At 28.9% G+C, this 72089-nt stretch overlaps 1 protein-coding gene across 1 annotated transcript; it reads right to left on the bottom strand.

The window, feature by feature from the left end:
• Window positions 1–21162: 21162 nt before the first annotated feature.
• On the bottom strand, window positions 21163–58371 carry LOC122498797 (homeotic protein empty spiracles-like). The gene is made up of 3 exons (XM_043606708.1): window positions 56680–58371; window positions 40994–41166; window positions 21163–22726 (listed from the first exon to the last, which is right to left on the bottom strand). The coding sequence occupies exons 1-3, from the start codon at window positions 57542–57544 to the stop codon at window positions 22499–22501; spliced, it is 1266 nt and encodes a 421-aa protein (XP_043462643.1). The 5' UTR covers window positions 57545–58371; the 3' UTR covers window positions 21163–22498.
• Window positions 58372–72089: the final 13718 nt, after the last annotated feature.

Here is a 72089-nt window from a genome sequence, read left to right as displayed (position 1 = left end):
GTATACAGTGTATATCGAAGATATGGTTCTGGATAATAATTCTTTTTTTCGAAAATTCAACTCTAGTATATCCTTATCTTGTTATTACGAGATAAACATGTTTTCGACGCTCAATGAAGAAGAAACAAACGAACGAGCCTAATTTAAGTATAATTTGGACTTTACGAGGCGACTTAAACGATCAAATTGGTGGTCCGGTATCATTTTACACTTTCGGAGATTCTACTCTCTGACATATATTCGTGGAAGACCATGTCGCACCGTGTTATTTAAATGTAACATCATCTAGGACTCGCTCTCCCCCAGGCTCTTACATATTAATGTGACGCATACAATTACAAACGACAACGCGCCAAACATCGAGATATTAAAAACATTTTTTCCTCATTCTTTTTATATAAGTACCCTATTAATTTTTTTAATTTAATTTCAGTTCTTATCGGTTAGAAGGAATTTTAAACGCCCTTTTATCTTTTAGTTTCCAATTTAATAAATTAATTTTGCATTTTTAAACTTCTAAATGCTTGTCTCGACTACATCGATTTTTAAATCTACCATTTTTTGATAAATTAGTGGGGATTCTTATAAATCAGTTGCTGGAAATAAATTAACGTGACTGTTCTCTATCAACATTTTTTACATGCGTATACAACCTACGCGAAACTGACTGTTAAGTGAAAACATTTTCAGAAAATGGAATTTAGACAATTTTCTTAGATATATTTCAAAAAAGTTTAAAAAAAAATTTTTTTTCCATTGAATACAGATGCATTACTTGGCCACCAGCCACTGAGCTGGGGGCCAATGCTGAGATAATCATTTCAAATTTATCACTTCAGTTTCGTTCTCAGCAAACACGACATAAAATTTTAACATTTTTTAAAAAAATAATTAATTTCCTCAAAATTAATCCGTTACCTTGAATCCGCCATTTAAAATTCTCACTAAATATACATCAGATTTGTAATCAACAACCTTATTCAGAAAAAATATTCCTGTCAAATATTACTACTATCATTCTGAGAAAACTATTTCGAATTTGAGAGGAAAGCTCTAAATTTGTCCTAACATTTTTATATTCTTAAAGAGAGATTTCCGTTGCCATTGGAATTATATTCGAATCCCAATCGTAATTCGGACGAAAATTCTTAGGAACACTTACAGAAATCTTTACACATGGGAAGAAGAATACCCTTATTATAGGCATAAAATTATAGTGCATTATAGAAAAGAAAAGTTTATTTTAAACGAAGAATATTTTTTAGGCAAAGAACACTGAGAATTGTTAGCCAAGCTGCTTTTTATTTTCGAACAATTACGCAGTCAAAGAAATTAAAGAAATATCCCAAGTTAAATAACTCGGAAAAAGGGAAAAAATGAATTTTGACGAAAGGATGCTGGAATAAAGTAAAAAGAGCATCAAATCCGACATGTGGTAGGGCACTCCAGAGAACGAGGTAATGACGCCCATAAACTGTAACAGAGCACACAACATTCTGGTCCTAACAAATTGGGCCTGACAGGCGAAACGGACAAAGCCAGTCAGGTCTGTATACCTGCTCTCGTTGAGCTATATTTATACACATATATATATATATACATATATTAGCCAAGCTACTTTTCGATTGAACAATTATGCAGTCAAAGAAATTAAAGATTATAACATTTTGATTAATTCCCTTTCCAAAAACATATTTTCACTTTACTGTCAAGTTGTAAGAAATTTTTACTCCTCTTCTGAAAAGTTCACCTAACACTATGCAATTAATTATTTATAAAATTTTTCAAATTTTATATTTTTTTACGAACTCGAAATGTGGGGCATCCAATATAATGGAATCATAAGAGTTTTTTGGTCGGTGATTACAAATCTGGGGATGGACTTACGTATAAATTGATTCGATTTTGATTTGACTTTCACCGCATTTCACACTGAGAAAAATAATATTGTAATGTTAACAAAATCTTTTTGTCGAACACTTTTTGTTGAGATTACTAAAATTTTGCTGCCACAACAAAAAAACCGGACAAGTTGAACTCTTTCTAAAACCGAGGGTTTCTTATACGTACTAAACTATAATTCTTTTTATCACAATTTTCCTGAGGTCTTAATATAAAAATATATAAGAATGTAAAACTAATCCATTAGGTCAAGAATTGTAACCACCATGCCATCAGGGATAAGTACATACTATTTTACTAAATCGTAAAAAATTTCTAGTTTTTCGCTGAAAAAAATATAAAGATAATCTCTAATCCTCTTCGCTATATTTTTTCTGTAATCTACACGTGAAAATAAATAAAAATGCCCAACGTTAGTTTTTCACTAATAAAAACACCATCAAGATACAATTTTTGTCCGATTCCCAGCAAAAATCATATAAATTTCGCCTAATTGTCAATCCGAGTGTATCATAAACAGGAGATAAGCTGAATAATTCATCATTAAAATTCATAACTGCGATATCAGTGACTATGTGAAGCACAGCCTCTGGTGCGATGGACCACACGACGGAATTAAATGATTTAACTTAATTTTAAAGTATATTCTCGACGGTCGATAAACCATAATCGATTTTATGTGCAAGGACGTTATTTATTATTAATCTACCGATGATATAGTATATTTTAAACCAATAAAAAAATCGAAAATAAAAAAATTTCAAACAGGTATAACTCCTTAAAAAAGTTATCCGACATATTGAATCCGCCATTTTGAATTTTGATAAAGAAACATTGGTTTTGCAAACAGCAACCTCTTAAACCCCTGAGTAACAAGTTCCAAGCAAATTGGATAGAATTGTAATTTTCATACTACTCCTTTATAAGATGATGCTCCGATTGAGATCACAATTTGTGGAATTTGCAACAATTCTTCAACAATTCAGGACTCTATTACGTGTGCACGGCGTAATTTACAAGTTCACATAAACTGCGCAGAATTAGATTTGAATACTGAAGACAAATTAATTTGTATGTTCTGCATTAAAGGAAATCACCTAAAAAATGTCTAGAAAGATTTTTTCCTGCGACAACAAGATGCTGCACAAAAAATGATTTCTTTTTCTAAAGAATCTCTGAGGATCCTGAATAAAGAAGACTGCGTTACCTTACACTGAGAGACCTTTGGGACTGTAGCGGAACAACGTATGTGACTTCAGCTCCACTATGGTTTTGGTGCGCTGCGGTAAAATTTTGGGTGCGTGACAGTCCCAAATGTTGGTGAGCAGCTCACCGAAGTAGTGGGAATGCTGCCTTTGGTTTGCAGCTGAACAACTTTGGGACTGTCACGCGCCCAAGATTTTACCGCAGCAACCCAAAAGTATAGTCCTGTAGCGTTCCTCCAAAATGGTCAGTAGCAGCCTATCGAAAGTCTGCTGCTGACCCAAAGGTCTCTCAGTGTATCCATCTCTAAAGTACATAGAGGACCCCTAGATTTTATTAACATTTATGTGGTCATAATTAAATATGAAAATGGCGTTTAACAAATTGGCACAAAGGATGGCTTGATCAAGGGTTTGTTTCCTCGCACTAAAATTTAAATCTCTGGCAGCGATGTTCTTACATTAACTGACGTATCAACAGACATCTTAATAACTCTGAGGAACGCTACAGCAAAACAGTCGGTCAGTGGTAGCCAAGGGTTCAAAAAATTCAACTGAAAAGCTTTCCAATCACAATGCAAGACCAAACTGTGCATTTATTTTAAAATGGGTACTCTATGTAATTCTCGTTGTAACCAGAGCTAACCAAATTGTAATAAGTGAGAATATATTGAAATAAAACTTAATTAAAGACGAATAAAAATAATTGTAAATTAAAAACTTTAGTTTAAGAAAACCTGTAATAAATTCCTTCTTCATTAAATGAAATTCTTTCTTCTATTTGCCTAAACGACTTTAGGCGAATAGACAACTGCCTAGTCAGTTAGCTTAATCCCTAAGCTATTCAGGCAAATGGACTAATTTAATTATTTTTCAAGTCCATTCGTCTATTTAACGCCGGTAGGCTAACTGCCTAGGCGTTTAGCTAAATCAAGTATATTCTTCTATTTGCTTATGACATATATATATAATAATTGTAAGATATATTTAATCTCGGAACTGACCAGCTTGATATCGTTGCCTAAATTAAACCAAGTTATCGACATAACCGGCGTAACGAATGTTGCAGTCCGGACATTCTGGACAAAAGATTGATAAATTGTTTGCACATCCCAAACAACAATCAAAGGCTATCAATTCTATGTGGAAAGGTGCAGTGGTTAATCTCATATCTGTCAGCTCCACAGACGCGACAAAATCCAGGCCTCATCTTGATATGATATTGAGCAAAATTATGCTCGCTTGATCGACAATTCATGCGTCAAGCTACACGTTGCTTGGCGGGACCTGATACGAAGGTCTGTTTTCCACGACCTACTTGCTTGGCCTCCAGCTTTTTGATCATAATTTTGCACTCTTGGTAATAAGTCCTTTCAATAACTTATCGGCCAAAATTCTGCAGTCATACATATAACTTGGTGAAAGCTGACACTCTCAGTTTATCAATTTCAGCATACCTAATTCCGCCAGAGCTTCGTCAAAAGTTGTAACATCTTTGATGGTGTAAGACAAGGTCTCCACTTTTACTGAAAGAGCAAGAGCCGATCTGTCAACATTAGGAGCAAGATCATCTGGCAACATTAGGATTTTTCATCCGACCGTCTACGATTCTTTGAGCCTGAGGAACCTATTCCTTTTGAGATTCTGAGCATTACTTTGTTGCTGAGTAATCCTAATTGTTCTGGTTAGATTGTCTCGTTCAGGTTTTCTTGTTCGAATTTTGTCAATAAGACGCTGAGAAACTTATGTGGTTTTATCATCCGTTGGTGACAAAACTTTGTCTGTCAGTTGAACTGTACACGGACTATACATTTTTGAAATTAGATCCGGGCCAAATCAATCAGGATGATTTTTAACTAAGTCAAATTTGGTTTCATACAAACTTTGATCACAAATGGAAGCTAATTGAATACGACCCTGTACAGTATCATCCACAACTTTTTCCCAACCAAACGGATCTACATTTATGTCAAACATACGCGAAAGATAATTTGGTGCGGTATTTGGTGCCTCCTTTAATGCATCTTTACCTAATTTAACATACATATCATGCTGATAGAAATAGATTGTCCATCTGGCTGGGAGACCCACTAGATTTTTGAGTCCTAATTCCTCAACAATATAACCGAGAACCTTAACCTCCCGTAAAGCTAAACTACTTTTCTCACGGTTAATCACCAATTTCGCTTTACCAAAAACAATAAAGAGAAGAGACAATATTTCGACATGATCATCGAATGTCTCACTAACAATAATACAATCGTTCAATTTAGAACTGGTCAATCCATTTATTTGATAATTGCTTTTCAATTAGAAGATCACAAGACCATCTCTTTAAGTCGCCCATCAATTTCTGAAAATAGATATAGCTTCTGTGAGACCACATTGCATTCACCTTCATTCCAAATATCCCTTTCTCTCGACGGAAAAAGGAATATATTTACAACTATCTCGAGCTATTGGCATTTGATTTTCCGATTAAGCGGTTGATAGTTAATACAAAATCTTAATCCACCATTTGCTTTTGGAACGACAACAGGTGAAAAGGACCAGTCTTCGACGATAGAGTTTTTGACGATGTGGAAGTGACGAACTAGAAGACCATGTCTTTCATTTCGATCACATGTTCAGATAGATCAGTCAAACCTGTACTTTTTTTGTCAAATTTAAAAAACTCGTCATGAAGAATGCTTTCCAATCTCTAAGATTCTTCAGTTGAAAGACTCTAGAAAAGGTTTAAACCTGAACAACTTTGCGATAATGAATACGTATGCTTACTGCCTTCTAGGGTCCAACTCATGTAAAATTTATCAAGTTTGACTATGAATTTCAACCAAAAGTCCATTCAAAGAATCAAATTATTGGATAACCCAGGCAAGATACTAAACCCCTGAGATCCATAAAAATCACTATGTCAATGACAAAAGAATTTCTTTCCTTTTGTTTTTACATACTGAATAATTGTCAAATAAACTAAGCCTGACAGTTAATAATGGTTTTTCCTGTTTGACGACAGAGACAACAAAATAATGAGCTGCGGTGTTGATTTACAATAGGGAACTGTGTAACCATTTTGACCACAATTTTGATAAAAGAGTTTTTTTATATATCAAAAGAATTCGAAAATCCCTATCAGCTATACTGCTATTTGAAAGTTCAGAATTCGATACTGTTTTTGACTGATTAATTAATTTATCCAAATTTCTAAGATTTTAATTCAATCTCTGTTTGTTAAACAGGAATCATCAATTTATCATTCCAAGAACTGGGTTAATTTCTAAAACGATTAGACTCACGATTCTGAATCGTGTTAAAACGATCTTTCTTTACAATATCAAAATTATTTTCTGAAGTATCTAAGTGAACATCGCCTAACTGGTCGTCGTCGAAGGTAACATTCTTTCGAATACAAGACAAGCTCTACATGCGAATTTTACTAAGCTCTCAACTTTTAGATCATGAACTTCAAGAAGAATGTCGGCGTCGTCCTTTTTGACGTCCCACTCAAACCGAATTGCGCAAAGAAGAACGCGCAAAGTCCTTCCATGTACGACAATTCTTTTTATTAACTAAATACCAAGATCTATAGGGTTCCTTAAATATTTTTGAAAGACATGGAGGAAATTCTTACATATACCACTTGTACGTAAATAGTCCTTTAGAATGAAAAGAAATTGTTCTGGATCTTTCTCTGATCTAGGGAAGGAACTTTTCCGAGAATTTACTATTCTATCGGTCTGTATAGAATTTGAATTCTTCGTAGAAGCTAAATAATTGACATCAAATGATTTTTTTGTTCATCCTCACTAAAGTTACTATCATTCCATGAAAACAATTAACTTAAAAAATCGCGATCAGGAACATGAAAATTATTGCGAGAAAAACTCAAATGACGATTCACGTTATTATTGCTGACCTGATTGACGCTATGCAGTGAGGAATCGATCATTTGGCGATACTGATCCTCCAGTTACAAAAATTTTATTCAATTTCTTCATCGATCAAAGTTTCATCTGTCAGTGGTTTACTACCTACTTCTCTAATCAAGCGTGAGGTAAAATTACTTCCAATATTCGATTCTATATTTGTACGTAAGTTCTCATTACTCCCCGAGAGCTTACAATATTTAGAATTTCATCGCATTTAGCCATCAATGCAAGCAAGGCCATTTCCAAAGAGTCTATTCGACGATGCATTGCAGATGTAACATAAAAAGCGGTGGTACCATTTCTGCCGTTTCCCCTTTTAATAGAAGATCGCATTAGTAAACCGTGAAAACTTCCCGTACTATTATGGGATAATGATCTTAACTTGAATATAATTTAAATCTTAACTTGAATCCGCAAAATTTCCCAAATTCTGCAAACTCGAATTACTTTGTCTCTATTGGGACCCAACAAATCTCCGTTTTCAACTAACAACTAACTAACTTCAAATTTTTGTTTTAAACAACTAATTAGTTAAAAAAATTCTTTATGACAGCTGAATAAGATCATACTGATAGACATTTTAAAAAATAAATATTTCACTTGTATAGAAATATAAAATTTAGCAAAAATGTCGATGACAAGAGAAAGATCTTGAATCATCAAAAGTCAATAGTGTTTATATTGATCAAATATTTTATCGACAAGATCAAAATCTTGTATCACACAAAAAAAATTCTCTCGACGGAGCAAGATCCTGTCGAAATTAAAATCAATCAACAAAAAAGGACTCTTTGTTCCTTACTTTGAAAATTACAATTTAATTACAATTAGATAAAATTGTTAGACATACAGCACTTCACAATTAAAATTTTACTTCACGTCTTTGGTTACGTTAATTAGTGGAATTTTAAATATTCATCGTCAACTTATAATTATCAAATATTTAACTTGGCGTCACAGTTACTGCTACCGTAAAGATAAATATTAATTTTAACAATAAATTAAAAAAATGAATACATGAAAATATTGGTTTAATGATGACGCAAAGATAAATATTATAAGTGACAAAGATTTTGTCTATTGATAACGCAATACGTTCATCAAATGACAAAATACTTTAGAAATTAAAAACTCACATCTATAAGAAATGACATTTTGTGTATGTGAGAATAAACATTACAATTTCGTAATTATCTTGAATTTCAAATGCTAGTTAAAGGCTATTTTCAATTGTAGGTCTAATCAGGGTACACAAAAATGATCAGTCTTTGAATTAAATTCCCTACATAAACAATCATACTAACTGATATCACCAGTTTACGAAATAAAAAAATGTTGAGTGATTATTTTTGTGATATTTTAAACTTTAAATCACTTTTAAACTTTTTATTACCAAATATTTGTAAAACAATTTTTAAAAATTATATTCATGTTATGAGCATTTATTGCTTTGACAAAAAGAAATTAGTTTATTATAATGAGAAAGCTAAAATGATCACGAAATTAACAACTTGTTTATTTACTATTATTTACTTTGCTTCACCATATTTTTAATTATTATAAGTGCAAAAATATATCATCCTTTAAGAATAAAGAAATAATTAATTCTTTTGAATTTATATATATATATATAAACATATATTTATATTTTCTACAATAACTTACATTACTACTACCCTTTAGGATTAGGACCATTGTTAGAGGATAACAATAACTCGTCGTTGTATAATTACCCTAATATAACCCCACACCTTATGAGTTTTCCTGCCTCAACCTTTTTGTGTTTTTCCTACAAGTAACCAATCCTAGACAAATCGATCCCTCCTCTGCCAAATTTGGCACATCCCTCTCATCCCCAATACCTTACCACTTACCAATCTTTCCAAAAAACCTCAGATATATTCGAGAACTCTGTAAGCAAAGGATAAATTTAAAACTCCTTTTTACATTAAACATAACGCGAAATTTCTAACACGATACACACAAACATCTGTAATTTGACATTATTCAAAAATATAGTTGTAATTAGAGTTGAATTTCTCTAATTGTTGTTATTATTCTTAACCTTTCTGATAATTAACAAAAGAGTTTGATTATTTCAGAACCACACATTAAAATAAATGTGTGGCATTAACATGGTCCTTCGAGCCGGATTTCACTAAAGAAAAGTGAATCTAAAATTATCGTAAAAATATTGATATGTGTAAAGTGAAGTGTGTTTCGCGTTGAAACTCATTGTTACAAAAAGTGAAAACCAAAAACTAAAGAGTTCATTTAAAAATACAAACAATTTCGTATTCATCGACGTTAACTCAATGTTGTCGGTGTCATTTTAATTAAATCAGACTATTGTCGTTCTTATAAATCGGTCAATTGCAACATCAGTGAACATTTTGATCTTTGTGCCGTTTTTTAAGATCTTGTTTGAAAGATAGACTGTGACTTGTTTTGCATATGGTGATAATCAAGTTCTATATATTATCACTGGTAATCAACGCCAAGCTGTCAAGTGTGGATCTTCGACTCAACACTATCAACTACTGCTAAACATCAGAAACGATTAAGGACATCATCAAGGTTAGCAAATTAAGCCACCAATAATTCCTTATACACATATTAATCCCGTCTGTCCATTTTTTCGTTTTGTCTATATCATTTTGAATTTTAATTGCTCGTGTTGATAGAGTAGCGTATCTATAAAAATGGAACAGAGTTTGGAGGAAATAAAGGTTAATGTCGCGAACTTCAAACGTAAAATAACTAATTTTGCAAATTTTATTCAAAATTTTAATGAGGAACGTGATCCTGCTATCCTAGAGAAAAGAAAAAATGATGTTGATATCCACTTTTCAGCTTTTGAAAAATTGCACACACTGTTAGAATTATATGTTGTTGGTGATAATCATGCAATTATTAGAACCGAGTATGAAGACAAATATTATTCTGCATACTCTCAAGCATTAACTTTTTTAAGTGCAGCTTCAACCACGCGGGAAAATTCAAATAATCTTTCGGAAAATTTGCAAGGCATTAATCGGGTAAATCAATTAACTACAAATCACATTTCTAAAGCTAATTTACCTCGATTAAATCTTCCTTCATTCGATGGATCCTATGACACATGGATAGGATTTCATGATTTATTCAAATCTCTCGTCGATGAAGATCAAAATATTTCTTTCATCAAAAACTATATTATTTGAAGGGATGTTTAACAGGTGAAGCGGCTCAAATTTTAGCGTCAATTAAATTATCTGCACAAAATTACACAGTCGCTTGGGAACTATTAAAAGAGCGTCATGACAATCGAAAAATTATTCGTCAAAAACACACGTTAAAGCAATATTAAATTTACCGAATCTTTCGAAAGAGTTCCCTGTTCGTTCGTTACTTGATCAAATCCAAAAACACATTAGAGCACTCGAAGCTTTAAAAGAGCCTTTTGGTAAATGGGATACCTTACTTGTCGAAATTGTAAAACAAAAGTTAAATTCAACTATTTGCGAAAAATGGGAAGATTTCAGTTGTGATTCAGTTAATCCGACTTTTAAAGAATTGACTACCTTTTTACAGCGTCGCGCTCATTTGATTTAGATTGTACCGGATCTTCGTGTCGTAAGTGCAATAAAAAGCATAATACACTTTTACATTTCAATAAATCAAACCAGGAAACAATTATTTCATCACCTGCGATTTCAAATAATATTTCGCAATCATGTCATGTTCATAGCTCTTCTGAAAGTTTACTTGCTACGGCTATCGTGGATATTGTAAACGCTAAAGGAGAATCTAAAACTTGTCAAGCATTTTTAGATGCAGGCTCACAAGCCAACTTTATAACAAAAACTGTTGCTTCACATTTAAAATTGCCCAGTACGACAGTTGATATTTCTGTCTCAGAAGTAGATAGTATATCTACTGAAATAAAAAATTCCGTTTTAGCCACTTCAAAATCTCGCTTCAGTAACTATTCAAAAAATATCAATTTTCTCGTTCTTAACAATATAACTAAAGTCGGCGCAAAAAGTCTTTGCCCCTGAGATTTTGGCGACTTTAAAGTGTTATATCTCAAGAAAAAAAAATCGTAAAAGTTTTAGATAAACATTGAAATGATTCTTGTTTATTTGCGCAGAAATTGATATGCAATTTATAATTGAAAAAAAATTTTTCGATGATTTGTAAAATGATATGTGTAAAAATGTTACCCAAAAATAGGACTTTGTGAAATGCATTTACTTTCACTTCTTCCTGCGACATGAATAACAGTCGAAAAAATTCAAAAATTCTATAGAAAATTTGGTAATATCTTCCCTACACATAGAAATTTAATTGACCTAAAAATATTAATATTTATAGAAGTTATAAACATTTTTGTTAAACATTGCTTTTTTAATTTCTAATAAAGGTACAGTTTTGGGCTAAATTTTAAAATGTTCAGTTTAAAAAATTAATAAAAACCTGATAATTTGTATTTTGATGCAATGTATATTTTGGTCGTAGTTTTTATATGAATTTTTCAGTTTTTAATGAGGTTCTGAAGCAAAAAAAAGACGTCAAAAAAAGGGTCACATTGACAAGTGCTACTTGCCAACTCGAGGGATTATTACGGTCAACTTCAAGGCCAAGTTCTGTTGGACCTTTAAAGTCAGGGATGTTTCATGAAATAACTGATGGAAGCCCTTCAAACTTATGCTGCAGTAATGTAAAAAAGGATTAATGACAAAGGGGCTCGAACTTTTCTATGATACATTCCTGAGACCCAAAGCACAGCTGTGGGTTACTACTGGGCCATACCGCCGAGTAGCAAGTAGCCGTAAATTTTTTTTGGCATTTTTTTCTCACGCAATATGCAGCGCAGAAAATTGATTTTATTTTTAAATAAAAAATTAACACTTAAGAACTCGTAAGCTAACATTTTTTAGAATTTTGTACTGAATATTTTAAAATTTAGCCCAAAACTGTACCTTTATTAGAAATTAAAAAAGCAATGTTTAACAAAAATGTTTATAACTTCTATAAATATTAATATTTTAGGTCAATTAAATTTCTATGTGTAGGGAAGATATTACCAAATTTTCTATAGAATTTTTGAATTTTTTCGACTGTTATTCATGTCGCAGGAAGAAGTGAAAGTAAATGCATTTCACAAAGTCCTATTTTTGGGTAACATTTTTACACATATCATTCTACAAATCATCGAAAAATTTTTTTTCAATTATAAATTGCATATCAATTTCTGCGCAAATAAACAACAATCATTTCAATGTTTATCTAAAACTTTTACGATTTTTTTTTCTTGAGATATAACACTTTAAAGTCGACAAAATCTCAGGGGCAAAGACTTTTTGCGCCGACATTAATGTTATGCCATCTATCACTATTAATCGTGATAATTTGGACATTCCAAAAAATATTACGTTAGCTGATCCTGAATTTTACAAACCGTCCGATATTGATGTACTCATCGGAGTTCAATTATTCTTTAAATTGTTATCAATAGGACAAATCTTGTTAAAAAACTATCCGGACGCTGTGTTACAAAAAACTCAGCTTGGCTGGATTGTCGCAGGTGAAATTAAAGAATCGTTTTCAAAAGGTACAACCCATTGTCATCTTATAATGCATTCAACTCCTATCGACACTAATCTCACTAGGTTCTGGGAGATAGAAGAATTCCCACCTTCAAAATTTCTCTCTAAAGAAGAGCAAGCTTGTGAAAATCATTTCAAGGAAAATACACGTCGTAAGTCTACGGGTCAGTATGAGGTTAGGTTGCCATTTAATGAGAAAAAAGAAAATTTAGGAGATTCGCGTTCTATTGCTCTTCGTCGCTTTCGTTTTTCAGAGAATCGATTTGCCAAGGATCCGAAATTAAAGCATGATTATTGTGAATTTATCGATGAGTACGAAAAGCTCAATCACATGTCACGTGAAACAAGTAAAGAAAATTCAAATTCAGGACTTTACCTTCCTTATCATGCAGTGATAAAGGAAGACAGTACTACCACCAAAACTCGCGTTGTTGCCGATGGATCGTCAAAAATATCAACAGGTGTTTCTTTGAATGAGGCATTAATGATCGGGCCTCCCTTGCAAAAAGATTTAATTTCAATTATAACTCGTTTTCGTTCTCACCCTGTCGCTTTAACTGCTGACATTGAAAAAATGTATAGACAAATTCTCGTACATCCAGATGGCACTCAATATCAAAATATTTTATTTAGAGAAAATATCGATCAAGAAGTTCAAGAATTCGCGATAAATACTGTTACATATGGTACTTAATGCGCCCCGTATTTAGCAATACAAGTCTTGCAACAACTATCCGAAGATGAAAGTGTCGACCATCCCATTAGCTCAATTGTATTAAAAGAAGATTTTTTCGTAGATGATTGTTTGACAGGTGCGAAATCTTGTGACGAAGCATTACTCCTTCGTGATGATCTAACATTACTTTTGAAAAAGGGTGGATTTAATTTGAGAAAATGGGCCTGAAACGATCCCACTTTAATACCTGAAAATTCTGAAACCAATTTAAATCACCTGTCACTCGATCCAAATTGCACAATAAAAACATTAGGTATTCATTGGGACCCTCAGAAAGACTTAATAATGTACAAGATAGATACCTCGAATTTTTCAAAGACAATCACTAAAAGAACCATTCTCTCGTTGATTGCAGAATCATTTGATCCGTTAGGATTGTTAGCTTCTGTGATTGTTATGGGCAAAATAATAATTCAACTTTTATGGAAAGCAGGAATCTCTTGGGATAGCTCTGTCCCAATAAATATTTATTCAATGTGGCTTTCATTCAAAGATCAATTGCATCTGTTGGAAAAAAATCACTTTTGATCGTTTTATCTTAACCTCAAATGCTGTTGAAATCCAAATACATGGGTTTTGCGACGCAAGCGAAAGCGCTTACGGAGCATGCATTTATTTGCGTTCAACAGATCCAACAGGCAACATTTACACTTCTTTAGTTTGTGCAAAATCAAGAGTAGCTCCTGTAAAACCTTTAGCCATACCTCGTTTAGAATTGTGCTCTGCTCTTCTTCTCTCCCGTTTGTGCAACACAACTCAGCAGTCATTAAAATTAAAAATTGATAAAGTATATTTGTGGTCAGATTCAATGATAACTTTACATTTGATAAATACAGAACCACATGTATTAACAACTTTCGTGTCTAATCGAGTTGCTAGTATTCAGCAATTATCTGAAAATTGTCAATGGAGGCATGTACCCACCAGTGACAATCCTGCTAATTTAGTTTCAAGAGATCAAACACCTCAAGAATTTCTTGAAGCTACGATTTGGAAAAATGGACCTTCTTGGTTAAATAAGAAGGAAAATTTTTGCTTTATAATGCTCGACATAGACATGCAAAAAAGAATGGTCCTATTACCGCGATCGAATTCAAATTAGCAAATCTAATTATAATTCGTGTAACACAATCCTCATCATTTTCAAAGGAAATATCCCTCCTTAAACTTCGAAAAGTCATATCTAAAAAAAACAAGATAATTCCTTTAAAACCATTCGTAGATGAACAGGGAATTCTCCGAGTGGGCGGTAGATTGGAAAATGCAGATTTACCGTTTGAACAAAAACATCAAATATTATTGCCTTCTAATCATCACGTGACGCGTTTAATTATTCGTGATGAGCATGAAAAACTCAAACATGCAGGAACCCAAGCGACTTTGTTTTCCATGCGTGAATTATTTTGGCTAATAAATGCTAAAAACACAACTAGAAAAATTATTCACAACTGCGTACGATGTTTTCGCGCAAAACCTAGAAGTGTCGATTGTGTCATGGAAAATTTGCCGAAAGAACGTATATCTTATACTCGGCCTTTTCTTGATGTCGGGGTCGATTATTGTGGGCCTTTCTACATTAAAGAAAAGCGCTTTTGAAATAAGAATAAAATTAAAACATACGTCGCATTATTTATTTGTCTAAGTACCAAAGCTGTACATTTAGAATTGGTAAGTGATCTTACCACAGAAGCATTCTTGGCATCATTAAAAAGACTTTTCTCTAGGAGAGGGATTTCAAAAACTATCAGTTCTGATAATGGAACAAATTTTGTTGGTGCTAGCCGCGAGTTGATCGAATTGTATAATTTATTTGAGTCTAAAGAACACAACGAAATAGTGCAGGAATTTCTTGCTAAACAAAGAATCAAGTGGAATTTTAATCCTCCACGCTCTCCTCATTTTAGCGGTTTATGGGAAGCTGCAGTTAAATCCTGCAAGCACCACCTTATTCGCACAGTAGGCGATACTCTATTAACATATGAGCAATTAGAAACCTGCCTTATTGAAATCGAAGCCATCCTTAACTCCAGCCCACTTACACCTCTATCCTCGGATCCTACAGATTTGCAACCCTTGACTCCTGGGCATTTTCTTATTGGTGGCTTACTACTGAGCTTTCCGCAAGAAGACTTCACTGATACTCCCTCCAACCGTCTATCAGCATGGCAGCATGGTCAAAGATTACGTCATCATTTCTGGAAACGGTGGTACCGCGAGTATTTAAATCAGCTGACGGTACGCAGCAAATGACATTCTCTCAAAGGAGAATCAATCAACGTTGAAACAATGGTTGTTATTAATGATGACAACCTGCCTCCTCTTCAATGGAAGATTGGGCGAATTATCAACGTTCATCCTGGGTCTGATGGTGTCATCCGAGTAGCAACTGTGAAGACTAGTACAGGGGAATATAAACGTTGCGTAAAAAGACTTTGTCCCTTTCCAATTGAGAATAATGTAGAATCTGACCAATAATTGCAGCAGTAATAATTTGATTTAAAATTCTGTGTTGTAAATAATAGAATTTATATTGTTAGTAGCAAATTTTAATTGTTGAACCTGATAGTTCAAGGCGGCCGGCATGTTGCGTCGCAACAAATTAAATTTTTGATTTTATAATTAATTCTTTTGAATTTATATATATATATACATATATATATATTTTCCACAATAACTTATATTACCTTTACACAAATAACAAACTCGAAATTCCAAACAAAACTCAAAATTTACTACACTCAATTCAATTCTCAGATTATCCTTTGCATTTTTTATTATACATTTTCCCAAAGCAAGAAAAGTATTTCAAAACTTGTATTTTTATAAGAACTGTAATTTCGCTTTTCTAAATTGTCGAGTGGTAATTTAGAAAAAGGTTGCCATTAAAATGTTCATTGGGACAAACATGGATCATCTATCTCTTTAGGATTAGGACCATTGTTAGAGGATAACAATAACTCGTCGTTGTATAATTACCCTAATATAACCCCACATCTTATGAGTTTTCCTGCCTCCACCTTTTTGGGTTTTTCCTACAAGTAACCAATCCTAGACAAATCGATCCCTCCTCTGCCAAATTTGGCACATCCCTCTCATCCCCAATACCTCACCACTTACCAATCTTTCCAAAAAACCTCAGATATATTCGAGAACTCTGTAAGCAAAGGATAAATTTTAAACTTCTTTTTACATTAAACATAACGCGAAATTTCTAACACGATGCACACAAACATCTGTAATTTGACATTATTCAAAAATATAGTTGTAATTAGAGTTGAATTTCTCTAATTGTTGTTATTATTCTTAACCTTTCTGATAATTAACAAAAGAGTTTGATTATTTCAGAACCACACATTAAAATAAATGTGTGGAATTAACAATTTGTTTGAAACCGGCAATTGAACACACTGTCAATCTATAAAAAATATACCCAGAAAATTTTCTAAACAGAAATTTAAACACATATTTGAAATATATAATTGTCTTTTACGGAAGATGAAAAAGTGAAAAATAATGTTTATTTGTTTGCAATATGAATGGAAGGAGAAAAGAATAAAAGCTAAAAGAATAAGCTAAGGAGGCCTGAGGTCTCCCAGAGAAAGTAACAGTATCCGAATGAATGGATTCCGGGCGAGGTGTGCGAGCAGCATCTTGTAGGATTGTGTTCAGAATGAACGCAAACTGTGAGGGTAATTTGCAACACCGGCAATTTACATAATTAGCAGTTCTGAACTCGCGGCCCCCGGCCTCCCTCTCTCTCTCTATTCTCTCCTGGTTTATCTCTCTTTCGATCCCATCCCAACCCAATGAGCCTCTCTCCTTCATCTGCCCTTTGGCATAGAGATTTTTTAACTCTTCCCCTAGGCGACAAATTTTTTTAAGTAAAAAGAACTTTTATAACTGGTTTACAGAAATGCTTACATTTCTTATGTCTGAAAAATAATTCTTTTGATAAATATTTTTTATAATATTCTTTTAAATTACGTTTCAAATTGTGCTCTTTTTGGAAATTATCCAAGTTGAAATTTAGAAGATACTAAAATCTCCACATAATCGGACCAAATGGAATCTGTGGGGACTCATAGAGGGTCTAATAGTAATATAGTAATACCCAACATCTAAAAGTGAGTCTACATGGAGAGAAATATATCTAATGTTTATAGTATAAGTAGGAAACTGATTTCTGCGTTTCTAGTATGAACATTTCCTTTAAAAAAGCAATAAAGGTTTTAATATTGTAGGTATGATTAGTGATTATACTAGAAAAGTATTTTTCGGTATTAGACTCTTGCAACTGAAGATTAGGCCACGCCCGCTTTATGTATATGTATCGTACGTGGCGGGCGTGGCCTAATCTTCAGTTGCAAGTCTGGATCTCTGTAAGAGAAGTCACCCTCGGACCTTTATTAGCAAGACCTTTATTTTGTCACAGACCTCTATAAGCGAGAGTCGTGACGATATATTTTAAAACGTTATTAAACAAGTCGACAATCTTAAAGTAGAAAAAGCAAAGAAGAATAACTAATTTTTTAAGAATTTATTAATAAATAAAATATTTCAGTTTAACTCATACACTGTAACTTTTAAGCTGCTTCCAAAAAGATATGAAAAGCATATCCCAGTGGTCACAGACATCCGTGGGATATCCTTTTCAGAACGTTCTTAGGACATTAAAAAGAAACATACTTAAAATATCCTAAAGATATCTTAACAATGTCATAAACAATATATCCTCTGAAGATGTCTTAAAGGCGTCTTGACAAAATTCTATTTGTCTGGCCTGAAGACATCCAAATGTGTCATATGCGGGTATTTTCAGGAAGTATTTGGAACATTCTCAGAAAATGTTGAGAACATTTTTGGGACACATATATGAGACATTCTCTGGAGATGTTTAGAACGCCCTAAAATGTTCCACGAAATTTCCAAATGTGTTCAAAGCTCGTTCTGAACATCTCCAAAGAATGTCTCATATGTCCTAAAAATGTTCTCAACGTGTCATGAGAATGCCACAAACATGTTCTAAAAATGTCCTTAAAAATTATTGTGTTTATTGAAACTTTAAGTGTCATTGAATAAGAACAAAGAAAGAAAAATGTCCTTAACAATTCTTGTGTTTATTGAAACTTTAGATACGTCACTAAATAAGAACAAGACAACAAATTTTTTTATTTGGTCAGTTCCATAAAAAATCAGATCCGCTGTTTTCAAATTCTTAAATCTAACTTTTGATTTATCATTACTAACTTCAGAAACCCCCAAATAACAAATTCTAAAGAAATCCAATTATGTAAATTGATTGTTACTATAATTTTCCAATTCTATCTACTTTGACTATTTGAGGTAGCGATTTCTATAATGATAAAAATAGGTTCTTCGTGATTATCAATCATCTTTCAATTCTGAGCTTTAAAGTTAATAATTTAAACTTTCATTTGAGCCCTTTTATATATTTTTATTATGTTGCGTTTTTATTTTACAGTGCTTCAAAAAGAGCTAAAAATACGATTTCTTGACACTTCAATCTTGCTTTATATGGAACTGACCGAATGGAAAAACTTTGTTTGGCATATTCTTATTCAGTGACACCTAAAATTTAAATAAACATAATAATTTGTAAGTATTTCATGTAAGATTTCACATAAGATTTCCTATCACATATTTCACACAGGATTTTATACGGGATATGACATGATATTTTATTAGAGATCCAATGAAGGAATTTTTAAAGGGTTAAAAATTATTTAATTAAAAATTAAATAATAAATTGTATTAGTTTTCAGCTCTTATAGGCTTCCGCAATGCTTTAATATATACAAGGAGATCCTTGTATCTTAATGATAAGAGAGAATAATTTCTTTTTGAATTGAGAAACATTACAATAAATGTATTGTAGCTGAAATCCTAGATCTAATAACAAATCACATTTACACAGTATATGATCTTCCCAGAAGCTTCCAGTGGAATCTTCGTAATCTTCCTTTGAAAGTTTAAGGGAAGCTTATTCCTTAAATCTCAAACTGTTCGCCTTAAAGGAAGAAGTAAAGGAAATTTATTCTTTATTCCATAAAAATAAACAAAAGCTAGACATTTTGAGCTTTAAGAAAGATTTCCTTCAACTGTCAAAGAAAGATTAGGAAGATTCCACTGGAAGGTTCTGGAAAGATCTTGTATTGTGTGGGTATTAATGTGGAAATTTCTAAAGATTCGAAACCTACATAATATAATATTAAAAAGTCTGTAGCTTCTTCAGACAATAATTTATTTGTCATTTATCTTAAAGTTAATATTAATATAATTAATTCATGTAATTTAGCATTATGTGCAAATAAATTTTCCATTCACACAATTCATAAAGATTTAATTCCAATTCTTTAAGAATACCTTTTAATATCCATAAATACTTGATTACGATTACAAATTTATTAATTTAACTTCTTTCACATATTTTTGTTAAGTAATGGTCTAAATTAATGGGAGTAATTATAATCTTTCTATCTTATTCATCATAATAAAAAAAATTAGGAAGACAAAAACAAAACTCGCCCACGTTTGTTCTAGTAGCAATAAATTTCATAACAAATTGAAATTATTCATTAAGTGTGAATGGATCTGTTCAGCGAATAAAAATGAATGAAAATTGACTTAATACGTATAAATTAAAGTTGTGTAAATATGGGAATTTGTAACTTTAAATTTATCCAATCAAGGCCGCAAAGAATTGCGAAATTTGAATAGACACGCTATCCTTTTAGACACTCACTTAATTACGAACAGAAAGTATCCACGATCATCCTGCTGTAATTACTTCTTTGCAGCAAACGATTATCAGCTACCATCACTCCTTGCGACCAGTAAATGAACTTTCAAACTTGCTGGACCGCTACCGCGCGAGGGAAAAAGAATTACGAAAATGTGTACCAAACAAAATTAAAATCTTATTTTTAATTAAAATTTAAAATCAATTCTCAAAAAAAGTAAATCTAAACAGAATGAAAAAAGTAATTTTAAATTGATCGAAAATTTGTATTCTAAATCAAATCTGAAAAAAACTGAATACTAGCATCTTAAGAAGACTTTCAAGTCAAGGATTTCAAAAAATCGATTTTTACTTTTTTGCTTTAAAACATTCCTTAGTACCTATCATAAAATTACTGTTCCAAAACACTTTTGAAAACTGGGAGACACTTTACTCGAAATCTACTGAACCGATTTTCAAAAACTAAAAACCATTAGATTCTTTATCTACAAAACTAGACAACAAATCTCAAAAATTTTACATTTTTACTCCCTGTTATTTTCTGTGGGGTAAATTGACCCAAAGACAAATCATTTTTTTCGACTCTTTAAGAAAAATGTATATAAAGAATTTTAAACATTTAAAAAAATTGTTTTTGATGTTTGTTGTCTAGAAAGAACCCTTTTAAAGAGAATAATGCTCCAGAAAGTCTCCTTCAAATATAATTTCATTTCAATTTTATACAAAATTTTCTTTAAACAACTTTCTTTAAGTAATGAATAGACAAAATAAATTATCAATTTATTCAACAATATTAAATTATTCACTACGTGATTAATAATGGTGCTGACGTTGAAATTAAAACGAGGAAATGTTAATAATCTAATTTTAATTATAAATACGAAAGGTACTATTGAAATGATAAGCAATCACTATTAGCACGAAAATGTGAATAAATTGTACAGCAAAGCATATTACATCTAAAATGTAACTGGTTGAAAGTAAAAAAACACTTGAATCAATACATGCACGAGGGAAATAAATAAAAAGAGAACAGTCACAATTATTGTGGAGAGGTTGATATAATTTATTTCGCTCTATCATTAGAACACGAACTGAGTCTTTTTATATTATCGTATAGAATTTTATGTCTCGAGTTCGTCAAGAGAAATCACAATTTCTTATTTACATATTATTTACAAGCACAAAAGCCACTTGTCCGAAAGCGTATACTTGCGAAAGTTTTTGTTAACTTCTAACTTTTTTGTTGCAATGATCATACAATATTTTTCACAAGAATAACAAGCACAAACAAACTTTTCTAAAAAATAACATTTTTACATTTACATTTTTTTAAAATTTTGTCACATTAAATAAATAGCTATTTATAATAATAAATAGATAATTTATCACACTATAGATAAAAATTGTCTTATTATAGAACACTGGAGAATTTAGAATTTACAAATAAAAATAATTGATTTTTTTTTTGAAGAATTAGAATCAAAATTCAATTAAAACAGTATAAATTCTTCTTTCGCAGGTCACAAGTTCGAAGTTGGCTTTTTCGAATAATTTAATAAAATTGTCAGTACAATTGAAACATCGATTTGACAAAAAGGAATACTGCTCGCCGAGAACATCGACTTAAATATTGTAAATACATCGTGTTACACTGGGTTTAAAATATTAAGTTTGGCACTTAATGCTTTTAATTTTTATGAAATTCTAGTCACTCTTTCTCTTTTCTTCCTGGTATTATTTACAAAATAGACACGAAGGATGCTTTATGATTCATTCGCGTAAGTGGCGCATTTAATATCTATTATATATATGTACAGTTACCTATGTCTGTACTCGAATTTTTTATGGGAGTCACATATGGCAAGATATATGTACATATATCAGTTGAACGTTGATTGCGTCCTAATCTTTGGAAGCAAATAAATAATCTTTTTTTTCAGTCAAATTTAAAAATTTCACATTCATTGTGATCAATTTTTTTTTACAACAAATGCCAAGGATACTTTTAAAAAATTCACAAGAAATTTTTTTAGACATTTTCGAAACTAGTCTTCTGTAACCAAAAATCTTTGATAATTCTAAGAATCGTTAAAGAAATTCATTAATTTTTCGTCGTCTATTTTCTAGTTCCACCGAAAATAAGACCAACCATTCTGTATAAGGAGACTACTTTGTCAGACAATACTGTCCCTTAACAGAAATTCAAGGCAAACAAAATTTTTGAGAAGTATCCGTATAAAGTGAACTATCGAGAAATCTTCATAATTATTTTTAAAAAAAACAATTTTTTTTTCTTATTGAAAACTATTTTCACTTGAAGCTTCGTAGTCTTTTCTCTAATTTCTGGATTTCTAATCCAGACATAATACGTCCAGCTACGCTTCGGACCCACTCGAACATTCATCAGCTTCCGGATCTATATGCTCCTCTTCCTCATCCTCAGGATGATAGTCGCCAGTTTCCTGTTGCCATTTGCTCACGTGATGAGTGTTTTTATTACCATTATTATTACTATTTCCTCCCGATTGTTGCTGTGCTTTCGCCTCCTCCTCCTGCTGCATTCTTTTGTGCTTCGTTCTCCGATTTTGGAACCAGACCTTCACCTGTAATCATAAAAGTAGTCATTCTTTAAATTATTTTCTATAAAAAATATTAATTATCATTTTAGTTATAAAAATATTAAAATAATTCATAGTTTGTAATCAGATTAATAATTAGTTTAATTTAATCTAGAATTTTAATCAATTAGAGAAAAGTGAAGTAAAATTCTTCCAATTTGAATATTATTTAACATTATACCGGGTTGCCACGCTTTTTCTCATTTCAAATTCCCTGACTTTTCCAGGTTAAAAACGGAGTTTGACACAAAAATTTTATTTCAGTTTTCCCTGACTTTCCCTTGATTTCCTGACAAAATTCTTACTTTTTCCCTGACTCTAAAGAATATTCTAATTCAGTCTATAAATTATTACTCAGAAAAATGTTCTATTACTTCTTTTTTTAAATAAATCTTAATTCCATTAGAATTAAGATTTTCAAAATTTTCAAATTCAAATATCTCAACCTTTTTTGAAATTCAACAACTTCTGAGAATATTTTATAATAATTAAAGATGGCCGATTGATAAAATCATTATTTTATATTATAAAAATATTGTTATTGCAACTTCTTCAAAATTTTTTCCATCATTTCAATTCAATTATTATTTTCTACAATTTTAAACTAATATTCTTCTTTATATCAATTATTTTTAATATTTTTTTGACAAAGTTCTTTGACAATTTTCTAATCCATTTGTTTACAGTTCAATTTTACGAAATTTCGATTATAAGGTATATGTATTCCAAAATTTTTCAATGAAATATATATTAGAAAATAAAAACTTGAAGTAATTTCAAAAAAAAATTCCATTAAACTTATTCAAAAAAATTAAATCTACACAATTTTTAGTTAAAAGTATGAAAAATTCAAACTTTCAAAGATTATAATCTGATATCTTTTTAAAATTCAATTATTTCTTTTTATATCTAAAAATTCGAGCTATAATACTTTGCATTTAATTATTATCTAAAATTTTTAATAAAATTATTCATTTTTAAATCAATTTTTATAAGAAAATTCTACGAGAATTCAATTATTTAAATACAAAAATAAATAATTTATTGATGAACTGTTTCTCAGAAATGAATTCTCATAAATAATTTTATCAAAAAAATTTTTAAATAATTAAAATTCTTTTGAAGAATTTTAATAAAATTTTTAAGAATAATTTCATTTTTCAAGACATTTGATTAAAATTGCAATAAAAATAATTGAATCGCAGTAAAAAATTGGATTAATTATGAAAATAATAAAATTATTGCGAAGAATTGAATTCTGAGAAAGAATTTTATCAATAAATTTTTAAATAATTAAAATTCTTCAAAAGAATTTTAATAAAATTTTTAAAAATAATTTCATTATAAAAAAATTGTACATAATTGAATGCCCATGAAATTTTTATTATCTTGGTGAATTTTATTATTTATAAAGATAATTGATATTTTCACCAGAATTTTTGTAAATTTTTAACCATAATTGAATTTCTGCGAAGAATTTTATTACAATTTTTAAAAATAATACCTAAATTCTAATAAATAAATTATAGTAAACCTTTTTAAGATAATTGAATTCCTTTGATTAATTTTTAATAAGTTTCTATTTTTAAGAATAATTACATTTTTCGAGGAATTCAATTAAATTATATTAAAAATAATTGAAATTCTGCGATGAGTTTTATTATTTTCTAAAAAAATTATTGAATTCCTAAAAAGAATTTTATTAAATTTTTTTTAAATAATTGAATTCTTTACTTTTGTAAAATTTGATTAAAATAGTATAAATATTAAAAATCATTGAATTGAGGAAACTTTTTGAAAATAATTGAATTTCGAAGAAAAATTTTATTATTTATAAAGATAATAATTGAAATTTTGACGAGAATTTAACAAAATTTTGAAAATAATTGAATTTCTGCGAAGAATAAATTTTACTTCTTTAAAAATAATTGAATTTCTGCAATTATTTTTAACTGATCCACAATTCAGTTTCTTTTTGCGTTTTTAAGTAAAATTCTTTTATGAATCCATTATTTTTAATAATTAATTAAATATATATTAACCCCTTCACTGTATGATATGAATATCAATGAATATTCTAAATTTTTTGGGGCCGCTGAATCCGAATCTTTGATCAGAATTAAAAAATTCAAAATAGCGGCTTCAAAATTTTTAAAGTTTATGAATTTGGCTGAAAATGCGCTCATTCGGGGGTTTGAGGTCTTTAAATTCTAATCTTTAGTCAAAATTTAAAAATTCAAAATGGTGAACGAAAAAAATTAAAATCCGTAAACTTTGAAATTTTTTGATCGCCATTTTGAAGCCACCATTTTGAATTTTTGACCAAATATTTGGATTCAGCGACCCCAAAAACATTAAATATAATGATATCAAGTATTAAAAAAAATTTAGCACATTTGTAGCATAAAAACCTTATTTTGACTAAACTGCTAAGGGTTTAAAAATTTCAAATTAAAACCATTCAAAGTTAATTTATTTATAAAAATTGTAGAATTTTTTGTTCAAAAAGAGGAAGAAAGATGGTAGATCCATATTTATTTTATAGATTTAGAGCATTATGTCTAAGTAAATCTAAACCGTCGCCATTTTCTCAAACCCTCATAGGATTGTTGAGAATTTTAATTCGCACCCTCGATATTTCACGTCCCCCCTTTGGTTGGTGTGTGTGTGAGTGTATGCCAATCCGGCTGCGATGAACTCGATTTTTCCCCCTCCACTACTCCTTCTATAAAGTTTTTGGGGTCACCAAATTAAGTGGCAACTAGTTAAAGCTTCCCTCCGATTGCAAACGTTTCAGAAACCCAAAATGGGGGATCAATCCCTAAAACTAGTATCCGATTACAATGGGTTGTCCCATTTGAATCGGAAAGGATGAATGTCCGCATTCACTCTCCCTATTTATTGTCAGCGAATTGACTACTGCTATACTGAACATTTTGTCCAACAGTGTGTGAACATATAAACCATATACGCACAAAACGGACATTGTGAAAGGGTGACAAAAAAAAGAAGAGAAAATAGGGGTAACTCATTTTATATATAAGTATCAATGTAGAATATCAGTATTGTGTCCGTTACGCTCAGAAGTCTATAGATTAAGGGTTCGTTTTCGATCAAATTTCACGTTTCTCTAAACCCTATTTATAATATGATCAAGGTTGGTTTTGACAAGCACAGGATTAGCGTCCGTCGCAGAGAGTCTGCCTTCCATTCACGACAGACATTTCAAAACTTGTTGATATTTTGGAAAATTTGACTTTTTTATACTCTTAAAATCCTTTTTTGAAAAGCTATTTCATTAACTTGTTGTGACTCGTAACGTTTGAGATAGTAAATATTTTTATTTTCATCTTATCGTTCCATCAGGTTAGAAAAACCGTGATAACCTGATCCAATAATGAAATGTTAATGAATTCAATGAGTCTTTACATTGTGTTCAATTGCTTTTAATGTATATCATAAAGTACGCGAATCAAATTTTTTTTATCTGATAAAAACGACGTTTCATAAACATTAAGAATCATAGTAGCACATCATTTTCTCTCAACTTACATAATTTTATAAATAGTGTTAGTTTTTTTAAAATTAAATATGCATTTAGTTTTTTTTTGGGTACAATTATATACACAAAGTATCGTTATTAATATATGCATTATGAAATATTTATGTCTGGTTAATTAAAATGTAGATGATACTGATGAATTTTGTATACAGATAAAATTAAATTGAATTATGAAATTGTATGCAAATACCCGTGCAAATAAAAAAATGGAATTAATAAATTAGTATTACATAAAAAAATAGATAGGGTGATGATTAAAACTAATGAGAAAATTTTTTCTCAATTGAATACAATGCATAAAAACAAGATTTGAATTGAATAAATGAAAAGCATCATCAAACATATAATTTCGAAAAGTAAAAATTGGCAAACATTAAATCAATCTTGTAATCGAATGATCACACACGTGTTATAGCAATTGATGGGATATAGTACTTTGCAACTTTCCCCCTTTATAAAAGCAGGGCACTTATTGGGTGATTAAGAGGACAAATAGAACAACCCCTTTTTAGTGAGTATTATCATTTCACAATATAACCCACCCCAAAGTCGGAGGAGTCCCTATCCAAATCATTGCACGAAGAAATTCCGCTTCGTTTAATCGAGTTACCCCATTTGGTAATCACCCTCTGTGCGATGGGTTGCTATGGAGACCACGAGTTGTCCTGGCCTCCGATTGGCTGACTGCTTCATTCCCGGATGCTACAGCCATCCCCGCGACATCGCAATCCGAGAATAGTACTCATGATCGCCCCACACTCCAACTCTCTTGAATTTACACACGATCTTGTCATGCTGTATGGGAGCTGTGAACACGTGGAGAGCAATGTTCTTTTTTTCCATTTTTTTCAACTTATTTTTTTTTTATTTCGAAATTGCTGCTTCCAGCACGTCATTGTACAAACAGCAGTTCAGAGAACAAGAGGACGAGGGCGAAAATCAATATTGCAAAACAAGAAAGTGAATTGAATTTCATCAGAGTATCAGACGAGTAAATAAAATACTTTTTTTTTTGAAGTAAATAAACAAAATCGAAGCTATGTGTTTAAAACGAGGGGTAGAATTCAATTCATAGATTTGTTCTATACTATTCATACCACCCTTGTGTAAGTATATCAATCTTCCATGGCAAGCTTATAAGCTTCTGTAGTAAACTTGCAGCAATCATAATTTGGAATGTTGCACTAATTTTTTACGACAAGCTTGTACAGTTAACATTTTACTATCTCAGACAAGTTTTCCAAGTAAGTTTTATTGTATATACTATCTAGGTGAAGAATTACTAAGCTTCATCTACCAGGAAGCAAAAAAGAAAATTAATTTTTATAGAATCAGTCTTATCTGATTGTATATACAGATAGTTTATAGCCAACACTAAAACTATAATAAAGACCAATAATGATTTTATAAAAATCAAATAATTGAGACTCCTAATAATCTCGAATCATCATCTAGTTTTGGAGCGTTATATGAATATATATTTATTTCGCTTCAAAATATAATCAGCACCCTAGAGAATGATGAAGTCTAGAAGAGAAGAAACACTGTTGCGATGAAAACGAGCGCAAAATCGCACGGAGCGATCGCACAGGTGAGATAATGAGCTCTCTGAGGCAGCAGGTTGATACGTATATACATATATGTGGATAAATATCTGCCTCGAGTTCAGTCAAAGCGGCACGTACGAAAGTGCACTGTACGCAAATGGAGTTACACATAAATAGGTACGTAATTGAAGCTGCTTCTGGAACGCGTAAGTGACAGGTGACCGCCAAGCACGTAAACGGTGTGACAGTCGTATACATTTTCTATACCCACTTTACATTGGCCTCTCTTACTATATACCATACTGCCTACTTATATACACCTGCATATCGCGCAGAACTACATATTTTTTTGAAAAAGCGCAACCATTCCGTCAATACAAACACTCAGCAAATACGAAATCAGGCATAACCTAATGTATAAGACTGTTTCATTACCTTAATCCTGCAAACCTCTTGTAACTCCACTTTTGGTCAAGAATTTCTTTTTAATGCGTAAAAAATAGGATTCTGTGAATTTTGAATGTCAACAAATCAAAATCGCGAAATATATATAGGAACCAGTGGTGCATGTAAACAGTTTACTTATGCTCTCTTATGTGTAGTTGCGTCAAATGGAGTTATGAAGTTTGCGGATTAAGCTGACGATCTGTTTCAAGCGAATCAAAAATGATAAATGTTGGAATTACAACTATAAATATTAATATTAGAAATGAATCTTTAAGGAAAATTGGGTGGAAAGAGAAAACAGGTGAATGAATTACTTGAGTCCCACTTAGGGTTGCAATTTTTCGTCAGTCGTACAAAGACGGTCCTGCGGTAAATGCATAAAGCTGTACGGTTCAAAATAAACTAAAGCCTAAAGAATCTATGAAACCACTGATGTTAAATACCACATTAATAATTGAGGTTCCGGAAATGCATATGAATAAAATATTTTTGTACCTATTCGCATTTATTACTTTCTCCATGAAAAATTGTTTACCTTCAAACATACAATACTTCAAATTTAGACCTATTATAGTATAATCTCCATATTCGTTTCTAATGTAGCAGATTTAGATTGTCAGCAAGTTTGCCAAAAATATTTGTGGAAAGTTTCAACCCGCCCGTCGCTCACCTAATAGTTTATCTTTCGAGTTGAGATAATGCATATACGCATATATCAAATATGTTGAAAAATGCGAAAAGTAAAGTATTAAAAAATAAATTGTAAAACTAATTGAATGTTACACTAAAAAACGATCACCATAAATATTATTAAAAAATTGAAGAATTCACGAATTTAATAACTTTTTTTGCGTACAATAAAAGGTAAATAGAAAATGCTATTAATTTTTTCATAATCTAAAAAAGAAAGAATAATAAAAAATTTCTGAAGGTGAAATTTGAACCAATGAAAAGTCACATGAGGAGTGGTGTTTAATCCCCTCAATATACAGTGGTCACGTTCGGAACATTATTTTTAATCCCCCCTATAACGATTGCGCCCTCATCGGATGTACACAAAATAAACCGACGATATTATTTTTCGAACCTCGCTATACGCACATCGCGAATAAATTCATTGTGCAAGGGAGGAGGCATGTAACCAATTTTACTTATATTATATACAGTGGGGAAGATGATCATTGTTTTGTTAGGGTGAAATCGAAGGAATTGCAAAAACGTCTACGACCTCTTGACAAATTCGAAATGCATCTTTCTGTTTCTGTTTCTATACGTTCATCCTTCTATTCCTCAAAAATTTACGCATTCTCTTATTATCTTTATCAACATTGCTCAATTATTTGGTATTCGACGATAATGTCCAGACAATATTGATGTTAAGCCAAACTATTAGAGAAAATTTTTTCCAAAGTTAAATTATTCCCCAAACGCTTAGGGAAAATTTTTTCCTTTAATTTTGTTGCATTTTTCCCGAAAGTTTTGAGAAAATATTTCAATATTCAACAAAGTTTTGGGGAAAAATATTCCTAATAATTTCTTTTTTTTGTAAATTTTACAATTAATGATGAATATTTACCAAAATTGAAGAAAATAATTGTAGTTTATAGAGATTCTTTTCATTTCTCAAAATATCTTTGATTAAAAAACTAATTTACAAAATATTATTCAAAAACCATAATAAACAATTATAAAGAACATTAATAAAATAGTATCAATATTATATTAATTATAACCATATTATATTAATTATAACCCACACTAACAATAAAATTACTTATCCCTAGGAGTTGAAATTCTTTGAAATTAACTGATTATACACACAAGTAGATTAAAAAATTTATTATTGTCGTTCACTATTGTTCAATACTTATAAAATATAATATTATAATATATTTATTTTGAATTATATTTTAAACTCATTTTTTATTTAAAACACTGTAAAAACAAGAAGACTTTCATCTAATTCCTCTGGAAAATGCTGTAAAGCAAGTGACGCTAAAAGGACCTTTTGACAAAAACTTCTAAAAAAATGTGAAAATTTTTCAAATATTTCTTTTATTCGAAAAATTTCACAAACTTTTAGTCGAAATAAACCTATGATACAAAAAACCGGTATTTGAAAAGTCATAAAATAGGATCTCTTGCAAGGCGGAACCCTTAGCTGGTCATCTTAAGACAAACCAGATGTGACAAACATTTTAAAAAGAGAAAGATATCTTCACGCACAATTTATATTTTTAGTTTAAAATGAAAATATTTTACGAAACATGATAAAAATTTTAGTTAAAGCTTAATTATTATACGCGGTGCTTGTGTATAATTTTCTTAAAAAATTTGAAAATATTTTCAACAGAATTTGGAATTTATTTCCCAACTTTTTGATATAAAATAACAGAAATATATTATAGAAAATTATTCCCAAAATTTTTACAGTGAAGTTAAAACTTTATAGTAATACTTTTTAAATAAGAAGACAGTTTTGGTTTAAACAAAAATAATATAAAATTACTTAAAAATCACATCAAATAAATTTAGCGTATTATTGTATTTTAAAAATTTTAGGGTAATTTTATTAATTTTTGGGTTGTATTCACCTATTTTGTGATTAAAATTATATTCATTGCAATTGTTGGGAATTTTCCCTAACTATTTTTAAATAATATTCACTAATTCTTTGGGGAAAACATTTTCATTAGAATTTATGGAAATTTCCCCTAACTTTTTAAATGATATCCACCAATTTTTTGGGAAAAATATATTCATTAGAATTTTGGGGAATTTTCATTAAATTTTTTGGTTCATTTCACCAGCTTTTTAAGGAAAAGCATTTTTCTCAAAAAATGTAGAAGATTCACCATAAATAATTGGTGAAAATTCACAAAAAAAATTTTACAGTGTGTGTAAAAATTTGAGCCGATTTGAGAGATTAAAAAATTACACTTGAATCTTAAATAAAGACTTTTGATGTAACGAGCATTTGTTATAGTAAGAACTGCTGTTGAAAACAGTTATTTTCAGAATTTCTGTATTAAAAATATTTTATTTTTTGTTAGTTTCAAAATAAATTATACTCACTATCTTCATAATATAGTAAAAACAACCACTGAAAATTGTTATTTTTAAGATTTATGTAATTCAAAGAACCAATCGACATTTTTGCTATAGAAATTTCGAAAATAACTATTTTCAACAGTACTTTGTAACTTAAAAAAGTTATAATTAAATTTAATACTATATAATTATATGCAAATAATTTGTACACAGATTAACTTTACAAGAATAAATTTTAAAAGTAATAAAACTTTTAATTTTATACGACAAAATTGCATACATATACATATAAATTAAATATTTATTTTTAATTTACACAAATTAATTCTACAGAAGCATTTTTAAAAAAAAATTAAATGTTTAACTCTTCATTGTTCAATTAAGTATACTGAAAAATTGTGATCTATTCAACTCTATACAAATAAAGTCTGTTATAGTATAAATGATGTTCAACTCTATATACATATAGTTAAATAATTGAACATTGTTAAACACAATAAGGTCTGTGAAGAGATAATTATTAAAGTTTTTATTGTAAAAAATTAATCTGTGTACAATTAACCGAATATAAAAAATTAAAAGTAAGAAACTTACTTGTATACAATTTAATCTTAAAGAGTTGAACGTTTTTTTATTATTTTGAAAATAAATTTTTTCTTATTTAAATAAACAATAATAGAACTTATTGAAAATACTTTGAAAAATAATGTTTGTAAGGAATCAATCTAAATTAATTAATTCAACAAACATTATCTTATAAATATTAAAGAATAATTAAATCATTTATTTATTTAAATTATTTCTAAACAGCTTTTAAACTTTATAGCTCAGAATTATTATTATATTTTTTCTATGTATATATAATAATAATCAGTAATAATAACAGCGTTCTGGTTACGTTAAATAATGAAGTTTTATTGAACTTTCAACTATTTAACATATTTATTTACTCAAGATATTGACTTTAAATGTCGGTATAATCTCGCCGCTTACTTCACAGTGACATTCTATTGTGGGTAAGGATTTGTAGCTTGAAAATCAACTTTAGAACTCGTAGGTGTAGTTTATTACATGCAAATTATATACTCCTGGGTTCATGTTACCGAGTGTACAAGGTGTAGGTAAGGTATTATACTCACAACCAATGACATACGACAAAACGTGAACAGTTAACTAAAACGAAATGTGGCAAAAGATACTAACTACGGTTGCTGCCTTATTATATATAAAATGAAATATACAAAAGAAACTTTGACGACATTTTAACTGACCAGTATGGAGAAGATTCACAACTATATTTTTAAATTAAAAATGTTTAAGCGGAATAACAATGTAATTTTTATATTTCAAAATTTAATATTAAACCAAAATTTATATATAGAATTTATAAATAATAATAATTAATAATTTTGTTTATTAATTTTATTAAATTCTCTATTTATTAATAAATTATTTTTCTTAAATTACTATTATTAATCCTTTATTTTTAGAGAAAGTAAAAAAAAAAATTTCGAATTATAAGATAACGAATATATACAAAAAATTTGAGGAAGACATATGAATACACTTTGAAGTTCATTTTATGCATTTTAAGTATACACGCGTGGGTAATTATGTCAAGTAATTCTACTTAAGCGATACAATGAGAAACAATCTGCAGAAGTTATGCCTAGCTAAGATGATAATTAAGTGACTTTGCAGAATAAAAAAAACTTGTAATTATTCAAGCAAAAGAATTGATAGGAATTACAACTATTTGTTTTAGAACACATCGATAGATGGCAGAGATTATTCTTTATCTTTATTATTTACTTTTTTAAATAAAATTAGCAATTTTAAAAACAATAGAACGTAAAAATTTTTTATTCCAATTTTTTTTATAAAAATAAAATATGAATTGGAATATATAGTTTTAATATTATTATAATTATAATAATCATATATTCTGACATGGGGAATTCAGGGAAAAGTCAGGGATTTTTATTAAAAGTACCTATAATGAAAAAAATTAAATTTTCAGAATTTATAAAAAAAATTCTGAATTTTTGTGTCTTTTCTGTTTGACTCATAAACTATGAAATTACCACGAATTCTAATATAAAACATTCAATTTTTTCAATTTCTGACAAAAATTTCTTTTTAAATAACTTAAATTTTGAACAAATATCATAAAATATAATTATTTAAAGAATAATTTTACTTAAATATTTCAAAATTAACTCAATTTTAAAAGAGTTACGTTTACAACTTTTATGAATAAATGAACTTTAAACGGTTTTAATTTGAAATTTTATAAAATTTCAATCTTGAATGAATTTAAATTGGAATTTCTAATGAACTTAGATTTTTGAAAAACTTTAATAATTAAAAATCTTAAAATTAGTTGAATTTGACAATATATATATATTTAATTAATTATTAAAAATAATAGATTTGTAGAAGAATTTTAGTTAAAAACACTAATAAAATTGAATTTTGAAGAAGTTACAAATGATTGCAGAAATTCAATTATTTTCAAAAGTACCTAATAAAATTCTTATCACAATATTCAATTATGTTAAAAAAATACAAAAAAATCTCGACAAAATCCTAATTATTATCTTTATAAATAAAAAAATTCTTCTTCAAAATTCAATTATTTATAAACAATTTTAATAAAATTGTACCCAAACATTTAATTATTTTCATAAATAATAAAAATTTTACAGGAATTCAAATATTTACAAATTTTTTATAAGTTTCTTCTGAATAATTCAATTATTTTCAGAAATAATAAAACTCTTCGCAAAATTTCAATTATTTTTAAAACAAATTTAATCAAATTCCTTGAAAAATGTAACTATTCTAAAATTTTTTATTAAAATTCGTCAAAAGAATTCAATTATTTAAATATTAAATTCTTCAATAAATAATTTACTTTTGCGAATTTAAATAATTGAATTCTCGTAGAATTTTCTAATGAAAATTTATTTGAAAATGAATTTTAGTTTGAATTTTAGATAATAATAGAATAGAAAAATAATTTTTAAGAAGTTACAGTTACAATATTCTTAAAATATAAAATAATGATTTTAACACTAGATCCTCTTTAATTATTATAAAACATATAGATAACAATCGTTATTTTTATGTCTTATAACAATATTTTTAAAATTGATTAATTTCAAAAAGGTTTGAATTTGAATGTTTTGAAGAATTTTAATTCCTACGAAAAAATAATAAATTAAATATTTAAAATATTTAAAAAAGAAATTATTGTTTTCGAATAATTTTACATAATTAAAGATATTCGTAAATAAATTTAACAGAACATTTTTTTCTATAAAATTTTTTTCTTTATTTTCTAAAAATTCAAAAATTTTCAGTTTCATTTTCAATTAAATTTTCTAATTGACAAATATAATTTATAAACATTTTTTTCGTTTATTTTTAAAAAACTATGAATTTTATTAAAACGATTGAAATTAAGAAATAGAATTGATGCAAATTATTTTCTAATGAAAATTGAGAATTTTCTAAAAAAATATTAAGAAACGGGAATATCTAATGTTTTTCTTCCCAAGAGAAAAAGAAATCAGTTTGTCAACAATATTGTTATTGAAAAATAACAATTATGCATAAAATGGGTATATTTCCTACTTCTTAATCGGAATTTTTTAACAATTAACAATTTTCTAGTATTTTTTATAAATAAAAGGAAGAATAATTTTCATAATAATTTAGATCGCAGTCAAACGAAATGTATTATAAGAAAAAAGCATATAACGAACAAAATGGGTTTATTTTTTATTTGTTAATTATAATTTTTTTTAAATTTTCTAATTTCTAATATTATTTTATTATAAATCGTGAAAAAATACCTGGATATTTTCTATTTGTCAAACAATGTTTTTTAAAGAAAAAAAAAAACAAACACAGAAACTAACTTCAAACTGCGGACAGAATGAATGAAAGAATACGAAGATTAATATTGGTTAATTTTACATTTATTTAAACCATTCAATAGACTTTTAACAGTATATATATACGTCTACTGTAAGTTTAGAAGTGTAATGAACGACAATAGTAATTCTTTTGTATACTTAACCTCACAGTTCATATAAGAATACAAAATGCGTAAGCTTCTTGTATACTATATATTTCTACAAATGAATAATAATTTTCTTCTTGTGCCATATTCAAACCAGTTATAATTAATTATATGTATGAAGCACCATTAACCCCCGGGGTCATTTCATAAAGTAACAATTAGCCTGTTTGTTATTTAAACTACTGACTTTCAACCGTAATTGTCAATTTAAATTAAAATAAATATTAGTGTATAGAATATTGCGAAAACGACAAAACTTAATTAAATTAAAAGTTACTATTATTATTGGTAATGGGACGGAAAAAAATTTATTTAACCGTGTCATAATTCTAGGAATGATTGACTTCCCATTAGTCTAATCTGCATCAATTATAATATGAAAGATTATTCTCTGCCTGCAAAAAATTGATTTGAATGCATCATTCTAATATAAATTAATTTCTATTTTGCAACATTTCCTGAACATCGTAATTTATTTATTTTTTTAATCATTAAATCATCACGGAAAAACTTTTTATTTTAAAATTTGACATTGAGGTCCCAGGTGGAAAAGTTAACGTTAGCTAATGTTAGCTAATGCTACTAACGTTAGACTAACGTTATAATCTGATATTATAGTGATCAAAAAATGTCGTTAGACTAACGTTAGCCTAACGTTGGTTAACGTTAGTCTAATGTTAGTAGCATTAGCTAACGTTAACTAACGTTAATTTTTCCACCTGGGGTATTATTATAAGTTTAGACTTTATTGGAGATTCGCTAGGGGATTAAGAAAAAGTTACAACTCTCTAGCTTTATTAGAATGAAAAGTTGCAAATAAACAATATAAAGTTTTTAAAATAATTTTTATGATTAGTTTTTATAATTTCTATAATAATTACTGATTTGACGGATTTTAAGTCACGGCTTTTGCTGCGATTGTCTAAAAGAATCTAACATTATCTTGTTTGTATCTGCAATAAATAAAGGAGCAAAGATAAAAGAATGAAAAATTGTTCTTCCTGCAGTGCACGCAATGAAAATGGTGCATCATAGATTTGCAAGAGTTAAATTTCAATAATGCATATAAATAAATTCAGTTGTTTCGAGCGGTATACACACATAAAGTAAGATGCCTCTTTTCTATGCTAAAGTGTTTCTCCGAGTGAGGAATATATTTTCGGTTGATCGTCTCAACATAAGGAAAGATTGGCACACGAGATTTTTCATAATAAGGCGAACCGTAAATGTTCTCTCGCACCAACCGGTGAATCCTTCATAGCGCATTATGTTGCTCTGATCGGTAATGGAGAAGTTTACATATTATGCAGGCCGCGTACAATTCTCTATGCATAATGAGGCGCGTCGTCGACGGACTAAGAATAAAGCATTACGAATGCGCTGTCATCCATCTGTTCGAATGTAACCGAGTTCTTCCTGGCTCAAGAAAGTAAGGAACTTGGCATACAAGGAGATAAAAATTTTAACTTCAAACCCAGAGAGAGAGAAGATGCTGCGACAACTTGGCGTTTTTGTCTTTGCAGTCACGATGTATACATACCACACGAGACACAAAATGTATTGTAAGCTATTTTCTTACACGGAAAAAATGAATTGAATAAAATTTACTCAAAAAGTTGAGGAAATCGGCTATCACGTGGGCAGTATGATGATATTTAGAATTATTTTCAGATTTATTGTATTACAATAATATTGTATTATAGTTTTCAAAGTGTGTTCAAAAAGTAATCTCAGGATTAATAGAACCCAGGTGGAAAAGTTATAATCTGATATTAGTGATCAAAAAATGTCGTTAGCCTAACGTTAGTAGCATTAGCTAATGTTAACTTTTCCACCTTGGAAATATAAGGCTGAAGTATAGTATATGCATTTATTCATAAAGTGATTTACTTTTGGTGTCTTTCTATGCGTATTATTTAGTTACGCATTCGCCGACGCATCTCATAGTTTATTCAAAAGTTGAGTAAAACGAAGAACTACTTTCAGGACGCACGTATCTACTGTCAGGACCGAATGTAAAACTTCGTGAACCCATAGAAATTTTATTACTGAAAATTAATTTTGAAGAATGATTTAAACTATTAAATAAATATAAACAAAATGTCAACTATACTTTGGTACCTACTTATTAAAATCTTATCAAACTAAATTATAATACTGCGGTCATGCAATTTTACCCTATTTTCTTAATTTTAACTATAATAATGATTAGTTAATGAACTGAATATTAAGTATCTTTAAGGACCGACTTCCATTAAGTGCGGTTTATGAAGTAATTGGCAAAAAAAGCTGCGACCTTCAGACTAACCGTGGCCCAGATTTAGGTCAACCAAAAATTTTAAATCTCTTCAAGTAAATTCTTTGGAGTTTTGTCAACCGTCGGGCCAATCAAGAACATTTTAATCTTCCAACCCCAAAACTCTATAGCAGCCAACCTAAATTTTATTATAAATATTTTATTATAATGTTTTTATTTCGTTTATTTCAGTTATAATGTTATTTAAAAATAAATTTTTAGTGTTCAATAACATAATAAAACTTAATTAAGAATAACTATACATAATTATAGAATGATTCATAAATTTCTTTGCACTTTTCTTTTTTCTCGCTTCTTATCTTCTTTTCTTCGCTTTTCTTTCATTTTTTCACTTTTTATTATATTTTCGGTTACTTGGTGATAAACAACATAAAACAATTGATTTGACCAACCGACAAATTGAATATCCACGTAAAATAAATAATTAATTAGAAATTAGAATAAATACAAAAATGTGCACTGTTTTACATACATCTAAAGTAATATGTGCCCCAATTTGGGAGCAAATTAAATAAGAAACTTTGCAGAAATTAATGATTTGACCAGCGACATATTTTTCGTACTACACCAGTATCACAAGTATCCAACAATTATTTTGCTTAAAATATAGTTAAAAATAAAAATAAGAATCACGCATATAAAATTTAAATTACAATTTAATTGTGCTTCTAACTTCAAATGTTTTCATTTAGTTTTTTAATGTTTATTTTATAAAACCAAGATGATTTGACCAACGACACAAAAATTGAGGTACACTTTTTTATTATATCTTTTACAGTTTTTGCTTTTTAATATTTTAAGTTTGTTTATGGAATTCTTAAGATATTTTTAAATAGTTTATATAACAGTTAAAAACTTGTTTTCCAAAAAAATCTTATTTGAACGCAGTTAAAATATACCTACTTTTAGAAAAAGTGAAAATGACACTTGCAAAATCATGATATTGTGAACTTTAATAAAGCAAAACATAGAAAAAATGTAAATAATTAAAAATCGTTAGTTTTGATATTTAGGATGTTTTAGTGAAAATAATGTGAGGGACATAAAGGTTAAAAGTTCCAGAGATTCGCCCATATGAGCGTACGTGAAAACGACTTTTTGGTTAAAGTGAGAGTGTATAAGTAAAAAAACGTATAATTTTAAATTTTTTTATAAGTAAAAGTGATAGTGTAAGTAAAAAAAAAACTAATTTCAGTTTTGGTTAAAGTGAAAGTATAAGTAAGAAATAATTTTAGATTAGTGAAAGTGAGTGTGAAAGTGAGTCTATTTATGTTTACTCTAACGATTAACGCGTATGAGTGTAATCACAAGAACGCAACCCCTGTAGAGCTCGAGGAAGTCACCCGTCCAAGCTTTAATTGCGCTGAAGTTGGTTTAATCTTGATGATAGTAATATTATAATATTACTATCATCAAGATTAAACCCTATAAAATAAATTTTAACATATTATGGTATTTTAATATATTATAAAATTGCCAGGCAATGTTCCTACTGGACGGACATAATCAATGTTGGGTCATAATTGACCGTCAACATTGGAAAAATTGCCATGTAATATATTAAAATAATACTGAGCTCAAATTTTATTGTTAAATTAAATGTTTAGTTAACAATTTAAAAAGAAATTTTTAAAAAAATTTTTGAAGTTAGTTTTTTAAATATATCTATTCCACAAAGCTTTATATAAGGAATTTTGTCAGCAATCTTTATGAAATCACTTATATTATTGAATTAATTTTCTTCATCCATATTATTATATTCTTGGGAATTATTTTTCACTTTGCGCGCATTTTCTGTTTAATAAATAGTTGATTTCATGCACATAATAAACATACAATTAAATTTATTGCGCTTACTGCTTTATTAACAGGTACTTATATCGTCAAAATAATCCTGTTAACTGTTCAAACTCTTAATGTCCCTTTCGTTATAATATGTACCACACGAGATCTACACATTCAATTTTCGATATCTAATCTTCAGAGCTCATAAAGATTCTGCAATAGCGAGAAAATACAAAATATTAATTACATGCGTCCACTACCCTATATTTAACTTCTACGTAGCAAACAGTTTATATCATTTGCACATAAATGAATAGTAATTAGGTTTATCTTTGTAATTAGTCTTACACTGTGTGTTAAGCCTCTACTTTGCATAATTAGTTCAATTCACTTCTCATTTTCTCGATGCAAAACGTGTAAAAATCAGAAACTAAAAAGGCACAATTTTGTTACACACAATTTATTTCTTTATCGTATTATTATCATCTTATTATTTAACGTTGCATTTTGCTTTGCATTATTTGTTTGTTACAACAACAATTCTGAAAAGCACAACATTTGAACTCAATAGTTTGTCAAAATTGTATGACAATATTGCCCGAACTGTGGCAATATGATTGGTGTCAAAAAGATAAAATCTATTCTTTAGACCTGATGTAATTGTTTGTTTTCTAATTTCAATTAAATCCCAACTTTTAAAGTCGATGTTGAAAGTTAGAATGGTTTAGATTTACATTTGCGACTCGAGCAAGCTAATTACTTACGATTAGTCGCGCTATTACGGCTAATCAGTCTTAATACAACATGGCTCACACACTTTGCTATACTAACTCACAAGTAATAGGTAGAATTCTTTGCCACGGAAACATAAAGTAAACGAACAATTATCCAGTGACTCTTGGAGAAGAATTACAATTTACAATCTTAAATTTTTCTTCAGATGCCCAATTGCCATGCATTTTTTTGTCCTTCCTACAAATGTGTGTCTGTATATTAGAAATATAAACTTCCGGACAACGGGATATAAAGATAGCGAAAGAAAATAACATTTTAGATTTTCCCATCGGATTCACGTGCTGCAGATAATTACCAACCAATTATATATGTAGCTGACAAAAATTTATATACGCGAGAAATCCACGCGGGGTCTCTCGTCGCTAATTATTATAATTGCAGCAAACATCGCTTCATGGTAAATGTTATTATACTCACCTAGTCCAGTTAATGACTGTTTAATGACTAAATTATTTGAGAGTAAATGCGCATTTTATTCAACGATTGTTTGCTGTGTTGATCTATAGTCGCAGACTTTCGACATTTTCGCAGCTTTAATATGTGTGTGTGTGTGTGTTTGTGAGTGTGTAATAGTGTCAGCTTGTGCGAAAATATTATAGCATAATCACCAAGTCGTGAAAGATATTCGCAAGGATAATAAATTTTTGCAAAATCTTACCTGTGTTTCCGTGAGCGAAAGTGCTTGTGCCAATTGTTTCCTTTCCGCACCAACCACATAGTGATTTTTCTCAAAAGCGTGCTCCAATTTCAACAACTGACTTGGACTAAATGCAGTTCGTATTCTCTTTGGTTTCCTGTACGCGTGTACCAAAAGTCCTCCAAAATCGGGGCCTGAAAAATTAAAAATGAAGGATTTTAAAGTTGGGAAATCAGATTAGAATACATACATTGTTAACCTTCTATTGACTGACATAGTTGAAACTGCACTACGGATGAACATCTTATTAAGAGAGGATCGAAGAGAGGTTTATGTATTGTAGTTATATATAAATAAATATTTTTACATTACAATATTTTAAATAAACTATATTTATACATATGTAAACCGCAAAGCATGGACGATAAATGCTGGTATCCCAGATAGATATCTAAGTACGCGGCCATTTGAAATTTTACCCACGAATACCGTCCTATCACGCAGCATATAAATTGGAATTCTCCACAAGTGGTTCTTGTTATCGATTCTTCAAAGTAATTCCTACTACAATATCATCGATTATTATTAAGAGGCCCCGAAAGATTTCAAAAGATTAAACTCCCTAAACCATAAACGTTAAAAAAAACTTTTTGACAGGAGAGATTTTTCATGCATACAGGTACAGCAGCATAAGAAAATAAGAAAATTACAAAGTGCTTGTGAAATTTATATTTTGATAAAGAAATTCGACTGTGTTTTATTTTAACGAGATTAATTTGTGTCTAATGTGTTTTTAATTGCTCTCGAAAGGAGAACAAGTTTTATTTGACTCCTACTTCTTCTTTCCTGATAATTCCTCTGTAATTGCTGCTCGAGTTTAACTTTTAATGCGTATTGAGAAGCGAGTAATAAGCCGCTTGAGATTCATGAATAAACAGGATACTCGCAATATCTAATTTACCGCTTTTCCTTCTCTCACTTCCGCTTTAGGATTTACTTGGAATGTGAAAATTTATTTCGATTCCTGAGAAACAGATCATTTAAAAGCATCAGTATTAAACTATTATTTTCAAAAAAAAAAAGGGTATACCCGCAAGAAAATGGTCTTTTAGAAAGAAAAATAATTAATCATGATGTTTATCTGAGAGTTCAAAAAAATTAAAATAGATGCAGTGGAGATTTCTAGGAACCATATCAATAAGTCATTAATTATACCCAAATACCACAACATAATATGATGTCAATATTACCACAACATTTATTTTGTCCGCCCTTTTGAAACTTCGCTTTGCAATGTTAAAAAATATTATAATATTAAAATTATAATAATATAATATATATAATATATATATATATATATATATATATATATATATATACAGTGAGTTCTCGCGAGTCGTTCAATTCTCGAAAATTTTCAAGATCATAAAACTCACGAGTCGTTCAACGCATAAGCCACGCCTCCAAGGCGATTTCAGGGATGTGTGAAACATATTTATCGCCCCGAAAGACACAATATTCAATGACTTTGGTCCGTTTAAATTACACAGCACTGAGCACCGGCGCGCGCATGCTAGAAATTAAACGACTCGTGAATCGGACACTGATCAGCTGTTGAACGACTGGCGAGTTTGAACGACTCGTGAGTTGAACGACTCGCGAGAACTCACTGTATATATATATATATATATATATATATATTGTAGTATAATAAAATTAATTATTAATTATTAACTATATTAATCTCCGTATTCTTTACTTCATTCTGTCCGCAATTTGAAGTTATATAGTTTCTGTATATGCTTTTCTTTATTTTGTCCTTTAAAAAATATTGTCTGACAAATAGAAAATATTCAGGTATTTTCTCATGATTTATAATAAAATAATATTACAAACTAGAAATTTTTTTAAAAATTATGATTAACAAATAAAAAATATACCCATTTTGTTTGTAATATGCTTTTTTTCGTTTGACTGATCTAAATTATTATGCAAATTATTCTCCTATTTATTTATAAAAAATAGGTACTGGATGATTATGGGAATTTACTTAATTTCTATAAATAAAGCTGAATTTTCGCTTCTTCTGAATGTTTTTTTGAATTCGGATACTTTAATAACATAAGAATTGAATATGTAAAAAAATTATTTAAAAATTATCTTTATATTCTATTATTATCTAAAATTTAAACTAAAAATCATTTTCAAATCAATTTTTATGTGAAAATTCTGCGAGAATACAATTATTTAAATACAAAAGTAAAATATTGATTGAATAATTGAAAGTTTCTTAAAATTTAATTCTTATTAAGAATTTTATTAACAAATTTTTAAATAATTAGAATCTTTTGACGAATTTTAATAAAAATTTTTAGAATAGTTACATACATTTTCAAGGAATTCGATTAAAAATGTATTAAAAATAATTGAAATTTTACGATGAGTTTTATTATTTTTAAAACTTATTGAATTATTCCGAAGAAATTGATAAAAAATTTGTAAATATTTGAATTCCTGTGAAATTTTCATTATTTATGAAAATAATTAAATATTTGCGTACAATTTCATTAAAAATGTATTTAAATAATTGAATTCTTTTGGGTAATTTTATTAAAATAGTAGATATTGAAAATCATTAAAATGAGAAAAATTTTTGAAAATAATTGAAATTTTGACAAGAATTTTATTAACATTTTTTGAAAATATTTGAATTTTGAAGAATTGTTTTATTTATAAAGATAGGTAATAATTAGGAATTTGTCCAGATTTAACTAATTTTAGAAGACTTTGAATTATTAAAATTTTTCAAAAATCTAAGTTCATTAAAATTTCTAATTAAATTCATTCAACATTGAAATTTTATAAAATTTCATATTGCAACCGTTTGAATTAATTTTGAAATATTTAAGTAAAAGTATTCATTAAATTATTAATTTATTTTATGATAGTTGTTTCAAGATTTAAGTTATGTAAAATGAAATTTTTGCCAGAAATTGAAAAAATTGAAGGTTTTGTATTAGAATTCGTGTTAATTTTATAGTTTATGAGTGAAACAAAAAAAAACAAAAATTCAAAATTTTTTTTATGAATTCTAAAAATTTAATTTTTTTTAGTACGATTAGTGAAAATTCCTGAATTTTCCCTGAATTCTCTTTGTCCGAAAATATGATTATTATAATTATAATAATATTAAAACTTTATATTCCAATTCACATTTTATTTTTATAAAAAAAATTTGAATTGAACATTTTGACGTTCTATTATTTTTAAAATTGCTAATTTTATTTTTAAAAAAGTGAGAGAGTGAGGTTGCTAGTATATATTATTATTTATTTTTTATACTATATTAATATATTAACATTACCAAACAATGTTTCCATGTTACCAGGCGGACATAATCAATGTTAAGTTAAGCCTCAATATTGCCATGCAACATTGACACAATATTGAACTCATGATAAACAGATTAAACATGACTTAAATTAGAGCTCATACCATCTATACTTTAACCTCTAGAAGTAGAAAAACCATGTACACAATAAACCTCTGCTTTAAATAACTTATTGCCTATTAAATATAAGAATTTAATTTATTTTAATTGCTTGTCCGCCATATTGGGTCCGCCATGTTCAATTTATAAAAACTTTAGCCATATTCGTAATCAGCAACCCCAAAAACCATGGAGTAATGAGTTTCAAGCTAACAATCTATTTTAAACACTTTTTTACATTTGTTTATAATATTGTTGAAGGGAATTAACTTCAGTCGCCATTTTGGAGCAGCTATTTTGAAATTTATTAATTTCAATTATAGTCCTATCATTATAAGCTTAACTCTATCTACGGAAGTGTTTTACACTGTTAAATATTCTATTTGTAATAATTATATACACTATATGTATGTATATACCTTAATAATAAAATGCTGCGTCTACAGAACAACTTGAAATTAGGAGTACTCGCATTTGCCTGGACAACCCGTCTGATGGGTTTTCTCGCCAGAGGAGAGGGAAACTGTAGAAAACCTCTCTTGAGTACAACCGGTTTATCAACAGCCTAGATCTAATGGTCTGTACTGGACAATAATCGACAGTGCACATCATTATACCTCGACGTCAAACCTCCAGCTTGATATATCTTGAAAGTACATGTAAAAAAAATTTACTCTGTTATCCACAGTATCTCTTTGCACCATCTGCAAACTGATTTTGTAGTCTCCATAAACAGCTGAGAGTTTGCAGAATACACAATCCGTTTTTGTTGCGCATCCCCAAATATTTTTTGGTTACCACAAATCAGCCGTCACAAAATAACTAGCCAATTTGTGTTTGCTAGAAATTATAGCCAGCTCAGAGGCAAAAGCTCTTTATGTGCAGGCTCTTTTTTAAAATAATACTAAACTTTCTGGTGATACATTTTTTAGATGATGTCTGAGATACTTCTTCAAAATTTTAACTTTTATCCGCTGTCACTACTAAGGGAAAATAAAGTAACTTATATTATGTCGACAGAATAAAAATAGTGAAGTTGACAATGATGAAAATACTCAAATTAGTAATAATGTTAATGAATGTTTAATTCTTGAAAGTGTTTAAAAAAGCGTCTTTAAAGTTCCCCTTTTATAAAACAAGTGTTTTTATGAGGGTGCATGTTTCAAGCATAATCGAGTCAGCTAATAACGATCATTAGACTGTTCATGCACAGGACCACCTGCGCAAATGTCCCTAATCACATAATGAGTCATTCAACCCACACAAGCACTATGTATAATAATACAGGATAAATCTTTTATTAATTAAACTTTTTGCATAGAAGGGTTTTTTCACGAAAATTATAAAGAATAGTGAATAATAAACCATCCACTACTTAGAATATACCTAATAATATTTCTATATAATATTATATAGATCTATAATTAATAATATTCTAATATTATCTATATAATATTATTCTATATATTAAACACAACACATATATAGTTCTCTGAAAGTACTAGATCCTCTCCCTAATAGCCATTTTTAATTTAACAAACATATTCCAATTCAGCAACCACCAAAAAAAAATTCTTGTCCGACATGACATCTTAAATTTGACATTTTGAATTTTTAAGTTTGATAAACATATTCGAATTCAGTGACCCAAAAAACCCCTAAGTAACCATTTTCAGATAAATTTAACGATTTTTAAAATTTTTGTCCGACATTCTGAATCCGCCATTTCACGTAATCGAAAAAATTTCACTAAAGTGTTTCAGTTGCTTAATAATTCTAATTAGATTATAGCAGAAGTCTTATTAATTAAATTTTCAAGAGCAAATCAATAACAGTAATTACACTGTAGAAAAGTGAGTTGGAGCAATGCACTTCAAGTATACATAAAATGTGTTCCAGTTTTGAATAAACTAAAATGGGCATTATAAGGGGACTTTCTGGTCAAGAATTTAAATCAAATCGATTTTTCTTTTCTTCCTTTAAAATGTTCCTTATAGTATCATAAAATTACTGTCTAGAAACAATATTGAAAAAATATATGAAAAAGAAAAAAGTTATAGCAATTTTTATGACCTCTAAAATTTTACACTTTTACCCCCCGTTATTATCTACGGTGGTAAATTGACCCAAAAAATACGTCATTTTTCGGTTTTTTGAGAAAAATTGTAAAACATTAAAAAAATAGTTTTTGAGATTTGTTGTTGAGAAAAAACCCTCATGAGGAAATTCGTTTAATTATGATATAAAATCTTAGAATATTTCTAAATTTCCTATAGAATATCTATATATATTTTATGTAAATATTTATTTATTTTAATATTTTTATGTTCTAATATTCTAAACATAAATATTCTTTACACGTGCTTTAACGATATGCAGACAGTAGGTCAATGATATGACTTTTTTCTGAGAAAATACATATATTTAAAATCCCATAAAATCAGATATCTTTCTCTATTATCAGGAAATTATTTTAAATTCTCAAGACACTTTTATTTCGGAGAAACCGAAAAGACGATTTTCAGTGGAAATATTTATTCAAATTTTCCAATCTGAAAAGTTATATGATTATACTTCAAATAAGTAAAAATGTAAGGTAGTAAAAAAAATTTTTTTTTATTTACTTTAACAAATATAAGAAAAAGGAAAACAGAGAGTAAGGTTAAGAGAATAAAACAAGTTGTATAATAAAAACTTTCCTTTTGAAAATTAGTTTCTCTTACAAAATTTTTTCTTTTAGTTCAAAATAATTGCAAAGAAACTATTCCTTTTTTCGCAGTTTTCCAAAGTTTAAAAAATGAGTAAATAAAATAATTTAGTTAATTAGAATTATTATTTACAAAATATGCTGGAGGAATGAACAAAAAGCCGCGAATGCAAAAAGTGACAAAAAACTATATTTCTTTAGTATACTTGGGCAAAGTTTGGATCAACCCTACTTGGCCCCATGGGATTGCCCCAAGAATTCCTAAACTGAAATTTAATTGGATTTTCTGTTTTAAGTAAAAAATGTAAAAAAAATAAAACTTGAGTTATTTATATTAATATATTTAAATAATATCCCGCATTAAAATGTTCCCAAAGGCCAATCTGGGTTCCACTTAAAAAAAATAAAAACTTTAGTTAATTTTATTTAAATAATATTCAGCTGTTCCTTTAAAACAACCGAACAGTATTTTTTCTCATAACTTGATTATATTTTGCTTTACACATTTTTATTTAAAGATCATCATCAGTTGAAATAAAATCTAAACACAGTTTATAATCAGACACTATTGTAAAAGTATAAATGTTTATTGTTTCATTGTAAATGTTTTATATTTAAAATAAAAAATGTATAAAAGAAAATATGGTGAAGTTACGAAAAATGCAGTTCGGTTGTTTTAGAGAAAAAACTGAACAGTTTCTGAATTTTTTAGGTCCAATTTTCACACCGTTTTTTATAAAATAGAAATTGTATACTACATAGCTGAAGTTTATTTACAATATTGAGTTTCTCTTTTTAATTAATTTTTTGTAATTGTTTCAGATTAAAAATGTAATGAACCTGATTTAAAACATTTTATTTTCTCTCTCAACTTGTTTGGAGTATTTTGTTAGAAACCTGAATCATTTCTTCCACTTTGTTGAACTAATAAGATTTAATTCCCGTTTAAGGCTGTGTCATATTTGTTATATAAAAACATGTTTTTTTTCTATTTTCTAAGAAATGATGCTTGAATAACATTTCGCCAAAGATTTATTATAGGTGCAATATAGATGTTTAAAATTGAATGCTGCAGCTGTTAATAAGAACACAACTTTCTCTGTCACTTATATATTTTGAGAAAAAAAAAGAAATTCGTTTATTTTTATATACTATTCAGAATAAAACCGAGTGCGCAGTCAATAAAAAATTGACCCTACTTTGGATGTTGTAATTATAAACTAATAAGTTACAATTGACTTTTTTAAATAGTTTACTAAGTGGATTGTAAACTTGTCAAAGTGTTTACTTCTTCTATGAATTACAAATATACTTATATGTATATATAACTAAAGCATCTTTGGTATTTTTTCTTATCGAGCAATCAGTACTATTTATTGATTCCCGCCAGAACATAAATTTCATTTATCTGAAGTGCAGAAGTTATTATTTCAGAAGTTAGTATTTTTCTTTTTGCAAAAATTATGTTTTATTATCATTGGTCTTTATCATGTCCAACTACTGGACCCCCTAAAATGACATGACTAACTATTACAGTAAAGAAGCAAATATTTATTTTCTGGATTTATATTTAACTAAAATAAAAATTTAGACTAATTTCTTTTAGTTTGAATCCTTTAATCATAATACAAATGAAATATAAAAATTTTGTCAAGTAAAACTATATTATCTTTGTAAAAATCGTTGCTAAATTTGCTACTATTTTAAAAGTGTCCATGTACTGGTGCTTTTACCTTATTGGGACGTATTACGACCAATTCTTTTGTAGCGTAAATTCTATACTTCTAAGTTTTTTGATTTCACGTTTATTCGCCTAATTTGGCATTCTAATCGAAAAGACTGATTATTTTAAATTGTAAATTGATGATTACAAGCAAGAAATATGGAATTTTGCTAAAATGTTAACAAAAATGAAATTTTACAGACAAACTGTATACTGTTGATCTAATACCATATGATGAGTATAAATGTACCCTTTTCTAATTTAATGCAAAAATCGCTGCGTTACAGAATTTTAATGTTCAGAATGTGAAAAACCTCATTTCAAAAAACCGAAATTAAAGATTGTAAGGCGCAAATATATTTTTAGTTCTTCTGGGAAGTTATTCATACAATTGTTTTAAGTCTAATACACCTTGAAGTTAAAAAATCAATAGGTTTTGAATCTCCACCCTGCATTTTGAAACAATAAAAAATAACGGACATCCGACAAAGTGGTCCCTTTTCATTTTTCTTTCTAACAACGAAATAAATTACTTAAAGTATCAATAAATTAATGAAAGCTGATGCATCATTCGATATGTGAGATCCTGTATAGATTAGGAAGAAAGAATAAAGCATATTCGATATTTTTCTTTAAAAGTAGTAAATTGCTATATTATCTCGGAATCTAGAACCGACAAAGTGTAATCATAATCATCATTTTTACACTTTAAAACAATCACTCTTATGATTAGAATGTTAAATCGATGTCAATAAACGTGAGTTCGAAAAATTTAGAATTCACGGTAAGAAAAAAGAATGGTATCTTATACATCTTGAAATGAAATGTTTTCAAAAGTATAAGATGCTTTATACGTTTTATTAGCAGTTTTCAAGATATTTCTTCCATTTTAGAAAAGTAAAGTTACTTCGTCAAGTTTTTTTAAAATATCTTTTAAATTAAAATGTTTCTGGCCCAATAAGATGTTGTTTTACCTTTAAATAATTTAATAATTAAAGATTTCACAACTTTCTTTGCCTATAGCATTAATTTTTATTATAAATGCACCCAAATAGCATAAAATTTGATAAATATGAATGTATTCGTTATAAGAATTTTTTCGGTCTTGACTGGCCAAGAGGCATAAGTTCAGGCGGAAAAGTCAGACGAATGCCAGAATTTTCAATCGTGGCTGAAATCCGCGCCCATACAAGCAGCCTGACCGACGGTCTCTATCGATTCGGATGATGTCGAATTATTTTCCGACTTTCGGATTTGCTTTCCTATACTGCCACCAGTATTGTTACTGATGTGCTAGATTTTTTCCGCTCGCCGATCACGTCTTTAACCGTCATTGGAAGAGTGCCATGTACTGACTCGGCACTGTAATGCTTTGGTGTGTAATTATTAATTATTAAGTCTCTTATATTTCAGAAAATTGTTAGTCATATTTTTTTAATTATTAAGAAAATACTATTTACAAAAAATTATAAAGTAAACTAATATCAAATAAAAAAGCATGATGAAATATTTTACTATATATTGAAGTGCGGCTATTCGAAAACAATATTGAGAATAAATTTTCAGTCTTACAAATCTCTAAATCGAGAAAAGTTAATTATAATATCGACACCGTCAAAAATGGTGAGTGCCACAAAAGTTTTAAAGAATTTGGTTAATATCCCAATTTAAAAATGTTTTAAATAATTTTTACTATATGTGACCTGATAAATTAAAAGGGTCCTTAGGTTCGTAAAAACCAATTTTCACTTTTTCAGTGATTCTTACAGAAGATGTGCTCGTTTCAATTGAATAAACCGCGCACCTTTAGTTTTATTAGATTTTTTACAAATGCGCTTTAAAGATGGACGCAATTGGCTAAAAAATCATCAGTACAAAACAAAATGTATAAAAATTCATCAGATTTGGTTGTAAGCCCGCGCAGAATAACGAGTTTCAAGAACATTTGAACAATTTTTTTTATTTTGTCTGACATGTTACATCCGCCATTTTGAATTTTAAAAACCTGATATCAGATTCGTAATCAGCAACCTTAAAAACTCCCGAGTAATGATTTTTCAAATCATATCAGAGTGCATAGTAATATCGATATCAACTTTTTAACTTTGTAGGGGCGTTTTTCTATAGAAAACATTATTATTTTGAACGTAAGGTCCCTTTTTTCTTGCCAGGTCACATAAATGATAATTTAAAATTTCGGATTAATCTTTCTACAATTGAATTGGTCATAATCATATAATTTCTTCTTTCATTATGTTATTTTATTATTTATTTTAACTCATTATTATATGGATTCATATTGAGGTTTATTGTTTGGAATAAAATTTGAAATTAAAAATTAAAATAAATATAAAAATTAGAGCTGGGAGATTGCCTTATAACAATGGACAATCTTGAATGTCATCTTTTTATTCACTTCATATTTATGATTACTAATAGACGGCTGTTTTGAATGCTAAGTGTTAATTGCAATTCATGCCCAATGTTTGCTTTTAATTATCACTTGTAATGAGTTAATGCGTTGAATATGCAATTTTTTTATTAATATACTACCAAGTTATTGCTATTTTAAAGATATTTTAATTAAAAATATTATACGTAATTTTTTTATTGTATTATAATACAATAATTTTATACAATTTATTATTATGTAACATTCAATAATAATTTCTGTATTTTTTACCAATAATAATAGTAATATAACAACAATAAACATTAATCAACTTAATTATTTTCTTTATTGGTGTATTATGTTTGAAAATGTTAATAAAATTTTAATACGAATTATTTATATTCTGATTATGTTTTCATAACAAATAATTATGTCGTTAATATTCATCTGGTTGGATGTAATCAGAATAGAGTTCAATTAAGTAATATCATCACGACCCATTACATTATATATGTATTTATTAGAATCAATTAAATTTACTATATTTGTATTTTTTAATTAAATTTACTATTACAATTCAAAAATGTAATTGAATCAAGTAAAAGCATTTACTTAACATAATTTTATTGAAAAAATTTTTTATATATATTTAAAGGTATAAAAATTTATTTTCTTGTGACAAGTAATTATTAACATTGGACAAAGAAAAGAGTTCTTGGATTAAGAAATTTAGTATTTAGTAGAAGTAAATAAGTAATTCTCCACGTAGGTTACAATTTGGATTTTACTATTATTGAAAAATTGTTTTTCAAATATTAAGTAAAAGTCGATATAGAATTTTAAAGTTCAATACTCAAGAATGAAATATATTCGAGGTGGGCCAGACAAAATAACTATAATTTTACTGTTTACAATAAACAATCATGTAAAATTGATAAGACCGCATGACGCGCAAAGAAAACTAATTTTTTTCAACAAATTATTAACGATTTTAATTTTTTTCTTCTTTCAAGTTATTTGTTTTCACTAACCTTACACTACTAAACTTTTTTTTAACGTAAAATATAAATAATTATTCATTTTATTGAAAATATATTATGATTACACCATATGACGATGCTGTGATTCACTTTGCAACTTTCCTGCTTTTAACATATATAAAAACAAAAAAAAATAATTTTTTAAATCAATTTCTCTTTAGGAATTCATTTAGGAGAGTTTATTGATGCCTTTTACTGATGTTAAGTAATATTTCGACTTGATTTTTATGCAAATTATGCAATTTTACAAAGTGATTATACCATAACGCGAAAACGAGGGACAAGAAATAATTACAAAAATATTAAAAAATAATTTTTTTTCACAAGTTTTTTTGTTTTTTTCAATATTCTATTAAACTTAGGCAGTAAGAAAATGTCAATATTCATTACATTTAATATTATATTTTACTAAAAAATATAATAGTGTTATATTTATTGTGTTGATGTTTTTTTTTTTTAAATATTTTTTATGCCGCATATATCTAGTAAAGTCGTTGATGGATTTTGACACAAGTACTTTTTATCTCTGACCAAAAAAATATTTTCTTGAAATAATATAACATCAAAAAAATCATTTTCTTGATCCAATACCATAATTGACTCGTTCCTATGCAATTTCTTGATTCAATTAAATTTTTTTCAGAGTAAATACATTAAAGGTAAATATTTTATGAAACTATAAAAATAGATTATGTAAAATAACACTTTTTGGATTTTACGTTATAAAAGCCACAGGAATAGAATCTTTATAATTTAATAAAAACACAAGATAAAAAAGCTTATACCGAATTATTTAAGAGTAGAACAATAAATTACATTGTTGCATTATTAATTTTGAGGCAAAGGGATATTTAATAAAGCATTGATTCCATTATTTTGATAATTTATAGTGCAAAGTAAAATGTTTACGTTTAGAAATTAATGATTTGTAATTATTATTTTAATTTCAATTTATTCTTCTTGGATTATTTTCAATGAAAATTGTATGATGGAAATTAATTGATACAACATTTATCTGCCATTAGCCAATTGTGGTAATGATATCTAATAATGTATAATTAGTAACAAGTCTTTTGATGTCATCTATATCAGTATAAAATTTCCGAATAGAAATTAAGAACACCTTAAAGAGAATCTTCTTGATTAAAGATAATCTTATCTCATCAATGACACACATATCATTACAAACCATGTTTAATTTCAAATATCCACTCACGAACTTTCATTATAAGTTTTCATTATAAGGAAATATTAAGGAATATCAGTTATATACAACAATCTAACTGTAATCAACATGTGATCTTATTGTTTATGAGAAGTATTTAATACAATAAATACACGGAAAAAAATCTATTACTAAAAAGCTCATTAGCGTCCGATACGTATAGCAGCACGCATGCACTATAGAGTGTATGCGTGCTGCACTGTTATATTCACAACAGTGGCGCTTGAAAAAATCGAAGCAGTAAACTCTATGCGTTGTTAGTACAAAATTTCTCTCCGTGTAGAAAATTTAAGATCCTTTCTCATATTAATTAGGGATTTTGATATAATTTTGTTTAATATTTCACTACCATAACAGAAAAGCTTGATCAGTAGTAAAATCAGCAGTAAAATTTAGTTTCGTTTTTTAATAAAAATAAAGATCTAAATTCTAAAAAGGGAAACTTCAATATCTTTAACTTAAGAATCTTTCATATATATATATCCATAATTAATGTCTATTCCTGGTTAAATATAAATTTAAATTTAATTAGCTAAAAACAGAAACCTAAATTATCGGATTAAAATGAAATTGTACGTCATTATTAAAAAGTTTAATGATATTATATCACAAATATTACTTTGTTCAGAAAATTCTATTTTTTTAAACTAAATTTTAAAATAGGGAAGATTGAGGAATTGTGGGCCACCTACATTATTTAATAATATTTATAAGTTTGATCATCAAATTATTTTTATTTTTTGTTCGCCGAAAGTAAATTTTTCATTAGCATTTCATGACTTTACAACTCTTTACAATTACCTATAAACCGTAAACAGTAACCACCTGAAAAATTGCATTTAAATATTTATTTTAGGCGTTCATGTTTCTATTCTTTTTACAAGGATTTTCAAGAATTAATTATGGAAAATATTTTTTTAATTATTGTGTGTCATTGGTACTTTGACTCCAAAAAGAAATTTTGCATGAAAATTTACATAAATAAATAATACAAAGCTTTTTGTAAAATGAAGCATTTGGGGAATTGTTGGCCGCACCTATTTTTGAGAAAGTTTATGTTCCTTGTTTTTGGAGATTTAATTGCATAATTGTATCAATGCAGATACATAATTTATGTATTAAAATCACTAATAGCTATATAGTAATTTAACAAAAACAATTCTATTCATTGCGATTCATGAAATAGAGCTGTTTAATTAAAATGTGTAATTAATGAAGTATTATTTTACGTGTCCAAATTGTGATTCCGATTAATTTCATTTTCTTACTTTTCTTTTCTAATTTTAAACTATAATAATTGAATATTTATACCATTTTTAATATTTCTAACCATTTAATAAATATATTTTATCGTTATTTTTGATTTTGAACTATAACATTTTTAAAAATCATAAAAGTTCACTCTTTGGTAAAACTAAAATTTCTTTTAGGTAAGTGATAATTTTGGAAAACTGACTATGATATATGTTAGTAGATATCTTCTATACTGAAACGAAAACTTTGAAAATTTGTAAAAAAAATTTTTTGTGTAAAATATTGAGCTAAGAAAAAGTGTGGTCCACAATACCCCCAATCTCCTATACAAAACTTTAATAAATTTATATACAATATAAATTATTCTCAACTTTTACATTGCACGTGGTCATTTGTAAACAAAGAAAAGAGTTTGCGGGTTCTTGAATTTCAGAAGGAAACATCTATTCAGAAATTATCTTTAAAATACAAAAGTACCAAACTACTTTTCTTCTTGTAACAATTTAGATTTGTTGGGCTAGCAATGTACGAAGGGCTCATAGTAAAAATGGCTTGTAATATGTTTGATATTGGTAGAAAAAGAAGGTAAAAAGTGGTTAAAAGTATTGAGAGCAAAAACAAGTTAATTTATTAAAAAGAAATAATAATTACTTCTCTTTCGCAAAATTATAATTTATATAGATTCTTTTTGACCTAAAATTACTTCAATTCGGTATCATCGTGTCTTCCAAACATAATAATAATTTAATTTAAATAATCTAATTCGTTTTTGTTTTCAATGAATTTAATCAATTTTAACACTTCCAGAATATAATATCTTATAATTTTTTATTTTCACTATTAACCCCTAGTCTAAATTCGCTCTTTTTTTCGAAACTCAAAAAAAAATCAGATTTGTACAGAAAATTAAATTTTTATTCTCGCTTTGCTTCTTGTTTTTGTAGAAATTTCCTTTTCTACGTATGATGGTTGAGAAAATAAGAAGCAAATTTTTTGAATTTTGTTTTACTCTTTTAAAAGTAAATAATTTTCAGCTGTTTTTACTTTTCTAAGGATTTTAAACTAATTGGAGGTGTAGAAACTAATTAATTAATGCCCTAACAGAAATCGGATATTCAGGATATTCTACGGATGTCCTAAAGTTATCCGAACTGTTATATCTGTAAGATGTTCCAGGGATGTCCTGTGATATCTTAAGGACATTCTAGGGATATTTAAATTTATGGATGTGACTAGGACGTCCGTAGGATATCCGTTGCTGTTAGGGTGTTAATTAGTCTTCTTTTTTCTGACTGTAGATTTTTGCTATAATTAAGAAAAAAGTAATATTATTTTGATTCTTCTTTGCTTCTCTTTTCAAGCGTAAATTTCTATTTCTCAATTTTAAAGGATCAAAAGAGAATCAATATAGATATCAAGAGAACCAAAAAAGAACTCATATATCAACTCTGGACCCTTTCGCATTGTTGTTTATAGATAACACAAAATTTTGTAAAAACAATCAAAATTTGTTAATTCTATACTAATAACTCTCTTTTCTTTATGAAACTAAAACAAGAGTGTTTTAATTTTGTGATTTGGATACACATACGCTCACTAACATTTCTTAATAAACTTTGCCTCATATACTCATTATTTTTATTCTATTTAAATTTTCTACCTGGAAATTAGATTATTCATTTCATGAAATGAGTGGTAAATAATAAATTTACCTCCTACTGAAATGAATTGCCTGAATAAGATAGGCTCCGGATCTTAAAAGGATACTTTTATCATTTAAAATCAATGCTGCATGTGTCCTTTTAAGATCTGGAGCCTCATATGTGATCCGCTTATGAAAAACGCATTTTAATTTAAAGATAGGTTTATAACTCACCTCCAGGAAATCGATGAGGAAAAAACCTCCCATGCCCGTGTCTGGATGTGATCCAAGGAAAAAGAGTATAGCTATCCCGAGGTGGTTGATGAGGATGAGGTGGAGGATGTGGTCCTCCTGGCGGGCCACCATGGGGATAAGGTCCATGAGGAGGTCCGTGAGGCGAAGCACCATGATGTGCCTGAAGGGCAACGGCCAGATTTGCCGCATGAAAATTTTGAGCAGCAAGATTCGCTGCAGCAAAGGCTAAATGTTGCGACTGATATTCATTTTGACCCGTTTGTGGTCCAGCGGGTCCATGACCCGACAATCCATAAAGAGATTTAATCTGTTCAGCGGCAACAGCTGCAACGGTTGCAGCACTAGGAGGTGGTTGAAGATAATTTGGACTAGGTCGAACAACACCTGGAGGAGGTGGAGGATGATTGCCAACAGGAGAATCACTATGAGATATCCTGTGAGGCGGACTGGGACTGTTGTTTGGGGTGGAAGCTCCACTGTGACTGTGCGTTGTATTTCTACTGTAATCTAAATGATTCGATAGTGTTAGATGATGATGATGGTGATGATTGTTGTGCGAAGGCGTTCGTCGGGAATTGGGATAGGACTCTATAGAGGAACTTCGGGAAACAGGCCTATCAGATTCGTCGGAATGAGCACCAGGAGATCTTGCGTTGAGTCGCCGATTTCTTGGTGAAGAGGAACCCTCAACAACATCCATGGGACTTCCATCTCTCTCAATTTCCACTCGTTCTAACCTGTCTAAACGATCATCTCGACCACCACCAACAATTGAGTCGATGCTGAAGCCGATCTTGGGCTTAGATGGCATAGGGACTATTGGCGTCGGCGCGAGCGGCATCATTGTAAGTGGCGCAACGCCCAGGCTCTGCCAAAATGACTCTTTCTCGAGAATTTTGAAAGTTATTGATAAACAGGGTGTCTTAAGTCTCCTGCATCCTGCTGCGATATCATTCACTTATTGCTCTTGAGGTTTGTCATTAACACTGTGTGTAACACTTATTCTCTCGAGTCCGTCGCTTTACCAGATAGCGAAACACATTTCAGGATAAACACTAATCACTCAATCCTAATCGCAGCTATGTCTATTATCATACAAAATTTTTGCTCTCCGATAATATTTGTTTACTGAACAGTGCAATGCGTCACACTGACATTATCTCATTAGCACTTCAATTATCTGAAACTCACTCTTAGGTCCTGGTCCCAATCAAGAACAATATTTAATCCTGAGTCCAATAATTAAACACACACTAAACTTGCACGATGAACTCACTCGTGACATGAAAGAAAACTCACACGATCCACTCGTCACTGTACAAAAAAAAGCAGGAATGGGAAACGCGCAGCGAGATTATACGAGCTCTGCTCTGAGGTCGATCAGATGCTTCTGGCCTGCGAGCTTAGTTGTGTTTGAGAAAATTACCGGCTAAACGAGTGTTGGAACTTGCTTGGTGGGGGAGTAACACTCCCCCTCTTTTGAAGTACTGACAACAGATGTTGGAGGGGCCGATCAACCTGAAGTGGGCGGGTTTTGTGGTGTTGGAAAATATCCAATGGGCGGGAACATGAAACATCGGGATTGGTTAGTGAGTATCGGGATTCCGGTTTCTTCCCCTTATGTAGGACCTTAAATAAACCAGAAGGGGAACCACATTAGTTGTCGATGGGCGTTAAACTCACGTTTTTGTAGTGCGATGAAAATGAGTCGTTTAATTAATACGTCTGGACTCTGGAGTGTTTCTCCTCGCTGGGGAGATGATGGACGATTAAAGGGAGAAAGTCTAAGAGTAGGATCGAGAGGATTTTCATCTGGCTGGATTCTATGCGCCAGAGGACGTTTATTGTGAGCTAGGGTTTACATTTCATTATGATATCTCACTCTTATATGTGTGTAATGCTATAGGTCCTTCATTTAAATCCTTATTATTCAAAATGGATGACTAATATTTAAGAAGGGTGATTAAAATCATTATTATGTGCGAAAACATTAAATTTTACATTATTTTTATATTTGAAAGAAATTTGTTCAGAACATATATTATTTACATTTATTATAATAAACATTATTTATTATTATTTTTAAATTTATTTTGAATATTTTTTGTTTGCATTCGTTTTTAATATTTTATTAATAAAAATCATGATTATAAAATTATATTGTCTTATAAAAAATGATAATATTATTGGTAAAAATTACAACTAATATTCAAACAGATATTTTTTTCTTCTGCAATTTTCCCGACAATAACTTTTTCTTACATAAGAAATTAACAATTATTTCTTATTCTTTTGAAGTTTTAATAATTTTCATATATTATTACAATTCCAAAATTAGAAGGTATAATTTCTATAATATGTGTGGACAAACAAAAGCCAATAGTTAATTTTGTATCTAATCTTGTAATTTTTCATAAAAAAGCGGTTTTAAGATTGAAAACGTTAAATTTCGACCTGTCCCCAAAAGAAGTCTAAAGAAAAAATAAGTTAGTATTTTTATTCTATAATTGAGTATAAGAAAAGATTTTAGGGGAAAACAATGTTGTATTTTTTATGTTTATGCTTGTCTGCAGTTTTGGATGTTACCAAGAAACATTGAATTATTTAAATAAAAGTTAATTCTTAATACAATAAAATTCTACTTCAGTAATAGCAAAATAATCCATGAAGAAAATAATCAATTTATTTTTTCACAATTTATTATATTTTTTAGTAAATATACCTAAATGAGATTTATTTGAAACCTATTGAAAATAAATAATAATTTTCTCAAAAAATATAAAAATATTGATGCCGGTTAAAAGAGTTTTTATCATCCTCAGCGACTCCACCGCGGCATCACTATATTATAGATATATAGTATTTCCAATTTTCCACCGGCATTGGATTGTATGACAAAACTATAGTGCAAGTATAGTGTTATGGTGCAAATTTTTCCGGCCCAGCATGAATATTTCTTTCTGAACCCTTTATCTTCAAAAAAAATATATATTGATAATTACCATAACGATAAATTTTTTTTTAAGTTTCAACCAACTCCAGCGCATAACTATACTCTAAATTTCGCATTAATTTTGTTAAAGTTTATTATTATTTTTTTGGCGCATTTTCTTTTATAAAATTGTAAAAATTCTTTTCCATTATTCTATCAGAATTTCGTTTGTTCATATAAAATGTCAAATTTTTAATGTTATTCCATTTAAAAGTTTCGCTTTTAATAATGAATTTGTTGAACAAAATCAGAGTAATGTAATTTTATTAAACTAATATTAGTGGCTGTCTGAATTCAGCTAAATTAAAATATTAAAATATAAAATTAATTAAAAACATTAAAAATATTTCAAGAGGTACCTGTAAAATGAAACGAATATTTTAGATTGGGAAATATATATATATATATATATGTTAGGCTCAAAAGCCGAAAACGGCCAATGGCCGAAAAAAACAGCCAAACCTAGTTTTGGCAAGTGCAGTTTTGCCAAAACTAGGTTTGGACGTTTCACTTCGGCCATTGGCCGTTTTAAATTGACAAAACTAGTTTTGGTAAATCGACATTTGCCAAAACTAGTTTTGGCAATTTAAATTTGGCCATTGGACGTTTCTAATTGCCAAAACTAGTTTTGGCAATTTGACTTTTGCCAAAACTGGTTTTGTCAATTTGACTTTTGCCAAAACTGGTTTTGTCAATTTGACTTTTGCCAAAACTAGTTTTGTCAATTTGACATTTGGCAAAACTAGGTGAGGCATTTCAAATTGTGAGAAAGACCGCTTCGTTATACAATAGGAATATATTTATTTAAAAATGTGTCATTGATTAATATTATTTACAATAAGATGAAATTTCTCTAACAAAAATCCATTAATATTTTGCACATAAAAGTTAATTAAAATAACTTTTTTAACACTTATTTATTTTTACAAAGATTAATTTACCTTTATACAGACTAATTTACCTTGTTGACGATTTCTTATTTCATACACACAATCATTCAATACAGAAACAATATATAGACAGAAAAGAGTGAGAGACTACATGCTAATTCTAAACAAATTTCCTATTAATACGGCGGTCTTTCTTTTTCTATTCTTTCTTTCTTTCAATTTCTCACAATTTGAAATGCCTCACCTAGTTTTGCCAAATGTCAAATTGACAAAACTAGTTTTGTCAAAAGTCAAATTGACAAAACCAGTTTTGGCAAAAGTCAAATTGCCAAAACTAGTTTTGACAAAAGTCAAATTGCCAAAACTAGTTTTGGCAATTGGAAACGTCCAATGGCCAAATTCAAATTGCCAAAACTAGTTTTGGCAAATGTCGATTTGCCAAAACTAGTTTTGTCAATTTAAAACGGCCAATGGCCGAAGTGAAACGTCCAAACCTAGTTTTGGCAAAACTGCACTTGCCAAAACTAGGTTTGGCTGTTTTTTTTCGGCCATTGGCCGTTTTCGGCTTTTGAGCCTAACATATATATATATATATATATATATATATATATATATATATATATATATATATATATATATATATATAGAAGAAGATTCCCTGCCGGAGGCTCTTCTCGATATTTTGCATAATTTTTATAAATAACTGTTAAAAAGAATTGTTTAAACATATGATTTTCACACAGTAAATCGTGAGGTGTTAAAATAACACCAAAATGCATTAAAAAAATAGCAACAGTTTAATAACTCTAGAATTAAATTAATACCAGAAACAATTAAAATAATCAATTTTGGTGTTATTTTTTACTATATGAATGTTAATTTAAATCAAACACCAAGTCAACGATTTGTCAAAATTCGACGAATTTAGATTTACCAGGGACAATAGTTATATATCTAACTTACTAACTAACTTTCTAACTAACTTACAAACTTAATTACTAATTAACTTACTAACTAACTTACAAACTTAATTACTAATTAACTTACTAACTAACTTACTAAGTTATTAACTTATTAACTTATTAACTTAATAAGTTAATAATAATAAGTTAATAATAAGTTAATAAATAAGTTAATAATAAGTTAATTGAAGAATTAAAAGAAACTTATGAAGTGACTCACTGACTAACTAACTGACTAACTTATTAAATTACTAACTTACTATAGTAAGGTATTTAGTAACTAAGTTAAGTAAGTTAGTTAGTAAGTTAGTCAGTAACTTATTTCGTAACTAAGTTAATTAGTTATAGTTTGTTAGTTATTTAGTTATAGTAATCGTTGACTTGGTTTTGATTTGAAGTAAAATTTCAGTCATAGTATAAAAAATAACACCAAAATGGACTATTTTAATACTTTTTGGTGTTAATTTAATCTGCAACGCTTTTTAATACCTCACATTTTACTGTGGTATACATATAGAAAAGGAGTTTTTGTAGGATTCATCCAAGCATTTCGTTTGGATAAAATATTTCAGGGTCAAATTTTTTTATAATCATTTAAGAGAGTATACTCTGCGTGAGGCGCTTTCTCTATTTTTACAATAATTTAGCGAAAAAGTAAATTTATAAAAGATTTTTCCGGATGTCCGTAAATTTTTTGTACTTTAAGACTAATAGCAATTTCACTTTCGACTAAGATAACAAGCCTTCGTTTACAAAGATTAATATAGTGGCTGATGTTATAAATTTCTATAGCGAAGACTTTAATGTATAGCTGTAATTTTAATGTCCTTTTTATATTCATTTTAATATATTAGTATTTGCAATCGATTATTATTTCAGGATATCTTATTGTCAATATTATTAAATAAATACATATTTATTACAATTTAATACATATTTATTAATAAATTGACTGTTGCAAATTACTTTACTCAAATTTATTGGAGCAAAATTTTTAAATTTCTAAATCATTAAATTAAATTTTATTTTCTTTAGTAAGACTTTATTTGGAAATTTCAAAAGTTTAAATTAATTCTGATTGTACTTGAGTAGCACACCCCTTTTCAATTTGACTGTAGTGTGAAATAAATTCACATTTTTAATTTTTGAAATTAATTGTTTGCGAGGAGTGCCATTTTTAATTCCACGTGAATGAGAAAAAGAGACATGTATTTTATTTGTCCTTTTTAGGGGGGGTCAAATTTTTTTCGTTATGATTTAAAAAAAATGTTGTTTTTTGATAGACCTATTTTTGATGTCATATAACTCGAAAAATATTGTTCCCTCTTTAATTTTTGAAAGGAGAATAAGAATAGTTTTGTTTTTCTCTCCATTATTAAATAATGCTAGCAAAAAAATTCTAAAATTTTTTATGAAATCTTAGTATTTCCAGGTGTTTTTCAAAAAAAAATTTTTTTTTTTTATCCAAAGTTAAAAAAATTCTTTTCTTGACAAAATTTGAAGAGAAACAATATTTTTCGAGTTATGTGACATTAAAAATAGCTCTAAATTCAAATAACGAAAATGTAATGTAATGTCAGATTGTAGGAAGTGCTTTACAGCCAGTCGCCAGTAGAGGGTAGAAGCATGCAGAGCGAGCACAATTGCCTATAGATCTGCCGTACTTCTAAAAAAAGTCACTATCTTTATTTTAGATCAATCGGAGAAATTGAAAGAAACGCGTTTGCATCTCGATCTCTTAATAAAATTGAAATTTTTGTAAACAAACTTATGTCCTTAACTAATTTATATGACACGCTCTTTTCATTGGTGCAAAAACTATTAATTTTGATTATTCATTGCACAGGCACACAAAAAAAAAAAAAGTGTCATGGCCGAGACACTAGAGTAGTATATTCCCATGTATTTTTGGCCGCTGAATCCGAATCTGAAGTCCGAATGCTCAAATTGGTTCTTTTTTTTGAGTTATACTCAAAAAACGACTCAAAACACGAATTTGAACCAAAAAAATTAAAAATTTTTTTTGTGACATGACAATAGCATATTTCCATGTATTTTTTCCCGCTGAATCCGGATTCGAAGTCAGAATTGACAGATGTGCTCAAAATTATGAGCTAAACTCAAAAAACGACTCAAAAAACCGAATTAAAATGACGAAAATGAAAAAATTTTTTCTGTGACATTGCAAAAGTATATTCCTATGTATTTTTGCATGCTGAATCCGAATTCGAAGTCAAAATTGACAGATTTGCTCAAAATTTTGAGATAAACTCAAAAAACCACTCAAAAAAGACTCAAAAAACCGAATTAAGATGAAAAAAATTTTTTATGACACTACACTACTATATTCCCATGTACTTTTTCCCGCTGAATCCGAATTCGCAGTCAGAATTGACAGATTTGCTCAAAATTTTGAGATAAGCTCAAAGAACTGATAAAAAAAGCGATTTAAAATAAATAAATGTAAATTTTTTGCTATGACACTACATTACAGTATTTCCATATCGGATCTCGCATTTAAAGTCAGAATTGACAGATTTATGACTGATTTGCTCAAAATTTTGAGATATACTCAAAAAACTGATAAAAATGTAATTTAATATGAATAAAGGAAATTTTTTGCTATGACACTACACTAGTGTATTCCCATGTATTTTTTCACTGTGATTCCAAAGTCAGAATTTTCAAAGTGGCTCAAAATTTTGGATTTCATTAAAAGTGCTCAAAAACATGCATGCTTGTACCTGTAACCAGGGTTTGAGTTCTAAAAAATTTTATGTCATTCTGATAATTCTAACTTCGAATTTGTATTCAGCGTATATAAAATTCATGAGAATACACTACCGAATACCAAAAAAATGAACTCTTTTGCATTAAATTAAATTTTGAGCATTTTTGGATTTAACTTAAAATTTTGAGCCAATTTAATAATTTTAACTTTGAATTTAGAAGCAGATGTAAAAACATGAGAATATACTAATGTAGTGTACTAGCAAGAAAAGTAGAGTTTCTTGACTTTAATTTTTGTAACTTAACAGATTTTCTTGTGTGTCTCAAAATTTGAGCCATTAGAATAATTCTGACTTCAAATGCGAGATCCGAGTGTAAAAATATATGAAAATACTGTAATGTAGTGTCATAGCAAAAAATTGCCATTTCTTTATTTTAAATCGCTTTTTTTATCAGTTCTTTGAGCTTATCTCCAAATTTTGAACAAATCTGTCAATTCTGACTGCGAATACGGATTCAGCGGGAAAAAATACATGGAAATATGCTATTGTCATGTCACAAAAAAATTTTTTAATTTTTTTGGTTCAAATTCGTGTTTTGAGTCGTTTTTTGAGTATAACTCAAAAAAAAGAACCAATTTGAGCATTCGGACTTCAGATTCGGATTCAGCGGCCAAAAATACATGGGAATATACTACTGTAGTGTCTCGGCCACGACACTTTTTTTTTTGTGTGCCTGTGTTGTTAAAACAGTAACTAATTTTAAAAAATGTTTTGCAGAAATGATTTTAAAGGTATTAGGATCACTGAACAAAAAGAGTTTTTAAATATTTTTAATATTTATTTTTAAAAAAGCATCTAAAGTATAATATATGAAGTCGTGAAAAATGTCACTCTTTCATCTATATTAGAAAATATTAAAGAAAGCACATAATTTACTATGAAAATGTAAAAAAAATTATTGGAATTTGCTAAGATTAACCTAATTTATTACTATAAATTGATAGAAACAATTAATGATAAGAAATATGAAATGAAAAATAATTTTAAAGTTCACCTGTCAAATAACCATAATTTCAAAATAAAATATCAGATTACACAAGTTAATATTTTTGTATTTTTTACTTTATTTTAAATCAATTTAATTATTAACTAGTTGTTCTACGAACACAGGAAAAAAAATGTCTGACTCCGTTTACACCTTAAATTCAGCCCATGTATTTCACGTAAGTCTGTCCTTCTTTAACCGCGGGGCTGACTCCGTTTACACCTTAAATTCAGCCTCAAAAAGAGGCTGAAAGTAAAACTTTTTTTTAGTGTGAAGCTTTGGTGAAATTTAATCTGTGTTTTATGCTAATTGCTTTTTTTATTATATAGAATAATTATTTCAATGTGTTAAGATAAGTTTTAAAAAAATTAAAAATTTGATTAATTATTAATTAATTAATAATTAGAATTTTTAAATTGTGCCTACTAAAAATGTTTAAAAAATTCGTTAAAAAAGTTGAGAGAAATAGAGAACCCCTGAGGAGTAGCATAAATAATCGCCAGCGGCACCTATCATTTTCTCAGAAAAAGAAGACGATTAAATTGATTCTCGACTTTCAGGACAGACGCCGTTGTTGAAAAAAAATATGGTTTTTTTATTAGCTTCGTTTAGGATAAACATGTAAGTAAATAAGCAAGCATATAAGTAAATAAGTAAATGAAGGGTAAAATAGAGAAAATGTACTCATAGAGTATGGAAGAGCTGAGATGGAGCCCCCATCTTGATGATTACCTATACTTGACTGGACTATTATCACTCATTAACGATGCCCAATCGACTTTATTATAGTCTCGCTCTCCATGCTTTCTACAGTTCGTAACACAAAAATAATTTTCGATAAACACTGGTGGGTTGCACGCTTAATAATTCTGCAATGCTGCCTATACCCCAAAATTAGAGGTTGTTTATCCAAATTGATCGGCCATGTTCACACTCCTTTACTTCTTACGCAACCATGAATGGGTAGTTATTTTTTTCACTCAAAATTTATAATATCCAATTGCTTTATTTTTAAATTATACATTTCTTTTTTGAAAAAAACTATATATATTGAGCTTCATAGTCGTTAGCACCTCTTACAATTTAGGACAATTAAATCGATTCCATAAATTAAATTCTTTCAAAATTCAATCATTATATTATCAATTAAACAATAATTTCTTAAAAGTATTTCAAAATAATTAAATTTCTCAAATGTCAACTGAAAATGTTATTTAATTAAAAAATCCTTTTTCTCCGTTTAGTGTTTTATAGTATCCTAAATTACCTGACAAAAAATCGATATCCATTCTTAAATTGTTTTCTATTTATTTTTTGTTTAAATTTTGCGTTCCCTTTTTGATACTAATATCGGCAATTACTTATACTTTTCGTACACTTAAATAAGAGGGCTCAGTTTCGAGTGCCATTGCGCTACTTAGCTCTGAGTTCTTTTGCACATTTTTTGTAACACGCAGCGTTCTCCAGACTTGAGATCCTGAAGTCAGTATATAGAATATTGCTTGCTTTCTGTTTGAAAAACTGTTTTTTGTTCTCATGTTTCCACATTAAACATAATAGCTGGGCCTTTTCAATTCAGAAATATATTATGATTTGAAAAGGGTAGACCGATTTTTATAAAACTTCGTAGAATAATAGTTTTATATAAAACACTTCTTTCTACGAAATTATTTTTAAAAAATTCAAAAATAAATAAGATTGAATTTTTAATTTTATAAAATTTTTAGTATTTAGGAATATTATATGTTGGAATACAACGATAATTATTAATATCAATGTTAGAAATGAATCTTGAAGAAAAATTGTGTGGAAAGGGAAACCAGGTAAATGAATTACCTGAGTCCCACTTAGGGTTGCAATTTTTCGTTAGTCGTACAAAAACGGTCCTGCGGTAAATACATAAAGTTGTACGGTTCAAAATAAAGTAAAGCCTAAAGAATCTATGAAACTTATGTTAAATACTAAATTATTAATTGTTCAATAAAGTCTCAATATATGTATCTTAACCCCTTCGCTGTTTGGAAAAATATTAATTTTAGTGCCCCAAAATGTCCATCAAAATCTTTTAAATTGTTATATTACTTAAAAATAATAAACAATTATTTATTTATTACTTTTTCTAGTATCATTGATACCTATAGTATGTGAATAATGATATAAAAGAATTTATTTTATAATTTAAATAACAAATTTCTATTTTTTGCTAAAACTTTCACGACCCAACGTTGGGTCGCAAACAGTCTGGGCCATCTTTTTTCACGACCCAACGTTGGGTCGCAAACAGGCAATGGGTTAATTCCTTTCTTTTGTCTCACACGTGTAATATTCCTACATATTTCCTGTAAGTTCCAACAATATATTATGTATTTTTATGACGAATAAGGGGGCGCTCTGCAATACCGGCAGCGGCTAACCCACCCCGCGCGAATAAGTTTAGAATGTGAAAATATAAGTACGCCTGAAACTCACCTGAGTAAAACGAAAACGAAGCGCGCGTGTAGCGACGCGCTTGTGGCCAAGCACACGGCCATTTAATTCATTCACGATTTGATAGTGTCACAAGACGCATCACGCCATGCCACTGTGAAATTTATTAAAAATTTTAAGATTAATATTAGAATCAGTGACATCATAGGACGAAGAGCATATCGAGATTGGCGTCGTATTGACTGTGAGTTCCGGTGACTGATAATTGTTGTTCCTGGCCAGATTGGCATAAATTCATTATTGTTAAAAAATTTGCATTAAAGAAAGTGATGCCTTCGAATTCTAAAGAATAAATAAATTGGTCAATTAATATTAGAATTTAAATTAAATTAAATTGTGCTAAATTTAAACTTAGTGACAGAGTGTAATAATTAATGTATTGATCTCCTTACCTCCCTCGCCGCGGTTTGTTAGGAATTTTTCTAACAATTTCTGAATTAGTATGGTAAATGTTTAAAACGAAATAAATTTATCTTTCGGATCCTTTCGAGTAAAATATCCTGCCGCTTAAAAATAGAAATATTTTCTCTAAAACTAAAATTCTTGAATTCAAAGTGTAAATAACGTTTATTCCTAACCTATTGTCAAATAGTTATTTGATTTTGGTTAAATAAAAATTAAAAATAGGATTAAAATCTGAAAATAAATATTAAAATTGTTTAAAAATCTTAAATAATTATTTAAAAATAATTAAAATTAATAAAAAACGTTATAACTCACATATACATATGTCGTAGGCAAATAGAAGAATTCGTCATTTAGCTAACCGCCTAGGCAATTAGCTAAACGGCGCCGAATAGATGAACGACCTTCAATATTACTGTTATTTGTCTATTCGCCTAAAAGTATTAGACAATTAGCTAATTGGCTAGGCATTTAGCTATTCGACAAACATCCTCAGAGCCAAGGAAGTGTCAAACAATCCAAGGCAGACGTTGAAAATATGGTTCGAGCATGGGTGCTGGACAATAGGTCTACAAATTGAAGTCGCGGAATTTATGAAGTACAGGTGATTAATTATATTATAATAATAATAGTAACAATGATAATAGTAATAATAATAATTTGTGTTTATTTCAGTGGCAAAAGAACACATCAAAACACAGAATAATAAATATAAAAATATAATAAATATAAAATATAAAGAATAAAATAAATTGTCCACAAATTACGCAAAACACACAACATCCCAATAATTGCGTCTTCCAGTATTTGACATCTATTGAATGTTGGAGTAAATAATTTAAAGGAATTACGCAAATGTCTATCCATGTACACACCACCATTGAATTTAAATCCCACTTTTGTTAATAACGAAAACGTCACAGAAAAACAAAACGACGTACCTGAAGAAATTAAACTTAAAAAAGACGTCTCTTAGGAAAGAAAAAGAATAAAATATGTTATATTTATTTTACATTCTTTTATTCTAATTCTAGCACTGCATAATGTTCTGAGATCTCTTTTTATAATGCTATCTGTTAGAACTTTTGAAAAGACATCTGAGATATTGGTTTTTATGATTCGAGGTGTAAAAAGTGAAACAAAAATGCCAATTTCGTATAGTCATGCAAACTCCTGCGCTAAATGGGAGTAATTAACAAGATGTATAAAAGAAAACATCAGAGCAGTTTCTCAAGCCAATTTGAAAATTATTTTGGCTATTTGCGATAAAGGAATCTCTAATTGCAAAGCCATAAAGGAACTTAGAAATAAACACGAACTTAAATGTGATAAAACTGTAACCAGAACATTTGTTTCCTGGGAAGATTTTGAATTGGCTTATGACATGGACAGAAATTCGGACAGCATGGACAGATTTTTCCCTAAATTGACAGACGAACATATTAGACCTCATTTGATAAAGAAAATGAAAGTCTTCTATTCTCCCAACGTATTCAGCCAATCAATGTCCTCTTTTATAAATCTTTGCTTGTTGAAGAATGGTAAATAATCCTTTTTACATTAAATTCACTACATACGAAAATAAACAGTCGGTTAGGGAGACTGGGACTAAAAGTAAAATTTTTCAAAAATGTTTTTTAGGTACAAAATTCGTTTAGATGCAAATATATATAGATCAATCTTGATCATTTCAAAAAAGAAATGAGGACCAGTGGAAAACTGTTGTTTCAAAAAAAAAAAAAATTCTGGAACTTCTGGTGTATCTTCAAGAAATACTCCTATTGGCGCTAAAGTAATGGGAATTGAATGCGCAAATTGTCGATTTAAATGTCAAACTAAAATTTCTTTTGCTGAACGAAATCAATTATTTAAAGAATTTTGGAACATTAAAGATCACAGTAGACAATGGGATTATATAGCAAGAAGTATAACATGCACAAATCGAAAGACAAACGAGGACACAAATGCCGAAAATGACTCTTGTAATAAACGATTTAATCAACGTGATTTCTTTTTGATTACGTCAATGAAAAGGATTCAAGTATGCCAGGAAATGTTTTTGCAAACCTTCAGTAAGAGAAAGAATATTAATCTTTATTAAATAATTTGTAATATTGTTGTATTTAAGATCTTTTTGAGTGCAAAAGTCAAAATATATATGTTATTTTTTTACTGAACTTTTCGAATTTTTGCCATTCTTTTATAAAAATAGGTATCAGCAGAACTTGGCTGGAGACAATTCTTAAAAAACAAAACAATTCGATAATTCAATTTATTCAAGAAGATATGCGAGGAAAACATACAAATAGACCCAACAAAACACCAGTTTTAGCAACATAAAGCGTCCATGAACACATATCTACGTATAAATGAGTTGAATCCCATTACTGCAGAAAAACTACGAATAGAGAGTACTTAGATTCTAACTTGAATATCAATAAAATGTACGAACAATAGAAAGATTGGATGGCAAGTAGAAATGACGAGAATGTTGTTGCAGAATATCGATATAGACAAATTTTCACAAGCGAATATAATATATTCTTTCATAAACCGAAAAAAGACCAGTGCGATCAATGCACCGCCTTTGAGCTTTCACCTGGAGATAAACCTATTGAAATTATAAAAGCACACGAAAAGCACATCAGAAATAAAAATTTTGCGCGTGATTTAATGTCAGCAGATAAAGAAAAAGTTAAAACTGATAATAGTATATGCACAGCATCATTTGATTTACAAAAGGTTTTAAATGTTCCTCATTCAGAAGTATCCACACTGTATTACAAAAGAAAAATTTCAATTTTTAATTTTACAATTTTTGATTTGGCTTCTAAACAAGGGCTGTGTAACGTTTGGAATGAAGCACATGCTAAGAGAGGTGCAAACGAAATTTCTAGTTGTTTATGGCGCTTTATTAAAGAAAAAAGTCAAAATGGTGTGAAAGTATTCAATTTTTACAGTGATAATTGTGGAGGGCAGAATCGAAATAGTATATTATATTCGATATATGTTAAAGCAGCTGTCAATTTCAAAGTTCTCATTCAACACAGGTCTTAATTTAATTTCTCTAAATTTTATTAAAATAAATACTTTTCTTGTTCCATTTTTCAAAATATAAGAGTTAAAGAATTTCATTAGAAACTTTTGAACAAATAGAATTATCAAAATATATTTTAATTTAATAATTGATTAATAATTGAATTTTATAAAGAGTTATATTCTAATGTATTCATGTTTCTAAGGGCGAAGATTAATAATTAAAATTTTTATTAGTTAATTTTAAAAAATATACGGGACATTCCACGTCAACACGGACAGAGCTCTAAACAAAAATTGCTTTGATGGATTTAAACGTTCTAGGGCTTAAAAGATTTCTACGTTCATGTACTTTAAGATGCCGATGGGCGTTTTTTGCAAAATTCCATTTCCGATGCCAATAGAACTGTCAAAAGTCAAAAGGTCCAAAAATCTCAAAATACTTTTATGAATTAAAAGCAAAAAACGAGGTAAATTATTCTGTAACTCATTCTTTATCAGTTTTTAGGGTTCCCGAATATAAATCTAAAGTTTTTTTTTAAAAATCCAAAATGGCGAATTCAATATGGCCGACAAAATTCAAATTTGATCAGATTCGATTAAAACTTGTTACTCGGGGGTTTTTAGGGTCGCTGATTACGAATCTGAAGTCACTTTAAAAAAATTCAAAATGGCGGATTCAATATGGCGGAAAAAATTTTCAAATTTGATCCGATTCCCTTAAAACGTGTTACTCGGGGGCTTTTGGGGTCGCAGATTATGAATATGAAGTTACTTTGTGTTTAAGACTTCAAATTCATAATCAGATACGCTAAAAACCACCGAGTAACACTTTTTAAT

The sequence above is a fragment of the Leptopilina heterotoma genome, unplaced genomic scaffold (genome assembly GCF_015476425.1).
Source record: "Leptopilina heterotoma isolate Lh14 unplaced genomic scaffold, ASM1547642v1 Lhet_16, whole genome shotgun sequence".
NCBI classification, from domain to species: domain Eukaryota; kingdom Metazoa; phylum Arthropoda; class Insecta; order Hymenoptera; family Figitidae; genus Leptopilina; species Leptopilina heterotoma.
This window is presented reverse-complemented; position numbering and strand designations above follow the sequence as displayed.

Bases quoted from the DNA above. Each gene is read 5' to 3' on its own strand.
- LOC122498797 (XM_043606708.1), bottom strand. From the start codon at position 57,544: ATGATGCCGCTCGCGCCGACGCCAATAGTCCCTATGCCATCTAAGCCC. The intron at 41,167-56,679 runs GTGAGTTATAAA...TTAATTTTTCAG, and splicing joins TCCTCATCGATTTCCTGGAG to GCCCCGATTTTGGAGGACTT. The intron at 22,727-40,993 runs GTAAGATTTTGC...TTATGATTACAG, and splicing joins TTTCGCTCACGGAAACACAG to GTGAAGGTCTGGTTCCAAAA.